This window comes from Lycium barbarum, chromosome 8, assembly GCF_019175385.1.
Source record: "Lycium barbarum isolate Lr01 chromosome 8, ASM1917538v2, whole genome shotgun sequence".
Lineage (NCBI taxonomy): Eukaryota > Viridiplantae > Streptophyta > Magnoliopsida > Solanales > Solanaceae > Lycium > Lycium barbarum.
Window position 1 is genome coordinate 67,475,243 of NC_083344.1, and position 72,089 is coordinate 67,547,331.

The window sequence follows — 72,089 nt, forward strand, 5'->3', positions numbered from 1 at the left end:
TATTTCATACCGCTGCCTCAGTCATGCTGTTACTTTATTTTGCTAATAGACTTGTCGTATTTTACTTATACTTATCCATCCAATCAATACTTCAGTATCACACTCTATTGGGGTTACCCTTTCTCTTCTATGTCATGTTTTAGTACTACCAAGCATTTCTCTTTACCGCATCAATGTCTCTTTTATAATTTCCATTACTATCAATTCAATAGTATTTAACTCATCTCTTGTAGTTGTTAACGATACTCCTAACTTAATCTCGTCCTGCCATTACCTTTTTTTTTGCACATCATCTTTTCTTATTAGGACATATTAGAAGCTTATATCTTATCTCCTTTAGATTCTAGGAGCATTTCGGCGGAGTTTCTTCTATATTTCTTGCCATCCCAAAACCTGCACGGAGCAAATACCAACAATGCCTCCCAGGGCCAATATATATATGTACGGCATATCTCAGCCACACAGGGCTCTCACTTTCAAGTAAAAGCACAAAGATGTCGAAAATTACCTCATATATCGTGCTTCGAGATGTACTTGATCCTTTAGCGATCTGCCCTATTATCCCTTCCTTGTTACTTTCCCTTTCATCCTTCATCTTTACATTTCAATTATACTTCAATATTCTTACCTTACTCGACACACATCTTTCATACCGTCGCTTACCTCTGTTCTGATTCATTCAATTTGCTTAGTCCTCAACTTATAACTAAACTTGTCATCAAGAGACACATTTAATCAAATTCTCTGTCAGATGAACACTGACTTGCCTCTATGACAATCAACTCATTATGATATAAATACATATTTCGATAACGTAGCCTCAACGAAGGGGCTTACCTCCGTATCTTTCAATGTCATCAATAACTTTATTCTGTCATTACCGTTCTTCTGCTGCAATCAAGGGTTAGTACAGGGAATCTCATTTCCTATGGCTTAGCTCTATCGCACGATCTTAAGTATGAAAGAAGAGTAACCATCCTAAATGCCCTGTAGCCTCCTGTTTATAGATGTGGCGCGCAACACACCATAAATAAGACTCTACTAGAAACGGCTCGTAGACACTTCCTTGGACTAAACTGCTCTGATACCACTTTTGTCACGACCCGACTAGGGGCTATGACGGGTACCTGGGGCTGAACACCGAGCACCACTCATTCTACTACTTATCAGACTCGTTAAGCGTTCATTCATCAAATTCATACTCAAATCATAGGAAAATCATTTTTTTCATTTGGAAACATAATTACCCTTATATACACAAGCCCTTCGGCTACCAAAAAATACACACATATATATATACACTTGGGAAAATCGTGAGACCATACTATCCACACATACGAATCTATGAGCCTCTACTACAGTACTAGACATATGGACAGGACACGACTCTGTCGTGCCCAAAACATATATATATATATATATATATATATATATATATATATATATATATATATATATATATACACACACACAAGTAAATCAGTGGCACCTTCGAAATAATGGAGTGCTCTAAAAAATCTGCGTATAAGCTTTTATAGATCAGGGTCGCCTCCTTGTCTACCTGTGGGCATGAACACAGCGTCCAAAGAAAACGGACGTCAGTACGAATACTGTACTGAGTATGTAAGGCATGAATGAAATGAACATAATAGAGAAGTCATAAGACATAAGATGTAGATTTAACCTGTGTAACTTCTAAGGGTGGATGCCTATATCATATATTATCATACTACATGTATCACCATAGCGCATACCTCATCGTGTCATATATATATATATATATATATATATATCATCATCATAGCGCATACATCATCGTGTCATATACATATCATCATCGTTAACCCGCGTCCGGGTAACCATCATATGCCGCCCACTAGTGGTGTCTGCCCATGCCCTCTAGACATGGTGTATTCGCAGCTCGCTTTAGCGGTGTCTGCCCGACCATATATGCACGGTGTGATATCATCTCATGCCGCCCACTAGTGGTGATCATGCCCGACCCTCTAGGCTCGGTGTAAACATAGCAGCCCGCCTTAGCGGTGACATGCCCGACCATTTAGGCACGGTGGAGACATATCGTCATATAGTCAATTATGAACTCAACATTATTACACATCTCATAGGCATATCATAACCTTATCATAACTTAGCATCATTATATATATATCATAGTATCGTATTTGCTCATACACATTAAACATTATCCGTATGCGGGCACGTAGTGGCTCGACAATATCACATACATGTCTTCCGTACCCGGCCATATCAAGGCTCGGTATATCCCATCATCATAATTGCCATCCCATACATCTCATAAGCTTATCATAACTTTCCATAAAACATGCATTTGAATTTAACGAGAGCCTATGAAAATAATATCATATTCGTAGCATGAACTTCATAAAAATATCGTATGATAGGATTTATAATCTCTAAACTTAGGCTCACCATTACCATTATCGTATCTATAACATATCTCTTTCTTATATCCCATATGGAACCCCCTATGAACATAGACTCGTAACTTTTCGGAACATTGGTTATAGGTCATGCATTAGAGCTTATAGACGATCTATAACGATGTCGGGGTGACATAAGGTCGAGAACCCCCGATTTCATTGTGTAGTAATCATATTCATCATATCTCACCTTGAAGGAACTAACATTTTAAGGTGAGTGTATACCATGAACAACATCAAGGGATTGTAAGTAGGATCTTTAACTTCATAGACATCATATCTTGCTTTAGAATCTCTAGGCTTAAACTTACCATCATTATTTTCGTATTCATGACATATTTCTCATCTTTATCTCATAAGAAGCTCTTTATCAATATTGTCTCAAAGTTCCCGATGTGTAGGAAAATCATGGAAAGATAGGAAGATTCGTGTCGTAGGAGTCGTGCCTTAGAAAGAAAGGACTAGCCTTACATACATCTTTCGTTTAACAATTTCCATTGCTTGATTGTTCTCCTTTGATGCTCACGTCTCTACCTTCAAGAGAATTCACATTCATATTAGCTAATCGATTATATGAACGTGCTTACTAAAGCTAGAGAAAATTGGACAGTGTTTCCTTTGTCTATTCAACTTTTCTCATAGTACATATCAACTCCCAAACGTCAATAACAATATCCGCAATATCATACTCAATAATCTTCATCAACCATACATTATTCAATTCTCCTACTTCCATTTCAAGGGCACCCATAACCAGGGTCATAATACAACATTACCTTCATCCTCATATAATGTTTCTCCTATGTTCTTGATATCATTTATAACATATCTACACTTGTACTATACAAATAATCATTGTTCATATTATGCTACTATTAAAAAATGTCACCATTCTCATATTTGTAACCCATTTTCTATTTCCTTCTATAATCCAAGTCTTTCAACCCCTCAATACTCTAAATAACATGAATTGATCATAAAACTTACCTTTGATGGTGTAGGAATGGGTTTTGGATAGCAATACTCCACTTGAAGAAAACCCTAGCTTCAATCCAAGAGATTTCTTGACTTCAAGCAACCCTCAATAGCTTTCTTACACTTGATTCCCTTGGATTTATGATATTGATCTTTGATTTCCCTAGAATTCTTGTGGATGAAGGGTGTAGAATGTTCTTGAGACTTGGAGAGAAGTGGAGAAGTGGAGAAGTGAGAAAAATGAAAAGAATAACGTGGGGTCTTGTATTTATAATTGGAGAAATCTGACCCGTTGTGCATTCTACGGACACTTATACCGTCCGTATAAACTTATACGGTCCGTATAAGCGACCGTGAAATCGTCCCAACAACATATCGATTCTGTGTTTACTATACGGGCCGTATAATTTTATACGGTCCGTATAAGTGACCGTAAAATCACCTCTTCAACAACTTGCCGCTGTGACCATTATACGACACATTATATGGGCCGTATAGCTTTATACGGTCCGTATAAGTGACCACATAATCTCACCAATGAGAGACTTCACTGTGACCATTCTGCGGACTATTATACGGACCATATAACATTATACGGACCGTATAAACGACTGTATAACTCATATTTTTACTAATCTTTTTCTTGTCACTTCATTTGATCTCCAATTCTTAGGGAACCTTCTTAGCATTTGTTTATCACCTCATTAACAATATAAGGGACGTTATAACTTTTCTGCAAAACAACATTAATTCGTTACCCATAAATCCTTCTCAATACATAACGTATACCTTGCTTTCCTTAACAACTCTCGTCTCCTACCTCAAATGTCTTTGAAATCTCATTTAGAATCATCAAATGTTATTTCTTACCTATCAAAACATCGCATACGTCGTACCCTTCGTCAGTCTATTCACTGTGCATGAACGAAAAATTTCCCGAGGTGTAACATTCTTCCCCCCTTGGAAACATTCGTCCTCAAATATTAAGCTATCCGCGATTCTACGAATATTTCGCCATATATTTTCCTTCAACTGACCCGAAATATCACGGCCACACTATTCTTGCGTACCTCTTACTCGTCTTTTTAAGTACCCCCTTGGTTTCATTGGCGACGTATAAATACTTGCAAGTTACGTAATCGTTCTTGTGTGATTCGTGTTCATACACATCTGTACATATACATGTATCCATATCCGTATCCGTATTCATAATCGTACTCATTTACATATCGTATCCATAGTCATATTCATATACATATCATTTACTTAACATATCCGACCACGAAGTTTCGGTGTTTTGCGTACTCGACCATGGCTAGGCTCGGTGATTGTATATACCTAAACTCTTTTGTCTATCTGTAGTAACTTATCTCGTCATGCTCTTTTCCTTCCTTTATTTTTTTTCCTTGATTATCATACCTAAGGTTCTACTATAGAAAACCTTAGGTTTCTTTCTTAATTGTCGCTCTTAACTCGCAATAGCATTAATTATGACTTTATCGTTAGTGCCTTTGCCTCTATTCTAGTATAACATCGCCATTCTTTACAATACCCCTTGAGTTATTCGCCCTCAATGTCACGTGGTTCAAGGTCTCCATGAATGATTTCACGTACAATCTCAGATTCTTGCTCAATTCGTGTTCGTTTATTTACTAGTCATTGGACTCATTTCTGCGTAAATCTCACTCTTTGCTTTAGAGTCTATATCTTTCACTCCTTAGGGTCCATCATTTCAATCTCTACACTTGTATTCTCTTTACTTGCTTCCCCCCTTTAAGGGTTCTACTTGTACCATTCTCAAATCCGTTGCCTCACCTTCAAATCTTGAATTCATATATATCCCTTACTATACTACTCCTTATTCATGTCGTTTCCCATAATTTATAGCTACGATAATTCATGTGTGAAGTCTTAACATACTCATCTTGCATTTTTGTAATCAAGTATCATGACTGACATAACAATCCGAACAAGAATGTATTTTACTTAGCTCATCTAGTAGTTATGAGTCAATGTCTAAATTCGCTCCACTTAACAACTTCTGTCCCATAGGGATGCTGACAATAGTAGTATGTCTAGTTATCCATACCATCCATGCAATATCACATGCCCTCTTCTTCGGTGCTCAAAGTTCACTTGTAACGTCATCTTTGTTTTCCAGGGCCTAAGTGTCATGCGCGACTAATACGCTTTATGCCTCATACTCATTTACCCTTGCGTTGCACTCAACGTTGATTTCAAAACCAATCATAATCGTATTGTATTTGTCGTTGATGATAGCTTTGCTCTATCGCTTTATTGTCGTACGGTAAACTCATAACTCATGATCATCTTTTTCCTTTCATCTCATTACTTCATATACTTTATCCGTTCTAACTTGGTATAGGATATTATAGGAGATGCATCTTCCTTTAACCATAACATGATTGCTTCTTAAGCGCACGTACTTTGCAGCGCATTTTCCTTCTCATTCTATTCCCATTCTTATTCCTTCACATTCCTTCCTCCTCAATTTATCTTATTTCCTCTCGTTTTATAATCAATCCTTTATTTTTTGCACGAGGAACCCTATTCTTAACTTAGTACCGCTTTGGTTTTTAGAATATACTACCTTTGTACAATCCATTCTTCGCTTCCAAAACTTATTCTTTTCATTCTGATCATCCCCTCTCATCCTTATAGCGTTGATCCGTTTTTCTAACAATCGTCCTATTTCGTTATTCATCTTTCTGTAGTCTTGGTCTTTTACATTCAGCTAAAGATATCACTCACACTCTTGATTACACAAATCACCAATTGTTATTACTTTGCCATATCACTTTTCTCTGATTTCTTTTTTTTTTTTCAAGTTGACTTTCCCCTTTTTGCTTGCTATCATTTCTGTCGTTGCAAAACTTCTATGTTGGATTTTTCTAACAAGGAATTTTTAGGATTTCTCATCTACTGCCCCATGGCTCGCTTGCTAGTTTCACACTTGCATTCACCCTTTATTTATATAGAACATGTTATATCCTTAGTCGTTTCTTCGCTATACTTTATATTACAGTTCTTGTTACATTCTCATTATATCTTGATCATAATCAACGCTATAGTGTGCCACTTCTTTACCTCGTTCGCAAGTCTGCTCGCAAAGTAGAATAAACCCTGCGATGTCAGCATACTCAACCTGTTACTCTTTCTGATCAGACCTATTACACTTACCATATAAGTTGTTTTACCAATGGATTCGCATTTGTTATACCCCTTCGTATTTCATACCGCTGCCTCAGTCATGCTGTTAGTTTATTTTGCTAATAGACTTGTCGTATTTTACTTATACTTATCCATCCAATCAATACTTCAGTATCACACTCTATTGGGGTTACCCTTTCTCTTCTATGTCACGTTTTAGTACTACCAAGCATTTCTCTTTACCGCATCAATGTCGCTCTTATAATTGCCATTAGTATCAATTCAATAGTATTTAACTCATCTCTTGTAGTTGTTAACGATACTCCTAACTTAATCTCGTCCTGCCATTACTTTTTTTTTTGCACATCATCTTTTCTTGTTAGGACATATTACAAGCTTATATCTTATCTCCTTTAGATTCTAGGAAAATTTCGGCGGAGTTTCCTCTATATTTTTTGCCATCCCAAAACCTACACGCTGCAAATACCAACAATGGCTCCCAGGGCTAATATATGTATGTATGACATATCTCAGCCATACAGGGCTCCCACTTTCAAGTAAAAGCACAAAGATGTCGAAACATACCTCATATATCGCGCTTCGAGATGTACCTGATCCTTTATTGATCTGCCCTGTTATTCCTTCCTAGTTACTGCCACGACCCGACTAGGGGCCGTGATGGGTACCCGGAGCTAACCACCGAGCACCACTCATTCTATTGCTCATCACACTCATAATACACTTCTTTAATATTCGTATGCTCATAATCATAGGAAAAACTATTTTTCATTTGAGAACATAAATACTTTTATAGACATAAGCCTTTTGGCTATCAAAACAATATCATATATATATATATATATATATATATATATACAATAGTAACCTCGTGAGACCATATTACCCACAACTGCGTATCTACGAGCCTCTACTAGAGTGCTAGACATCGGGACGGGACAGGACCCCGTCGTGCCCAAAATATACATATATACACAGAAGAATAATCACGGCACCTCCGGAACAATGGAGTGCTCTCAAATCAGCTACTAGCTCTTACGTGTCTGGATCAAGATCACCTCCCTGTCTACCTGTGGGCATGAACACAACGTCTAAAGAAAACGGACATCAGTACGAACATTGTACTGAGTATGAGAGGCATAAACAGTAATGATATGTCAATGAGATAAAGGAAGTATCAATAAGGAACATCTATATCTGACTGTCATTTATAAAAGAAATAATACATGCTGGCTTACTTCATAATCATCATCATATCATATATGCATAAATGTATAAGTGTATAAGCTGCCCGTCCATATAGGTGCGGTGTGATAATAATTAACTTGCGTCCAGGCCTCCCGCGTCCGGGGTATAAGCTGCCCACTATAGTGGTGTGTGTCTGCCCATCCATATAGGCACGGTATAATGTCATGAACATATAATCATCATAATGCATGTATAATAACTCAAAGACAGCTATACTTTATCGAGGTGACCTAAGGTCGTGAACCCCCGATTCCATTATGGAACATTTATAAGTATTCTGCCTCACCTTGAAGTAAATAGTACATAAGGTGAGTGTATACAATAATCGACATCATTAACTTTATGGTACTCTGCCTCACCTTGAAGGAAATAATATATAAGGTGAGTATATACAATAAATGACATCATTAACTTTATGGTATTCTGCCTCACCTTGAAGGAAATAATATATAAGGTGAGTGTATACAATAAATGACATCATTAACTTATAGGAACATCATATCATGAACTCTAGAATCTCTATACTTACTCATCATCATCATTATTGAACTCATAACATATCTCTTGTCTCATATGGCTATTCATGATCATAGACTCTTGGCTTTCCTGGATATAGAGAATTCATGGAGAGGAAGGAGAAATCATGCCATCGGATTCATGCCATAGAAAGAAAGGACTAGCCTCACATACCTTTTCCGTTTAACTAATCTATTGCTTGCTTGTTCTCCTTTGATGCCCACGTTTCTACCTTCAAGAGAAGTTGCATGAACATTAGCTAATCGATTACTTAAACGTGCTTACTAAGGCTAAAGAAAATTGGGCAGCATTTCCTTTGTTTATACAACTTTCCTCATATCATATTTCAACTCCCAAACGTCAATAATATCATTCATAATATCATCATCAACGACTTTAGTCAAATTCATCATTTTCCAATTCCTACAATTTCCTCTCAAAGTCATCCATAGTCATAATCATACTACAACATTACATTCATTCTCATCTAATGTTTCTCTCACACTCCTAACATCATTCATAACGTGATTACAGCCTCAACATATCAAGATTCATGATTCATATTAATCTACTATTTACAATTGCCACTAATCTCATGTTTTGTAATCCATTTTCCATTCTCTTCCATAATCCAAGTGTTTAAAATTTTCCTTACCTTAAACAACATGGAATAATCATGAAACTCACCTTTGAATGTGTAGGAACGGGTTTTGGTTGGCAATACTCTACTTGGAGAAAACCCTAACTTCACTCCCTAGAGAATTCTAGACTTGGAGGAACCCTAGTGAGCTTCTTGCACTTGATTCACTTGAATTCTTGATATTGATCTTTGCTTTCCTTTGAATTCTTGTAGATGAAGTATGTGGAACCTTCTAGAGGTCTTGAGAGAGATGAAGAAGTGTGTGGGAAATGAAATTAATGAAGTAGGATCACATTTATATAATTGAACTTACTCAGCCCGTCGGGACTTCCACGGACACTTGTACGGTCCGTGGAACATTACACGGTCCGTACAAGTGGTTGTGGTTCACCACCTAGGAAAACATTGTTGCTGTTGAGTTATACGGACCATTATACGGCCCGTACAACATTCCACGGGCCGTATAACTTGGTCGTGTAACTCACAGTTTTCCCGAAGTTGTTCTCGTCGTTTCTTTTGATCTCCAATCCTTATACAACCATCTTAACACTTGTTTAATACTTCATTAATGATCTAAACAACCCTATAACTCGCCCTCAAGGCCTTGCCAAATAATTCTTAGCGTAATAATTTATGAAACCTTTCCTAAACCTCACTTATACTCCACTTATCCTTATCAATCCTTATTCCATCAATTCATATAACTTCAAGATCTTAACGTACGCATTCTAAGACCACCAAATATTCATCTTATAGTCTTAAGAACTTTCTGTTACCCTCAAGCTCGCATTGGTTCATTCACTATGCGACGACATGAAATTTCCAAGGTGTAACAGATACTTTCCCTTTCATCCTTCAGCTTTACATTTCAATTATACTTCAATATTCTTACCTTACTCGACACATATCTTTCATACAGTCGCTTACCTTTGTTCTGATTCATTCAATTTGCTTAGTCCTCAACTTATAACTGAACTTATCATCAAGAGACACGTTTAATCAATTTCTCTGTCAGATGAACACTGACTTGCCTCTATGACAATCAACTCATTATGATATAAATACATATTTCGATAACGTAGCCTCAACGAAGGGGCTTACCTCCGTAGCTTTCAATGTCATCAATCACTTGATTCTGTCATTACCGTTCTTCTGCTGCAATCAAGGGTTAGTACATGGAATCTCATTTCCTATGGCTTAGCTCTATCGCACGATCTTAGGGATGAAAGAAGAGTAACCATCCTAAATTCCCTGTAGCCTCCTATTTATAGATGTGGCGCGCAACACACCATAACAAGACTCTACTAGACACGGCTCGTAGACACTTCGTAGGACTGAACTGCTCTGATACCACTTTTGTTATGACCCGATAAGGGGCCATGATGGGTACTCGGGGCTAACCACCGAGCACCACTCATTCTACTACTTATCATACTCGTTAAGCGTTCATTCATAAAATTCATACTCAAATCATAGGAAAATCATTTTTTTCATTTGGAAACATAATTACCCTTATATACATAAGCCCTTCGGCTATCAAAATACTACACACACACACATATATATATATATATATATATACACGTAGAAAAATCGTGAGACCATACTATCCACACATACGTATCTACGAGCCTCTACTAAAGTACTAGACATATGGACAGGACAGGACCCAGTCGTGCCCAAAACATATATATACACTAGTAAATCAGTGGCACCTCCGGAATAATGGAGTGCTCTCAAAAATCTGCGTATCAGCTTTTATAGATCGGGGTCGCCTCCCTGTCTACCTGTAGGCATGAACACATCGTCCAAAGAAAATGGACGTCAGTACGAATATTGTACTGAGTATGTAAGGCATGAATGAAATGATCATAATAGAGAAGTCATAAGACATAAGATGTAGATTTAACCTGCGTAACTTCTAAGGGTGGATGCCTTTCATGCCTATATCATATATTATCATACTACTTGTATCATCTTAGCGCATACCTCATCGTATCATATATATATATATATATATAAATATATATATATCATAGAGCATCCATCATCGTGCCATATATATCATCATCATAGCGCATACATCATCGTGTAATATATATATCATCATCGTTAACCCGTTTCTAGGTAACCATCACATGCCGCCCACTAGTGGTGCCTGCCCATGCCCTCTAGACATGGTGTATATGCTGCCCGCTTTAGCGGTGTTTGCCCAGCCATATAGGCACGGTGTGATATCATCTTATGCCGCCCACTAGTGGTGATCATGCCCGACCCTCTAGGCTCGGTGTAAACATAGCAGCCCGCCTTAGCGGTGACATGCCCGACCATTTAGGCACAGTGGAATCGTATCATCATATAATCAATTATAAACTCAACATTATTACATATCTTATAGGCATATCATAACCTTATCATAACTTAGCATCATTATATATATATATCATAGTATCGTATTTGCTCATACACATTAAACATTATCCGTATGCGGGCACGTAGTGGCTCGACAATATCACATACATGTCTTCCGTACCCGGCCATATCAAGGCTCGGTATATCTCATCATCATCATTGCCATCCCATACATCTCATAAGCTTACCATAACTTTCCATAAAGCATGCATTTGGATTTAAAGACAGCCTATGAAAATCATATCATATTCGTAGCATGAACTTCATAAAAATATCGTATGATAGGATTTATAATCTCTAAACTTAGGCTCATCATTACCATTATCGTATCTATAACATATCTCTTTCTTTTATCCCATATGGAACCCCCTATGAACATAGACTCGTAACTTTTCGGAACATTGGTCATAGGTCATGCATTAGAGCTTATAGACGATCTATAACGATGTCGGGGTGACATAAGGTCGAGAACCCCCGATTTCATTGTGTAGTAATCATATTCATCATATCTCACCTTGAAAGAACTAACATTTTAAGGTGAGTGTATAGCATGAACAACATCAAGGGATTGTAAGTAGGATCTTTAACTTTATAGACATCATATCTTGCTTTAGAATCTCTAGGCTTAAACTTACCATCATTATTTTCGTATTCATGACATATTTCTCATCTTTATCTCATAAGAAGCTCTTTATCAATATTGTCTCAAAGTTCCCGATGTGTAGGAAAATCATGGAAAGATAGGAAGATTCGTGTCATAGGAGTCATGCCTTAGAAAGAAAGGACTAGCCTTACATACCTCTTTTGTTTAACAATTTCCATTGCTTGATTGTTCTCCTTTGATGCTCACGTCTCTACCTTCAAGAGAATTCACATTCATATTAGCTAATCGATTATATGAACGTGCTTACTAAAGCTAGAGAAAATTGGACAGTGTTTCCTTTGTCTATTCAACTTTTCTCATAGTACATATCAACTCCCAAACGTCAATAACAATATCCGCAATATCATACTCAATAATCTTCATCAAACATACATTATTCAATTCTCCTACTTCCATTTCAAGGGCACCCATAACCAGGGTCATAATACAACATTACCTTCATCCTCATATAATGTTTCTCCTATGTTCTTGATATCATTTATAACATATCTACACTTGTACTATACAAATAATCATGGTTCATATTAAGCTACTATTAAAAAATGTCACCATTCTCATATTTGTAACCCATTTTCTATTTCCTTCTATAATCCAAGTCTTTCAACCCCTCAATAATCTAAATAACATGAATTGATCATAAAATTTACCTTTGATGGTGTAGGAATGGGTTTTGGATAGCAATACTCCACTTGAAGAAAACCCTAGCTTCAATCCAAGAGATTTCTTGACTTCAAGCAACCGTCAATAGCTTTCTTACACTTGATTCCCTTGGATTTATGATATTGATCTTTGATTTCCCTAGAATTCTTGTGGATGAAGGTTGTAGAATGTTCTAGAGACTTGGAGAGAAGTGGAGAAGTGAGAAAAATGAAAATAATAATGTGGGGTCTTGTATTTATAATTGGAGAAATCTGACCCATCGTGCATTCTTCGGACACTTATACGGTCCGTATAAGCGACCGTGAAATCGTCCCAACAACATATCGATTCTGTGGCCATTATACGGTACATTATAAGGGCCGTATAAGTTTATACGGTCCGTATAAGTGGCCGTAAAATCACCTCTTCAACAACTTGCCTCTGTGACCATTATATGGCACATTATACGGGCCGTATAACTTTATACGGTCCGTATAAGTGACCGCATAATCTCACCAATGAGGGACTTCACTGTGACCATTCTGCGGACTATTATATGGACTGTATAACATTATACGGACTGTATAATCGACCGTATAACATTATACTGACCGTATAATCGACCGTATAATTCATCTTTTCACTAATCTTTTTCTTGTCACTTCATTTGATCTCCAATTCTTAGGGAACCTTCTTAGCATTTGTTTATCTTCTCATTAACAATCTAAGGGACATTATAACTCTTCTCCAAAACATCATTAATTCGTTACCCATAAATCCTTCTCAATACATAACGTATACCTTGCTTTCCTTAATAACCTTCGTCTCCTACCTCAAATGTCTTTGAAATCTCATTTAGAATCATCAAATGTTATTTCTTACTTATCAAAATATCGCATACGTCGTACCCTTCGTCAGTCTATTCACTGTGCATGAACGGAAAATTTTCTGAGGTATATATATATATGTGTGTGTGTGTGTGTGTGTGTGTTGTGTGATTAAGGGGATGGTTCGCCCACCAGGGGGTAGTGTGGGTGGCATCATGACCCGCGAAATGGGTCGTGATACACACATACACCCCTCATCTTACAATTAATAATTTCGATTTAATTAATTAAAACAATAGTCGGACCATGGTTACAATAACACATATTCTCCCTAAAAAATGGGCAATCCTATAATTTTAGCAACATTAAATTAAATAAAATCTTAGTAAAAATATTCTAGAAAAAATCTTGTATGGTATTCTTTTTTTCGGAATTTCTCATTTCCAAAGTTCTAACCTCTTAATCAAATCTCTTTTATTATGAATAAACCCTAGAGAACTTCTCTCTTCTGATCAGTAATAGAAATACTTATTCAAGAGAGATAAACTTCCTCTAATACACAGGCGGAAACAATAAATTTATTTGGGAGGCAACAAAATTTACTAACATGTCAATAACTTGAGTTGTGATTTATTTCTTTAAGGAATAATTTCAATTTTTGTTCTCTTTGTTTTCTCTACACATACATGCAATTCTTTGTTGGAATGAAAAATCATGCCCATTTAATAGTAAATGCAATAATTTTGCACATGCAATTCAGAAATTTAAAAGGTCCAAATATACCCTGAACAACTAAAAAGGTCTAAATATGGCTCATGTGACTTCCACCATTAGTGCGATGGGCATATTTGAACCTTTTTAAATTATTCAATATATATTTGAGATAAAAGATAAGAATAAGGACATTTATAGGACGATAGATTAATAAAAGATAAATATGAAACAAATTACAAACATTAAATGCATTTTTGATACCTTTTCCCTACAAAAATAAAAACGTCAACCAAACTAATTTCCTAATAACACAATAAAAATTATAAAAGAGAAAGCATATATATATATAGAGAGAGAGAGAGAGAGAGAACAAATGAACAAATAGAGAACAAGTGATGCCAGTTGATTGGCAAAGAAGCTGCTTCACTTTAGCATCTGATCACTGTCATAGCCAAATACCCCTTTCCATTTTTCCTTGACTTTTCAAGGTCTTTTCATTGCATGTATTAAAACACCCAGAAAAGAGAAAGGGAGGCAAGTGTAGGAATGGTTGCTGGATCACACAAGATGAATGAATTGGTTCAAATTCCCCTTGACTTTGATAGTGAGGTATGGTTTTAGCGATGTTCTTTTTCAGTTATACAATTTGGTTTTCTCTCTCGTCTTTATTCACTTGGTATTTTTAGCTACTGTGTATTAGAGTCTATTTGGATGGCTTATGCCTATAAGCTGCAAACAACTTATAAGCTAAAAAAAAAAAAGTTGGGTAGTCTAATTTTTTTTTTAGCTTATAGTCTAACTTTTTTTTTTTAGCTTATAAGCTGTTTTAGATAAGCTAAGTCAAATGGGCCCAATTATTTTTTTGAGCTTATTTTAAGCACAAAATGACTTTAAGCTGGCCAGCCAAACACTCAAAAAAGCCGAAAACAACTTATAAGCAACTTATAAGTAACTTATAAGCCAATCCAAACGGGCTCTTAGTGATATTTCTAATAAAGTTAGGTTCTTTCCATCCGATTAGGATAGTTCTGATAGTGGGATATGGTTTTGACAATACCCTTTTATTTGTTGTTCTATTTCAATTATATTATTTGTTTTTCTCTCTCTTATTTATCCATTTTTTTCTAATGTGGTGTTTAGATCTATTGTGTAATGTTTATTGGTGAGATTTCTAATAAGTTTAGTATCCTTCCATTCGATTAGGAAAATTTTGATAGTGGGATATGATTTTTGGTTATACTTTCTGGCTTTTTAGTACTCGAATTTGCTTCTCTTTTCTTTATTCTTTTTTCAATTGATTGTAATGTTAGGATCTAATGTATGAATGTGTCTTTGAGCTGAATTAGGAGATTGAATTTGAATTTTGAAGTGTTTATCTTAATTCTTGAGAATCTAAATTCGCAAAATATACTTGAATTTGGGTTGTACGATGTCTCTTGGTTGAAGCATAGAGTGAGCTTTAGGTTAACAGTTTGTCTTTGTATGATTAGTGGGAGATTGATGTACGTTGGATGTGATATTCTGATGAATGAGACTGAGATCTTTTTCATAATTGAACTTGATTCTAATTTCGTTGCAATTATGATCTTTTAACTGCTTAAGTGCATCCTGACACGATGACTGGAACTGAAACTTGCGACGTACTCTGCACCTAAGGAAAAGTGCAGCAAGAGTAGTATGAGTACAAACACACGTACTCGTAGGTATCATAGGCCGACACCGATTAGTTCACGCATATACATAGACAAAAATTAACAGATAGAACATCTAAGCAGTCGACACAAACACACAACAATGAAAATTAGGAAAATCACACCATACTGATAGCCATAATGGATCTCACAACTCAAGTCATAAGACTAGATGGAGCCTCTAATCTACTAGTCTGTCAAATCATAAATTAAGTCATCAAAACAACAATAACTCAGTATATCAACAACCACGAATCAATAGATAATGTGCCATGTGTGATGTGGTATGAATGTAATATTATGTTATGCAATGCAATGCAATGCCCCCATACCTCCTCTTCGTACCATACACATATGCTAAGGACAATGTCACAATAGTTATGGCCCATGGGGGAATCATGAAGTTCATGTACCATGCTCGCTCCGGTATGTACCTCGGATAACGAGCACTCTCTTCTGCTCCGGTATGTTGCCTTGGATCACGGGCATCCTCTCTTTTTTATGCTCTCCGACAAAGACCTCGGAGGCTCCACTCTCTCTCTTATCATCATTTCAATGCAATCATGACAACTCAATAGCATATGAATATGGAATGTTATGCTATGCTTAATTCAACCTCGTCAACAACACATGTATAGAAGCCATAATAATTTCAATGAAGGAAAATCATAATACGAGTTATCTGTCAACAGTGTCCAAGAGCGGTAGACATGCCCACAATAAGTACAACCAACATTGTCCAAGAGCGGAATCACAATCAGTAAATACCAAGTTTGAATGTCACCACAAGTACAGAATACCAAGTCCAAATGCCTCCAGAAGTACAAATCACCAAGTCCGAATATCATCACAAGTACCAAGTTGAAATCCAACAATACGAATATGTAAATAAGAACGCAATGCAATGCAATGATACACACACGCTCCGGGAATACCTCCACACCTCGATAGTCATGACCCATGGGGGACTCGCGAATCCATGTACCTGCTATGGCGCACAGCCCGATCCAATATCTGTTGCGGAACGTGCAACCCGATCCATTATATGTTACGGAACGTACAACCTGATCCAATATATGTTGCTGAACGTGAAACTCGGTCCATTATATGTGTTGCGGTGGGCTACCCGATCCCAATATATAAGTATGAATACATGCATGATATCAACATCAGCAAGAGTATGTCAATGCCAAATCTGCCACATATGGACACATATCACAATAACAATCTTAGTATCAAGTCCTTCCTCTTTACAAGACAATACTTAACAAATGAGAGATACGATTTCGCAATCATTAATCATCAAGTCTAGTAGCACACACATGGCAACAAGCCAATAGATCACAACAAGGAAATAAGCCACAATCAAATAGTACCAACCTAAGAAATCCATCCTAACTTCATACCCGAAGGCGTAACATGCTTTCTACAACAATCGCTAACTCTACATATGCCTCGCTAACTGAAGTCTAACCATAAGGTAAATCGTAACCTACCTGGTAGCCGAGCAGGAGCCACAAACAATCACACCTTAGCTTTGCCCTTTCGTAGCGCCTCCAAATACTTAAAGTCTAATCCTATTCAAATTCTAGATTAGAAATAATGAAGAACAACACCCATATTGCTATACTTATCCTTCAAATCAAATTCAACTATGGAGAAAGGGGGAAACAGGCCCACAAAGGTAAAATGGTCATTTCGAAAGTGAAATATGCAATTAAACGTTCTTGGAGTTTAATCCTACTAATCAATTGCTAAAATAACTCAAGGATGGGTCAATTTCGAGATTCAAGTGAAAACCCCCAATTTGGGCATGAACCCAGATTTTTCAACCTTAAAATTAATCAACATAAATGGCAGATTCAAGCCTATTAGCTATGAAATCATCAGATTGTCTTGACCCATTTTGCTTAGGCCGTGCGGGCACTTACCTTCCTACCTCGGTAAGGGAACCCTCAACCCAATAATGAATAAATACACGAAGGAATGAATTTAAACAGCGAAATAGAAAAAATACGTAAATCTCACGATATATCTATATATAAGTAGTAGAAAGTACGGAAGACAATAAACACCTAGGGTCTAGTCTGAATAATACAAGAGCATATAAGGAGAATAATACAATCTGGAATACTAATACATAAATGTCTATGTCTTTGAAATAAAAGTAGGACATATGATAGGAAAGTCTTCAAGGTCAGCAGACGCCATGCTCACCTTGGAAACTCGAGAGAAAGCTGAAGCGTCGATCAACCACGGGTCACGGAAGTGGATCCGACTTGGTATTCTGCATTCATAAAAGAATGCAACAAGTGCAGGTCAGTACAAACAACAGTACTGGTAGGCATCATCGGCCGACTAAGCATAGTTAACACAATTCAAATAATAAAGTAGATAAGCAAATAAACCAACCAAGCATAAGACAATATAATCACAACCATGTATCCGTCATCGCCTATGTAAAGCATCTAAACCCAAATATGTCAAGTCTGAATATATCCGATCCAATCCGATCATCACAATCCAATCGCCAAACATTTCAATCAAGTCATAATGCAATGCAGTGCAATAATGGTATGAATGCAATGCAATCCCATGCAAATGAGGTGTACATATGTACTCCGAACGAAATATTAACGTCTCGGTAGCACAACCCAGCATGACTCGCAAAGTCTAAGTGCCACCCATCCCGAATCTTTGCCCAATAGATAGACGGGACCCCGGATCTTTGCCCATGGGGGGTTCTTACCAGCACCACCCTGGGGGACCCGCGGAGTCCATGCACTAACAACGATTCCGAAAATATCATCAGAATCGGCCATGCAACAATGATGCAGGAATAGATCATCGGTCATCGACCATCTCGCAATCACTCAAGTAAAAGAGTTTATCAAATATCAGTTTCATACAATCAACGATTCCGGAATTGATCTTTGAACATCGGCTTTTTCACAATCACTCAAGTAAAATAGTTTATCAAAATATCAGTTTACTCACTCAATGATACCGGATCATCACCGGGTATCGGCCATGCATCATGAATGTGAGAGAATGCATGCAATACGTATATCAATCATCAACGATAGAATTCAACATCACAAGTACCAACAATGGGGTACGCCAACAATGTATCATATCACAATACCAACAGTGGTATGCCAATAATATATCAATATCGCATGTACCAACAGTGGGTACGCCAACAACATATCCAAGTACAAATACCAACAACGGGTATATCAATTTTATCCCAATCAAGACAATAACACAGAATTCAATATCTACCAACTACTCATGGCATCGAGCCAACACAATAGGAAAATTAAGTACACATAACGGGGTGGCTAGTCCCAACACACATCAGGGCCCAACCTAAGGCGGTATGCAACCCGACTTCTTACCTGAAGGTTCATATGCTGTCTCCGACATTATAATCTAAAAATGTGCTTCACTATACGAAGTCTCACCAAAGGTAAATGTTACACCCTGTATCTTAGAACTAAGGTTAGACTCGTATCATTAGAGTTTTAGTGGAAAAACTGAAGGTTTGAACGTTTTACGAAAATGGTTAATAGGCCTACTTCGGGCAGCCATAATTCCTTGATTAGTTGGGAATTTGGGAAAGTACCCTCAATGAAAGTTGTAGTACGTAGAAATACCTTTCTATCGATATAAGGACCAGGAAAATTAGAGATCGGAGCAAGGAGATATGATCATCTCAAGATGGCTAATAGTAAGACGCTTAAAATTCTATATAATCGACTAAGTTTTTGATACGTCTACCTTCCAGTCCAATTTCATGAAAATATGTTGAGAATTTGAGGAAACTTAAAGCATGAAAGTTGTATCCCTTTGAAATAGATTTCCAACGGTATATTATGGATCTTGAACAGAGCTATGTATAAGAAGTTATACCCATTTTACCGAACACTGTGCAGAACCGACACATATCGCTTGTGAGGGAGCATACGGGCGCGTACGATGGATCCGCGTCGTGGGCCGATCTGACAAAAATACTCTCTCTGAATACTGACCTGCAGGGGGTCGCGCGTTGCATTTGCGTCGCGGGTCCATCGCGTATAAGGTCGGGTTTCGGGTCAGAAGTCGGGTTTTCACGTTTTAAGTTATATTTAAGCTTGGGGTTTTTTTCCCTAACACCCCTAGTCACGAAAATCACCCTAAAGTCAGAGGGAACAAGTCCCAAGCCTCAAGAACCCTCCAAGGTAAGTTTTATCATGATTCTAGGTTGAATTCAAGTCCCTAATCCCTTTCTAACTTGAGTAAACCCTTCTAATCCATAGAGTTATGATTGGAACATTATTGTTGGACATGGAAAACCTAGAACTAGAATTCAAGAGGATTGGACTTCAAAAAGGTAATGCTTTTACTCTCTAATCATTTATTGTTGTGAATTAATGAGTTCTTGGGAGAATAGTAAATGGGTTTGATAAAGAGAATTATAATTGTACCGTAAGGGTACTAATCCCCTATGAGACTTTCCGGCCCCATAACCACTGGGTCTAGAAGGACCACCAGAAGATGCCCACAATTGACTGAATGAAGATGCTGGGGGTTGACTAATAGGGCCTAGAACATTATCCCCCGCCCCTATAAATAGAACCACTAAAACCACCATACTGACGTGGCCTCTTCTCACTAGATCCTCCCATAAAATGAGCCTTTGCAGACTTAACACTCACGACATGATCAACGACTGCCTGGACAGAAGAGCCCCTGGCCACAAGCTGGAGACAAGCAATATGGAGTTGAAGCACAAGTCCACCAATAAATCTACGAATCCTCTCCGCCTCTGTGGGAATCAACTGGGTTGCATACCTAGCAGAAATTAGAAATCTGGGCTCATACTCTGATATGGACATCCCTCTTTGCTACAAATGGGAGAACTCATCTCTGAGGTCGTCCCTCAAAGAACGCGACACGTACTTCTCCAAGAATGCTTGATGGAACTGGGTCCAGGTGAGTGGAGGTTCATCAATAGGTCTGCCCTCAATATAATACCTCCACCAAGTCTTTGCGTCGCCGCTAAACTGAAAGGACACATAATCCATGCCGTGAGACTCTATAATGCCCATCTTGTAAAGTGCCTCATGCATCTCCACTGTGAACTCGTATGCATCCTTGCTGCGCTTCCCGAAGAAACTAGGCGGCTCCATCTTTAAAAACTTGCCGACGAGGTCCTGATCCCGAACTATCAGAGTCTTAGATGCTACTGGTCTGGGAGCACCATCAGAGGCTGGGATACCATCTATACGTGGGGCCATGGTAGCAGCAGGTTGCATCGCCATAGTTTGGCCCTAATCGGGAGTCCGTACCCCGGCTTGAGTCTGGGAACCACTACCAGGTGTAGTGGTACTACCTACGGCATGCTGCCCATCAAGATGAAGAAGTATTCTGGCCATGATATCCTGGAAGGCTGCGTCTGACATACCCTCGGGGTGGGTCTGGGCTAGCCCCATACGTCCCCTGGCTACCTGTGCTTTCTCGGGCTGGTGCTCCGGCTGCTATCTTGGCAAAGGCTCCGGAGAAAGCTAATCATGCTCGTCTCTGTCCAGGTATATGGGCCCTACCCCTGACTGATGTAGTTCCACGATCTATAGCCTGGCCGTGGCTTCTCGCCTGTCTTCATCCCCGAGTACCTGCCCCAGTAGCAGGCTCAAGCACCTCATCCCTCACAATAGTGGCGCATGTCCTTACCATCTGTGAGAGAATAGAAATGAATTAGATACCAATTTGAAAGTTCCAGATACTAATTTGGACAAAGTAGCATGAAAGAATGAAAGAATGTGAAGTTTCCTAAATGTCCTATAGCCTCTCGCAGATAAGTACAGAGCTCATCATACCGATCCGCAAGATTCTACTACACATGCTCTTGCACTTATAAACTGGGTAACCTAGGGCTCTGATACCAATTTGTCACGTCCCAAATCGAGAAACGTGCAGGCACCTACCCTTTTCCCACCTGGTAGGCAAACCCGTCCCTTTATCACCATTCAAACAACAATAGAATAACCCAACCAACATAAATATCTAGCAAGTTTGAAATAGATAAGTGCAGAAATATTACATCAATCCCAAAATCCAGTCTATGCCGTACAAGAGCCACTACATAACTAAAAGTCTGAATACATAGTGTCAAAATAAAATACTTTCTCAGAAGTAGCGAATAAGACAAGTAAAATTAGAGGAGTCATCCGGGCTGTGGATCTGGCCATATGCTTACCCTAGATGCTCGTTAGTAATGCCTTGGGAGTTAGTATTGAGGGGAAGAAGTCAATCCAGCCACCTCGGTCTCGAGGGGAAGAAGTCAATCCAGCCACGTACTCGACACTCATAAAAGAATGCAGCAAGGTAGAATCAGTACAACAACATGTAGCGAGTAGGAACCATAGGCCGACAACATTTAACTAACATTTATATAAGTAAGAGACTGAAAGGTAGACACGCTCACAATATACATCCAACACTATCGAAGAGCAGAATTAGAATCACTAAATACCAAGTCCGAATGTCACCACAAGTACATAATACAAAGTTCAAATACCTCCACAAGTATAGATCACAAAGTCAAAATATCATCTCAAAGTACAAGTACCATGTCCAAATCCAACAGTACGAATTTGTAAATAAGAATTTAATACAATGCTATGTCACTATATAGATGTCTTGACATTGTTTTTAGATTTTGCTTTTGAATCTTTGCCTACTCTGTTGTCTTCATTATCCATCACATGACCTGTAAAGATTTTTTTTTGTGTTAATAAATAACAAGCTTTTATCGATACAGGACTAAGAGGATGCTTATATACATAAAGTGTTGTTATAAAGCATTTAAGATTATCCTATAGATCTTGTAGAGTGTGAAGGAACTCCATAAGGCCATATATATTATGTATGTATTTCATTTTTGTCAAAACTACGTTTGGAGATTTATTCCGAGTTTTTACTGCCCATGATGAAAAGGACTAGTTTTTCGGACTCTATTAGATTGTTGTCCTTCAGACAAGTATTGTAGCCTAGATGACCTTATCTTATTTTATACTTTTCATTTTTATTAAATGAAATGCCTCTTTTTTGTCCTTATTCCTTATCTAAAGAACTACAAAATGTTATTGGATTAAGAGAAATTCTATATATGCATGGGGTTGAGGCGTAATTGTTGTTTAAGTAGGCAAATGATTATAAACTTTTTTCTTTATTTTGTTTTGTTTTTTAATTTATTGAGCTTCTCAAAACATGATTGATCTTGGGTATCTTATGAAATTTGGAGTGTCACACGAGACACATGATCTGTGGGTAAATGTGTCATAAATTTTTTGATTTTCTTTTATTTTGAATTTTATTGAACTTAAGAAAGTATATTTGATCTTAGGTATCTGGTGAGATTCTGATGCCACACTATCTATAAGAAGTATGTGGGGACCTCTAGGTCCAAGAGACAAGCATATATCCTTGCCTTATGTGGATCCTAGATTGCCAGGTACAAGTTGTTTCAATATCTCCATTAGATGACCATAATGAAATCCTTTCATTCCTTTTTCTTCTGAGAAGACTATTTTATATGTTTTACTAGTTCTTGTGAGGATTGTGGATTCCTCAAAGGACTTGAATTCCTATGGGCTTGGAAGTGTTGATTGGAAAGAGAGATTAGAAGGCTGGAAACTAAAACGAGAGCAGAATACAACGCACATGAACAACATATACACAGAAGGGAAGGGAGACATTGAAAGGACAAGATCAAATGGAGAGGAATTCCAAATGTGAGCAACTCATATATTAACTGAAAAATTGAGGGAACTATTAGAACTGTGTTTTATATATTTAGCTCAACCTGAGAAACATTTGAGCAATTATTTTTGTACAAATGTTTGGAGTATCCTTATTTATCCAACTTTATTATGCTTACCTTCTAAAAAATAATGATTATGCAACTTTACTCCTCTATCAGATCATTGCATGCATTTATTAGTTAGGAAAGAGAAAGTTAAATTATTTTCCATTTAATTATCCCAAAGTAGCTCTTTATTGATTAGTGAATTTCTCTTGGGCAAAATTTATTTTCCTGTTGTTTCATCATTGTAAAAGGTGTGATGGCAAGAGTTAAGATACTCAAATATGTGACTATTTTTTTTATTCCTTGGATAGGCCTGATGATGCTCGCCATCCTCTTAGTCGTGTGGTGCCTATTCCTTCATCTCACCTTACCCCATATTGCGTTATAATCATACTCTGGTTAATTATCATGGGATTTTTCATGCAATACCGTCTAACTCATCCAGTGAATGATGCCTATACTTTGTGGTTAGTGTCAGTTATCTGTGAAGTTTGGTTTGCTGCATCCTAGCGTCTGGATCAGTTTCTAAAATGGTCGCCCATCAATCGTGAGACATATCTTTACAGGCTGGCTTTACGGTAAGTTCTTAAAATACTCTCGTGGTGAAATTGTATCAGCATGGGATTTCCAATCCTTGTCTAGTCTTCATTTACATCTAATGTGTCTTTATTATTTTATCAGATATGATAGAGAAGGAGAACCTTCACAGTTAGTACTTAGTACCTATTGATGTTTTCGTCAGTACAATGGATCCAATGAAAGAACCTCCTCTGATTACTGCGAAGACCGTATTGTCCATCCTTGCTGTGGATTACCCTATTGACAATGTCTCATGTTATGTTTCAGATGATGGCTCTGTAATGCTAACTTTTGAAGCCCTATCTGAGACTGCAGAGTTTGTAAGGAAATGGGTTTCCTTCTGCAAGAAGTTCAACATTGAGCCTCGGGCCCCTGAGTTCTATTTTGCTCAAAGGATAGATTATTTGAAGGACAAGATTCAGCCTTCTTTTGTGAAAAAACGCAGGGCAATGAAGGTAGGCAATGAAATTTACGTGTTTGTTGATTTAGTAACTTGGAGTGCATACGTCCAGAGTTGCTTTGCACTATTATTAGTTCTAATGTTCTAGATTACACTATGGTTTTCATGGTTGTAGAAAGCTGTAAAATTACTTTAAGCAGAAGCTTTTATTGTTTATTTGAATATTGAATACATCAATAAGAAGCAAAACTACAAGTTAGAGAAAGTGTCAAGCTCCCTTTGAACTAGGATTTATCTGGTTGAAACTACAAACCATTTTATTTTACTATAATAATTCTAAAAATCTTCTTTGCAGAGAGAATATGAAGAGTTCAAAATTTGAATTAACGCACTCGTTGAAAAAGCGCAAAGAATGCTGGGAGAAGGTTGGACAATGTAGGATGGAAACCCTTGGCCTGGAAATAACTCTAGGGATCATCCAGGAATGATCCAGGTACTGATGACGTTCTTGATTCATGGAATTTTATGCTCCTTCCTACTTTTCCTATTTTCAATTATTTGTTTTTTGTTTTTTGTGGATGTAGGTCTTTCTGGGGAACAGTGGAGGCCTTGATATAGATGGAAATGAACTTCCTCGTATGGTTTATGTTTCTCGTGAGAAGCGCCCAGGTTTCTAGCACCACAAGAAAGACGGAGCTATGAATGCTATGGTAATCAATTGATGATCACAATAAGATTTATTTGCAACTATTTTGAGCTCAGTATTTAGTTTATAGCTTAAATAGTTTACTTTTATGATTTACATAATTGTTATAGGTATAACACGTCATATCGCTTATTGATTATGTTGAAAGTATTATAACATCTTAATCAATTTAATTTACAGTTTGAAGGTTTTTTCATGTATGCACCCTTTTTAATTTTTCTACAGATCAGAGTTTCTGCCGTACTTACCAATGGAGCATATCTTTTGAATGTGGATTGTGATCACTACTTCAACAATAGCAAAGCACTTAAAGAAGCTATGTGCTTCTTCATGGATCCTGTTCTTTCAAAGAAGACATGCTTTGTTCAGTTTCCACAACGTTTTGATGGCATTGACTTGCACGATCGATATACTAATCGGAATATTGTGTTCTTTGATGTAGGTGTCGCTTAAATGTTCATCATTTTTATTACTTTTTATGGTTTCAACTGATCAATTTATTACGTTGTTGTTTTCTAGATCAACTTGAAAGGGTTGGATGATCTTCAGGGTCCAATATATGTGGAAATTGGATGCTGCTTTAACAGGCAAGCATTGTATGGATATGATCCTGTATTAACTGAGGTTGATTTGGAGCCGAACATCATTGTCAATAGCTGTTGTGGCTCACGTAAGAAGGGAAACAAGAAATACATTGATGAGAAGAGGGCACCAAAAAGAACTAAATCTACTATGCCAATGTTCAATATGGAAGATATTGAAGTAGGTGCAGAAGGTATGTCCTTACACTTAGAGAATTGTTCTTTACTCTCTGGTAAATTTATATGACATGGTTCTGAAGCTTCTAACTACTTAACTATACCCAATTAAAGATAAATGGGGAAATAGTTTTAAGATTTAAATGTCCTTTCTTGTATCCTAGGGTTCTTTTCACCACATAAGGAAGCATTTCTGAGTCAACAAATTTGGCATTTCTATGTTGTACGCCTGTCCCTCTAATGTCACTACTCTGTTAAACTAGACACATACTATTCAAATCTCTAATTCTTGACAACTCTGTTGTTTATGGACAAGTTGTCCATCCTCCAACTCCAGTCTTCAGTTTGTTTTACCTATCTTTTGCTCATGCGCTGCTAATTTACAAATAATTTCATCATGATGCTTTTTGTTGACTGTATTGCTTTTCATCTCAGGATGTGATGAAGAGAAGTCACTGTTAATGTCACAGAAGAGGTTAGAGAAACGCTTTGGTTCGTCTCCAGTATTTATTGCTGCTATCTTTATGGAACATGGAGGCATTCCTCCTTCTACTAATCCTTCAACTCTTTTGAAAGAAGCAATCCATGTTATTAGTTGTGGGTATGAGGACAAAACTGAATGGCGAAAAGAGGTACCACAATTTATTTCTTTATGTTAATATGTTTTGCTCAGATTTGTTGAATTATTTTTGCTAGGTACTTGTTGGTTTAACTTTGATATTTGCTATTAGATTGGGTGGATTTACGAATCTGTCACCAAAGATATTTTGACTGGCTTTAAGATGCATACATGCGGATGGATTTCAATATATTGTATGCCTTCTTGGCCAATATTTAAAGGGTCTGCACCCATCAATCTTTCTGATCGTTTAAACCAAGCACTTCAGTTGGCCTTGAGATCTGTTGAAATTATGTTGAGTAGGCATTGCCCTATATGGTATGGCTACAATGGGAAACTAAAGCTTCTGGAGAGATTAGCATATATTAACACCATTTTTTATCCCATCACATCAATTTCGTTGCTTGCTTATTGCATTCTTCCTGCTATCTGTCTTCTAACAGGGAAATTTATTGTTCCTGAGGTAAGCGAACAGTTTCATTTTTGCTCGAGGATACACTTATTTGTTTCTAATAGCTATACCAAAACTAGATGAATGGAGTAATTACTAATCCTATTAAAAAGAGTTGAATGTACTAGGTTTGCAAATAGATAGCTATTGAGCTAATGATTTCCTTGGAAAGGGTTTGATGGTGAAGATTAAAAACGTTGGAAACAGTCAGGGAAAGTAAGTACCTTGTCAAAAAGAAGTGAAGGAAAGTAAGTAGAATACAATTATTTCTTTTTCACGTTGTCTTCTAAGATTTTCTTGAATTGTAAATAATTCAAAAGCAATTATTTTTCTTAAATTCTGTCTTAATGAGCCTGTTAATGAGCAACTCATCAAGCATGTCATCAAGACGAGGGATGGGATGGCGATACTTTACCGTTATCTTGTAGATGGCAAGACAATCAACACACATGCGCCATGATCCATCTTTCTTTGGCACCAAAATCACGGGCACGGCACATGGGCTCATACTTTCTCGTACAACTCCCGTTTCAAGGAGTTCATCTACATGCCTTTGAAGCTCCTTAGTGTCATTCGGGTTGGCTCTATAAGCCGGTTTGTTTGGCAATTGACACCCCGGGACAAAATCAATTTGGTGTTCAATTCCCCTCAAGGGTGGTAACCCTTTTGGGAGTTCCGTTGGGAACACATCATCAAATTCCTGCAAAAGAGAAGAAATAGAACTTGGAAAAGAAGGGGTTAGTTCATTAGTGTGCCATGCATAGTCCCTATGCATGAGGAGAATCACCGGTTGACGCTCCCCCAATTCCTCCCTAATTTCCCCACAATTCGCTAAAAGCGACACCTTGGTTTTTCCTCTAAGCTCTCCTTTCTTTCCACTCACCTCTTGAGAGCTACTCTCCTCTACTCCCTCTTCCCCCACATTCTTCTTTTGTAATGCACTATGACCCTTCTCCTTCAACTCCCTCATTTTGTTATAGATCTCACCCACTTGGGAGGGGGTCATAGGATTCAAGACATGTTTGACACCATTGTGGACAAGGGTGTATTGGTTAGTTCTCCCATTATGGTTGACGGACCTATCATATTGCCATGGTCGGCCAAGTAGAAGGTGACATGCTTGCATGGGAACAACATCACATAACACCTCATCGTGATACTTCCCAACCGCGAATTTGATGATAGCTTGCCTAGTCACCTTCAATTCACCACATTCATTGAGCCATTGAAGTTTGTAAGGGTTTTCATGGCGGGTGGTGGGAAGTTTCAAGAACTCAACAAGGGTGGTACTAGCAACATTGGCACAACTCGCACTATCAATGATCATGATGCTAGTGTTTTGGTTAATGATGCACTTGGAATGGAAGAGATTTTCCCGTTGACTTGGGTCATCCATTGCTCTGCTTATCATGGTCCTTCGCACCACATAGAGAGGTACAATAGGCTCATCATCACCTTCAACACCATCCCCTTCACTATCATGATGTTCATTCTCATGATTGCCCTCATCATCTCCTTCCTCACATTCTTCCTCATCCTCACTATAAGTGTCTCTCAAAATAAAAGCTCTACGATTAGGGCATTCACTTGCTCTATGACCGAAGCCATGACATTTAAAGCATTGAATAGGAGTTTTCGTACCTCCTTCTTTTGGAGAAAACTTCGGAGGTTGTTTGTCAACTTGCTTCTCAACTTGAGAAATCTTCACAAATGGTTTCTTGGCTTCTTGCATGGGGCCCTTATTCTTTTGCCAATTGGAGAAGGAGGCTCCTCGTTCTTTGTTATTGTTCCATGAACTCACATAGCCCCTTGACTTATTGATTTTGTCTTCCTTGAGACCCTCCTCTATTTCAATAGCCTCTTGAAGGGTCTCTTCAATGATCCCATAGTTGTGGAGTCTCATTTGTGAGACAATGTCACCATTTAACCCGACTCGGAACCGAGTCATAATATTTAACTCATACTCATCAAAGTCGATTCGCATCTTGACAATTTGGAACTCATCATAGTATTCTTCCACACTCTTTTTGTTTTGCCTTAAGGTATACACCTTCTTGAGTTGTTCTTGTTTGTAGCGTTCGGTGACATACTTACGTCGCATGGCGTCCTTCAACTCATCCCAAGTAGGTGTGGGCGGGAGTCCAATAATTCTTCTTGCTTTCACTTGAGTTTCCCACCATGTGGAGGCATACCCTTCGAATTGAGCAATGGCGTAAGAAGCCTTTTTCACCTCGGACATGTCATTCGTCAAGAAGATTCTATCACAATGCATCACCCAATCAAGGAATGTATCGGGATCACTACTTCCTTTGAAGGATGGGAGAGTAACCTTGATGGAATTGAGACTCGTGTCTCGCCCTCCTCCATAACCGTGATTCCCATTGAAATCTCCATCATCATCATAACCTTGATAGTCACGACCTTGGTACCCTTCACGAGCTTGGTACCCTCTTTGTCTACCCATGTGAGGGTTAGGACCATGCCTTCCACCCCTCCCTCGATGACCTCCTTGTGCTTGCCCTCGTTGCCTCCAACCTTGGTCTCCATATCGTTCGTGCTCGAGTATAGCTTCTTCTATCTCATCGTCATTTGGTTGTTGGATGTTTGGATAGTGTTGGGGTGGCATAGGTGCATTTAGGTGCGGATCATTTGGGAGTGGATCATTTGGATGTGGATCATTTGGAGTTTGATCTTGTGGGGGTGGATTGTTCCGTTGGCCTAGGGGAATGTTGTTTGGTGGAGTAAGGGTTGTGTTTTGAGGGGTGTTTTGGGGAGTGGGGTTATATAGATGATGGAAGGTACCGGGTGACAATGTAAGTGAAGTGCTTCGAGTAGCTCCACTTGTGCCTCCTTGGTATTGCACTTGGGGCGAATACGAGACCTCCCTACTACCTCCTTCAATTGCTTCCACCCTACTTCCCAAGTTTTCCATTCGACCACCCATACTATCCACCTTATCGTTCAAGGCTTGTAAGGCCCTCATTACATCAACTAGTGTGAGTTCCCCGGTAGGAACTCGAGTTTCATCCTCCGTAGCCATGGTACCTATTAACACACTCAATCAAAGAGGCAAACACATTAGATTAGTAAAATCAACTCACAATCGCTCAAGTATGCTTACCTTTGATTGCCTCACAAATTGCTTCCGCCAAAGATTGTGTGCTTGTTAATGTCGACTAGTCACAAAGGTTCAAATTCTACTCTTGGTCGGAATAGATTCTTGTTAGACTAAGAAAGACGGACGACTCAATTCAACCTAGCGGACTTGAACCAAGAAATTAACAACGAAGCAAAAACGAAGAACAGCATGAAGGAATTGGCACGAAAGAAATGCGGACACAAGAACTAATTAGCAACTAATAAGGCCGATTACTAGTTGTTAATTAGTTGTAAGAATCAAAGAAAAGAAGTTAGGAAAGAATCAAACCATTTTGACACTTGGATTTTTTTTTTCGAAAACTCTTCAGTGATTCACGCTTTCCTTCCGCTTCGCGGATGAAAAGCGGATGCTCTCAGACAATCAGGCTTTTCTTCCGCTATGCGGACCAAAAGCGGATGAACAGTACTTTTTTTTTTTGAAAAATCAGAAATTTAGACTAAGTATTTCTGATTTTTTTTGTTGTTGGGCCCACAAACATTTTTTCACAACTTTATTTGACAACTTTTGGATTAAATGGCCCTTTGAAGGGTCTTCTTCCTTATGAAGATTTGAAGGTCTTCAAGAACACAAGAACAATTCAAAAATTCAAGTACCCTCAAACCAACTCCAAATTAGCTCAAATTTCGAATCTAAGTTCTCTTTAATGTAGAGAACAAATCCCAATAGGTTTCAACCTTCAATTTCACATTCTTCAACAAGACCCACTTTCAAGTTCTTGAAGTTTTCAAAGCTTCAAATTCCAAAAATGGTAGATCCTTCAATCCTTAGCCAAACACCTCTAAATTTCGGATATAGAGTCCTTATCAACTAGAGAACAAACCCCAATCAACTTGAACGCTTAATTTTTCTCCTTCTTCAAACCCACCAACCTTGTTCTTGAAGCTTTGAAGCTCAACAATGGTGGAACACAAACCCTAACTCCAAATAGCTCGAAATGGAAGATTTGGACTCTAGAAACACTAAGAAACTCTAATCTAACACTAGATTTAACAAAATCAACAAGAAAATTCAAGTTTTTTTTTTGAATTTCGATTTTTTTTTTTTGTTGAATCAAAACCCAAGACTAGATTTGGTGGAACAAATCTAAACTAGGCTCTGATACCAATTGATACAATATTAAGAACGAAAATAGAATTACAATGCAAGAAAAGAAAAGGATAGATAATTTGACACAACTTAAGACCTAATTTAGCAACCAAAGTTATAGAAAACTAAGACCTCTAAATTAAGAACAAAAGAGACACCAAATTCTTAGGATGACCAAGAGGGATTTGGAATCCCTAATAACCAATCCTCTCAACAATCACTCAATCAAAGGTTTCACAAGCTCTCAACTCTCAAGAGTTTTACAATATCAATTATCAATAATCAAAATAGTCTAAGTCTTCCATAAAGAAGAAGAGAACTATTTATACTTATGCTAGAAAATAAAAGATAGAAAAATGACATAAACACCCTTAATGAGACAAGGGCCTTGTTTGGCTATTTTTCTTTCTTCAAAATCTTGAAATCTCCTTTGCAAGAATAGCCAACTCTTCATCTTTTAGCCTTTGTGGTAACTTCCCATTTCCTCTTCTTCTCCCCATGCAATATTCATCAACAAATGGACTTGGAATCCAAGGTGTTCATCAAAAGTATACTCAAGAGCCTCCCGCTTCATGAATAGGCTTTTCAAGTGTTGAAGTTCCCGGGCTTGGCTCCTTATAAATGGCCTTGAGGCAAGTGGGCTTGCATCAAGTAGGCAAATGATTATAAACTTTTTTCTTTATTTTGTTTTGTTTTTTAATTTATTGAGCTTCTCAAAACATGATTGATCTTGGGTATCTTATGAAATTTGGAGTGTCACACGAGACACATGATCTGTGAGTAAATGTGTCATAAATTTTCTGATTTTCTTTTATTTTGAATTTTATTGAACTTAAGAAAGTATATTTGATCTTAGGTATCTGGTGAGATTCTGATGCCACACTATCTATAAGAAGTATGTGGGGACCTCTAGGTCCAATAGACAAGCAGATATCCTTGCCTTATGTGGATCCTAGATTTCCAGGTACAAGTTGTTTCAATATCTCCATTAGATGACCATAATGAAATCCTTTCATTCCTTTTTCTTCTGAGAAGACTATTTTATATGTTTTACTAGTTCTTGTGAGGATTGTGGATTCCTCAAAGGACTTGAATTCCTATGGGCTTGGAAGCGTTGATTGGAAAGAGAGATTAGAAGGCTGGAAACTAAAACGAGAGCAGAATACAATGCATATGAACAACATATACACAGAAGGGAAGGGAGACATTGAAAGGATAAGATCAAATGGAGAGGAATTCCAAATGTGAGCAACTTATCTATTAACTGAAAAATTGAGGGAACTATTAGAACTGTGTTTTATATATTTAGCTCAACCTGAGAAATATTTGAGCAATTATTTTTGTACAAATGTTTGGAGTATCCTTGTTTATCCAACTTTATTCTGCTTACCTTCTAAAAAATAATGATTATGCAACTTTACTCCTCTCTATCAGATCATTGCATGCATTTATTAGTTAGGAAAGAGAAAGTTAAATTATTTTCCATTTAATTATCCCAAAGTAGCTCTTTATTGATTAGTGAATTTCTCTTGGGCAAAATTTATTTTCCTGTTGTTTCATCATTGTAAAAGGTGTGATGGCAAGAGTTAAGATACTCAAATATGTGACTATTTTTTTTATTCCTTGGATAGGCCTAATGATGCTCGCCATCCTCTTAGTCGTCTGGTGCCTATTCCTTCATCTCACCTTACCCCATATTGCGTTATAATCATACTCTGGTTAATTATCATGGGCTTTTCATGCAATACCGTCTAACTCATCCAGTGAATGATGCCTATACTTTGTGGTTAGTGTCAGTTATCTGTGAAGTTTGGTTTGCTGCATCCTAGCGTCTGGATCAGTTTCTAAAATGGTCGCCCATCAATCGTGAGACATATCTTTACAGGCTGGCTTTATGGTAAGTTGTTAAAATACTCTCGTGGTGAAATTGTATCAGCATGGGATTTCCAATCCTTGTCTAGTCTTCATTTACATCTAATTTGTCTTTATTATTTTATCAGATATGATAGAGAAGGAGAACCTTCACAGTTAGTAGTTAGTACCTATTGATGTTTTCGTCAGTACAGTGGATCCAATGAAATAACCTCCTCTGATTACTGCGAATACCGTATTGTCCATCCTTGCTGTGGATTACCCTATTGACAATGTCTCATGTTATGTTTCAGATGATGGTTCTGCAATGCTAACTTTTGAAGCCCTATCTGAGACTGTAGAGTTTGTAAGGAAATGGGTTCCCTTCTGCAAGAAGTTCAACATTGAGCCTCGGGCCCTTGAGTTATATTTTGCTCAAAGGATAGATTATTTGAAGGACACGATTCAGCCTTCTTTTGTGAAAAAACGCAGGGCAATGAAGGTAGGCAATGAAATTTACGTGTTTGTTGATTTAGTAACTTGGAGTTCATACGTCCAGAGTTGCTTTGCACTATTATTAGTTCTAATGTTCTAGATTACACTATGTTTTTCATGGTTGTAGAAAGCTGTAAAATTACTTTAAGAAGAAGCTTTTATTGATTATTTGAATATTGAATACATCAATAAGAAGCAAAACTACAAGTTAGAGAAAGTGTCAAGCTCCATCTGAACTAGGATTTATCTGGTTGAAACTGCAAACCATTTTATTTTACTATAATAATTCTAAAAGTCTTCTTTGCAGAGAGAATATGAAGAGTTCAAAATTTGAATTAACACACTCGTTGCAAAAGCGCAAAGAATGCTGGGAGAAGGTTGGACAATGTAGGATGGAAACCCTTGGCCTGGAAATAACTCTAGGGATCATCCAGGAATGATCCAGGTACTGATGACGTTCCTGATTCATGGAATTTTATGCTCCTTCCTACTTTTACTATTTTCAATCATTTGTTTTTTGTGGATGTAGGTCTTTCTGGGGCACAGTGGAGGCCTTGATATAGATGGAAATGAACTTCCTCGTATGGTTTATGTTTCTCGTGAGAAGCACCCAGGTTTCTAGCACCACATGAAAGCCGGAGCTATGAATGCTATGGTAATCAATTGATGATCACAATAAGATTTATTTGCAACTATTTTGAGCTCAGTATTTAGTTTATAGCTTAAATAGTTGACTTTTATGATTTACATAATTGTTATAGGTATAATACGTCATATCGCTTATTGATTATGTTGAAAGTCTTATAACATCTTAATCAATTTAATTTATAGTTTGAAGGTTTTTTCATGTATGCACCCATTTTAATTTTTCTACAGATCAGAGTTTCTATCGTACTTACCAATGGAGCATATCTTTTGAATGTGGATTGTGATCACTACTTCAACAATAGCAAAGCAATTAAAGAAGCTATGTGCTTCTTCATGGATCCTGTTCTTTCAAAGAAGACATGCTTTGTTCAGCTTCCTCAACGTTTTGATGGCATTGACTTGCACGATCGATATGCTAATCGGAATATTGTGTTCTTTGATGTAGGAGTCTCTTAAATTTTCATCATTTTTATTACTTTTTATGGTTGCAACTGCTCAATTTATTACGTTGTTGTTTTCTAGATCAAATTGAAAGGGTTGGATGGTCTTCAGGGTCCAATGTATGTGGAAATTGGATGCTGCTTTAACAGGCAAGCATTGTATGGATATGATCCTGTATTAACTGAGGTTGATTTGGAGCCGAACATCATTGTCAAGAGCTGTTGTGGCTCATGTAAGAAGGGAAACAAGAAATACCTTGATGAGAAGAGGGCACCAAAAAGAACTAAATCTACTATGCCAATGTTCAATATGGAAGATATTGAAGTAGGTGCAGAAGGTATGTCCTTACACTTAGAGAATTGTTCTTTACTCTCTGGTAAATTTATATGACATGGTTCTGAAGCTTCTAACTACTTAACTATACCCAATTAAAGATAAATGGGGAAATATTTTTAAGATTTAAATGTCCTTTCTTGTATCCTAGGGTTCTTTTCACCACATATGGAACCATTTCTGATTTAACAAATTTGGCATTTCTATGTTGTCTGCCCGTCCCTCTAATGTCACTACTCTGTTAAACTAGACACATACTATTCAAATCTCTAATTCTTGACAACTCTGTTGTTTATGGACAAGTTGTCCATCCTCCAACTCCAGTCATCAGTTTGTTTTACCTATCTTTTGCTCATGCGCTGCTAATTTACAAATAATTTCATCATGATGCTTTTTGTTGACTGTATTGCTTTTCATCTCAGGATGTGATGAAGAGAGGTCACTGTTAATGTCACAGAAGAGGTTAGAGAAACGCTTTGGTTCGTCTCCAGTATTTATTGCTGCTACCTTTATGGAACATGGAGGCATTCCTCCTTCTACTAATCCTTCAACTCTTTTGAAAGAAGCAATCCATGTTATTATTTGTGGGTATGAGGACAAAACTGAATGGGGAAAAGATGTACCACAATTTATTTCTTTATTTTAATATGTTTTGCTCAGATTTGTTGAATTATTTTTGTTAGGTACTTATTGGTTTAACTTTGATATTTGCTATTAGATTGGGTGGATTTACGAATCTGTCACCGAAGATATTTTGACTGGCTTTAAGATGCATACGCGCGGATGGATTTCAATATATTGTATGCCTCCTTGGCCAACATTTAAAGGGTCTGCACCCATCAATCTTTCTGATCGTTTAAACCAAGCACTTCGGTTGGCCTTGGGATCTGTTGAAATTATGTTGAGTAGGCATTGCCCTATATGGTATGGCTACAAGGGGAAACTAAAGCTTCTGGAGAGATTAGCATATATTAACACCATTGTTTATCCCATCACATCAATTTCGTTGCTTGCTTATTGCATTCTTCCTGCTATCTGTCTTCTAACAGGGAAATTTATTGTTCCTGAGGTAAGTGAACAGTTTCATTTTTGCTCGAGGATACACTTATTTGTTTCTAATAGCTATACCAAAACTAGATGAATGGAGTAATTACTAATCCTACTAATCCTATTAAAAAGAGTTGAATGTACTAGGTTTGCAAATAGATAGCTATTGAGCTAATGATTCCCTTGGAAAGGGTTTGATGGTGAAGAATAAAAACGTTGGAAACAGTCAGGGAAAGTAAGTACCTTCTCAAAAAGAAGTGAGGGAAAGTAAGTAGAATACAATTATTTCTTTTTCACGTTGTCTTCTAAGCTTATCTTGAATTGTAAATAATTCAAAAGCAATTATTTTTCTTAAATTCTGTCTTAATGAGCCTGTTCACTTTGCCAGTCTCAAGCTCATAGGAGGGTTCCAGTGGGTTGATATCCAGCTTAAAAATAGTCTACTTTTCCTTTAATTAAGTAATGAAATTTAAATAAGACATCAAGAGGATGCAAAATTTACAGTGCAAGATAAATACAAAAAGAAGATGTTAGCCCTATTAAAAAAGGTCTAGTCTAAAGTTAAGGAACTAACAAAGTCCAAAAAGGCTGCAGGGGAGCTAACACGGGAAAGGTTGATCCAACTAAAGATTTGCTAAAAATCTATCATTAAGGATGTAATTTGGAGTTGATGTGCCATCAAAATCAGTGAGGCATGCTTCAGAGAGGGCTATCTAGCTAAAGCAAATCACCTTTAGGGGTAACCTAGTCTTCCAAATTAACTTCCATGGACAATTGACTACCATTTCATTTTGAGCATACAGGGAAGAGTATCCTACCTTCATAGAGTATTTATCATCTTCTTTATCACCCCAAGTAAGCTTGTCTGGTGTCTGGTCATTGATTGAAAATTTCCCTAGCCTTTCCAATAGATTAAGGCACTCTTGCAGCTGCAGTCTTGTATATTTCTCCCGAGTTGAGAAAATCCAAGTGTTATCAGTTTTGTTTTGTGAAATGGTTAAATGTTGACTTGTGGAATAGAGATTAGGATAATCAGCTTGTAATGTAGATTCCCTCAGCCATCTATTTTCCCGAAACTTTATATTTGCTCCATCGCCTACCTTAAACTTGCATTTGTGGAAACATTTCCCCCTTAGCATACTGATACACGTCTAAGGACCTCCATCATATGTTTTCGTTGATACTTTGGTACTCATGTGATTCTTACTGCCATGTTTCGCACTCACCACCTCCTTCCAAAGAGCTTGATCCTCTTGTGATTACCTCTATAGCCATTTCATTAACATGCTCTTTGGGTTGTAAGGTCTCTTATCCCCAAGTCACCTTGTGACTTTGGTTGTGTTATTGCCTTTTATTTAACCAAGTGAAATTTATGAGTTTTGCTGATTTTCCAGAAAGTTCCTCCTACATCAATCTGTTTCAACAACTTTCCTCAAATCGAGAACAGTGACATAAGATAGGTGGGTAGGCTATCTAAAACACCATTGATGAGTGTGAGTCTGCCTCCGATGAAAAGGTGTTACATTTGTCAATTATCCAACTTCTTTCAACTTTTCTTCTAACTCTACTCCATATATCAGGATATTTGAATTTGGCACCAAGTGGAAGCCTTAGATGTGTGGTTGGCAATCTGCCAGTATTGTAACATAGGATCTCAGGTCCTCCAGGTTAGGTACATCATTGACTGGAAAAATAACACTTTACAATATAATAATGTGTATGTTACACCTCAGAAATTTCCCCGCGAACGTACAATGAAAAGTTGCAGGTTTGCACTTTGACCCAATTGGTCGTAAAGTGGAATACGACCCGTAAACTGCTATCGTCCTCCAACCTTTCAAAAATTTCAACTTTCTGTCAAATGTTTCAAATGGTTAAAAACGACTTGGAATACGGACCGTAAATCGAAATACGGCCCGTAAACTGAGTCGTAAGTTGCCATGATCTCCAGCATGCCTTTCTGGTTTTGATATGCTTAAATACGGTCACGAAGGACGGACCGTAAACCAGAATACGGCCCGTAAAGTGGGTTTACGACCACTGTACACCTCAGTCACTGTTCATTCCGGAATAGATTTTAAGTCATTAAAAAAGAGGCCCATGCTCATTCAAATCATTCCATATTCAAGATATTTCTCTCTAGAAACTCCTAGAATACTCTCTACTTTTCAATTACAAGAACACATGGGAGAATGGTGATCAATTACATGAGACCCACGAAATTAAGTGTGAGAATCACATTAAAGTTCATCCTTCTCAAGAAAACCCAAAAGGAGTGAAGTAGGGTTTTGGTGCTAGAGGAGTAAATCCATTCAAAGCTTGTTCAACCATCATCTAAGGTAAGTTTCGTGACCATTTCATGTTGTTTAAGGTATTGAAAGGTTAAGATACCGGAATTGTAGAAAAGCATAGCAAATGGGTCATAAATGAGTGAATAGTGCCATGAGTGAATGGTAGTTGAATTGAATCATGAATGATACTGTGTTGTGAGTATAAATACGTTATAAATGACATGTAGACCATGAGATAAGTGTGATACATGATAAAATATGATAGCGAACCCAAAACCATAAATGTGGGAAAAATGAAGAGAAATGGTGGATCATGGTCATTGTATATGAATGATGATTGTTGATTGCTATATTGTAATTGTTGTTGTGGGTGTTGGAAGTTGATATGAAATATGGGAAAAGTAGTATGAACAGAGGAAGTGCTGCCCAATTGTCTCTAGAAATAGTAGTGCGTTCTTATAGTTGATTAACTACCGTTAGTACGAATCCTCTTTTGAAGGTAGAGGCGTGACATTGAAGGAGAATTAACGAACGCTAGTTTGGTTAAACGAGAAAGGTATGTGAGGCTAGTCCGTTCTTTCTAATGGCATGAATCCTATAGTGTAACTACTTTCTTATCCACGAGCCTATGTCTATAGTTAGCTACACAAGGTAATGAGTTAAAGTATAGAAAGTCTAATGATGTTATTTATTGCTTACACTCACCTCATATGCTAATTCCTTCGAGGTGAGGCAGGATGTCAATGATTGTTCCATAATGCAATCGGGGGATCACGACCTTACGTCACCCCGATAGAGTGTGGTTGATCTTGAGCCTTATGTATGTATGATGATAAGCTAAGCATATTGTGATAAGCATATGATGATACTACTATTACACCACGCTTAATTGGCCGGGCAGTCACCGCCAAGGTGGGCAGCTATATGATACACCATGGCCAAATGGAATGGGCAGACACCACTAATGGGCGGCATGAGATGTTACCCCGGACGCGGGAGGCCTGGACGCAGGCTCATGTTATGATTATCACACCGATCCGATATGGACGGGCAGTTTATACATGATGCATATATGGTAAGATGATGAGCATGAGTATGACAGCATGACTTGTTTTCTTTATACTTGACAGTTAGATTCAGATGTCCTATATTGATATCTTCTTTACAGCATTGTTTTATTTCATTGTTTATGCCTCTCATACTCAGTACAATATTCGTACTGACGTCCGTTTTCTTTGGACGTTGTGTTCATGCCCACAAGTAGACAGGGAGGAGAGCTCGATCCAGATCCGTAGTAGCTGTCAGTTGATTGGAAGCCCTCCATTGTCCCGGAGGTGCTTATGATTATTCTTTTGTGTATATATAGCCATGTATATGTATTTTTTTGGGCACGACGGGGTCTTGTCCCGTCCCGCTGTTCAGCACTCCAGTAGAGGCTCGTAGATACGCAGTGCGGGTTAGATGGTCTCACGAGATCACTACTGTATACATATCTATATTATTTTGATAGCCTAAGGGCACATGTACATGAAAGTATTTTATGTTTTCATACGAAATATGATTTTCCTCCGCTATGAGTATAAAGATGATAAAAAGAGCATTAAATGAGTAAATGAGCGACAGAGCGAGCGGTGCTCGGTGGTTAGCCCCAGGTACCCGTCGCAGCCCCTAGCTGGGTCGTGACAAAAGTGGTATCAGAGCAGTTCAGTCCTAGGAAGTGTCTACGAGCCGTGTCTAGTAGAGTCTTGTTTATGGTGTGTTGCGCGCCACATCAATAAACAAGAGGCTATAGGGCATTTAGAAAAACAATTGACCCTCTTTCTTCTATAGGATCGTACGATAGAGCCATGTATAAGATTTTATCCTCCCTAATAGTGCGTTATGATTTCATAATGCCGCCAAAGGGAAAGGTTAGAGCCGCCCAGAAGGGCAAGACTACGGCGAAGAGGCGGGTAGAAAGAGAGCCTCCGGTGAATATAGATGAAGGCGAATTGCATAACGAGGCCCCATCTAATACTTCCTCTACCCCGCCCAATGTGAGAGAACAAGGAGGAGCCCCAGCTCCAATTTCTCCACCGGCTGCTTCGGGTCAACAAATGACTGAGGCCATCCAGCTATTGACACAATTGGTTTCCACATAGGCACAACGACAAAATGTGGGTTCATGTGACCGGGCAGCAAGTACCAAGGCCCGTGATTTTATGAGTTTAAATCCTCCGAAATTCTTCGGGTCTAAGCCGGATGAGGATCCGCAAAGTTTCGTAGATGAGATGTTAAGGACATTGAAGATTGTCCATGCCTCCAAGACCGAATCCGTGGAGTTGGCATCGTATAGACTCCGGGATGTGGCGGTGTTATGGTACAACAATTGGGTATTGTCAAGAGGAGAGAACGCGCCTCCTCCGGTTTGGCAAGAGTTTGTGGATGCTTTTATTCGTCACTATTTTCCACCCGAGGTCCGCCGAGCTAAAGCAGATAGATTTCTGAATTTGAAGCAAGGAAACAAGAGTGCCCGGGAGTATAGCCTGCAATTTAATTCTTTGGCTAGATAGGCCCCGGCTATTGTGGCCGACATGGGGGATCGGGTATATAGATTTGTAAGTGTCCTAGGGCCACATTTATTCAGAGATTGTTTGACAGCTTCCTTGCAAGACGGGATGGATATTTCCCGAATACAGGCCCATGCACAGAATTTGGAGGGGCGACAACAACAACAAAGAGGTGACCGTGATGTCGATAGAAGATAAGTCAAGAGGGCCAGATCCATAGGAGCTAGCAGTGAACATAGAGGGGGATCAAGGCAGACATATTATGGGTACTCAGGCCAGTCAGTGACAAGTGCACCTCTTCGATTCACTGGTAGGAGATTTGATCGCTCTTTCCGTTCAGGACAGGGCCAGAGTTCGAGGGCTTCAGATTCCCAGCTCAGGGAAAATTATAGTCAGAGGAGACCCCCAGTGCCGCGATGCAACCAATGCGGCAGATTACATTCCGGACAGTGTCGTCAGGGTTCGGATGCCTCTTATACTTGTGGTCAGGTAGGGCATATGATGAGGGATTGCCCGTCGATGAGTGGCAGAGTTGGAGTTCAGCCTACAGGTTCAGCAGCTGGCTCTTCATCAATACGCCCGGCAGGGCAGACTCCTCAGATAACAGTAGGCCGAGGCAGAGGCCGAGGGGCAGCATCTACTTCAGGTGCCACTCAGCCCCATGTATATGCTTTAGCCGGACGGCAGGATCTCGAGTCCTCTCTGGATGTAGTTATAGGTATATTGTCTATATTCTCCCGTGATGTGTATGCATTGATAGATCCGGGTTCTACATTCTCTTATATTACTCCATATGTTACTGGTTCTATTGGGGTGAAACCCGAGTCAATTAGACCCTTTGAGGTACTCACTCCGATTGGTGATCCCGTGATAGCAAGACAAGTGTACAAAAATTGTGTCGTGATGGTATGTAATCGTCAGACCAAAGCTGACTTGATTGAGCTAAAAATGGTAGATTTTGATGTAATCATGGGTATGGATTGGTTGGCATCGTGTTATACAAATGTTGATTGCCGCACAAAAGTGGTCCGATTCCAATTTCCGGGAGAGCCCGTGCTTGAATGGAAGGGTAATATAGCATCTCCAAAGGGCAGGTTTATTTCTTACCTCAAGGCAAGAAAGATGATAGCCAAGGGTTATGTTTATCACTTAGTCCGGTTTCATGATACCGAGGCAAAGCCGCCAACTTTCCAGTTAGTTTTGGTAGTGAATGAAGTCCCAGATGTGTTTCCGGATGAACTTCCAGGCCTTCCACCAGAAAGAGAGATTGACTTCTCCATTGATGTGTTGTTGGACACCAAGCCTATTTCTATTCCTCCTTATCGAATGGCCCCGGTAGAATTAAAGGAGCTAAAGGCGCAGTTGAAGGACTTGCTTGAGAAGGGATTTATTAGACCCAGTTCATCACCGTGGGGAGCACCGGTCTAGTTTGTGAGAAAGAGAGACGGTTCCCTGCGAATGTACATCGATTATAGGCAACTGAACAAATTGACGATAAAGAACAAATATCCTCTTCCAAGGATTGATGACTTGTTCGACCAGTTGCAAGGTGCCAAGTGGATTTCCAAAATAGATTTGAGGTCGGGTTATCATCAAGTGAGAGTTAGAGAAGCAAATGTTCCCAAAACATCTTTCAGAACGAGATATGGCCGCTATGAATTCCGAGTAATGTCATTCGGGTTGACTAATGCTCCGGCTGTATTTATGAACTTGATGAACGATGTATTCAGGCCACTCTTGGATTCCTTCGTGGTAGTGTTTATCGATGATATTCTGGTGTACTCTCGCACAGAATCAGAACATGCAGATCATTTGCGAATTGTTCTTGGCATTCTTCGAGCCCGGAAATTCTATGCGAAGTTTTCAAAGTTCTAGTTCTGGCTAAATTCTGTGACATTTCTGGCCCATGTTATTTCAGATGATGGCATTCGAGTCGATACTCAGAAAATTGAAGCGGTGAAGACTTGGCCAAGGCCTATGACGCCTACAGAGGTTCGTAGTTTTCTGGGTTTGGCAGGTTATTATCGAAGATTCGTAGAGGGATTTTCATCTATTTCGGCCCCATTGACGAAGCTAACCCAGAAGTCAGCTAAATTTCAATGGGACGATGCTTGTAAGCGCAGCTTCCAAGAGTTGAAGGACAGATTGACCTCAGCTCCAGTTTTAATGTTTCCGGAAGGGTCAGATGGTTATGTTGTGTATTATGACGCTTCCGGTGTTGGATTGGGATGCGTATTGATGCAGCGTGGTAAGGTCATTACATATTCTTCGAGGCAATTGCGGAGACATGAAAATAATTACCCAACTCATGACCTCGAACTAGCTGTGGTCATTCATGCCTTAAAAATGTGGAGACATTATTTGTACGGTGTGCACGTTGATATCTATACAGATCACAAAAGTCTTCAGTACATCTTCAAGCAAAAGGAGTTGAACCTGTGACAGAGGCGGTGGTTAGAATTATTAAAAGATTATGATATTAACATTTTATACTACCCCAGGAAGGTGAATGTAGTAGCCGATGCGCTTAGCCGCCGATCAATGGGCAGTTTATGTGAAGTCCCTCCGGAAAGGTAAGAGATGGTTCAAGAACTTCACCGATTAGCTAATCTGGGAGTACGTGTAGTTGATTCAGGTGATGCAGGGATTAGTATCAATGATTCCACAACCTCGTCCTTGGATACGGAAGTGAAGGAATGGCAGTATGAAGATCCTCAGTTGTGTCGTTATAGAGACGCATCTCATGGGAAAGAAAAGTCTCCGTTTGAAGTTTCCATGGATGGGATTCTCAGGTACCGAGGCAGGTTATGTATGCCGAATGTGGCGGAATTGCGTCGACGAATTTTAGAAGAAGCACATTGCTCTCGATATTTTATTCACCCAGGTGCAACCAAAATGTATCATGATCTCAAGATGATATACTGGTGGGATGGCATGAAGAGAGACATAGCAGAATTCGTAACACAATGTCCAAATTGCCAACACGTAAAAGTTGAACATCAGAAGCCAGGAGGCTTATTACAAGCAATAGAGATACCCACCTTGAAATGGGAAGTGATCAACATGAATTTCATCATGGGATTTCCTCGTTCCCGTGGCAGACATGACTCTATATAGGTGATCGTGGATAGGCTGATGAAAGCAGCCCATTTTCTTCCAGTTAGGACCACATACTCTGCGGAAGACTATGCAAGGTTGTATCTCAAAGAAATTGTGCGACTCCATGGAATCCCATTATCTATTATCACAAATAGAGGAGCACAGTTTACAACTAAGTTCTGGAAATCTTTTCAGGAAGGTTTGGGCACGTAAGTGAAGTTTAGCACGGCATTTCATCCGCAAACTGATGGGCAGGCCGAGCGTACCATTCAAACTTTAGAAGATATGCTACGGGCGTGTGTGTTGGATTTCGGTGGTAGCTGGGATGACCACTTACCCCTTATTGAGTTCGCATACAACAATAGCTACCATTCAAGTATACAAATGGCTCCATATGAAGCTTTATATGGAAGGAAATGCAGATCTGCAATCGGATGGTTCAAAATAGGAGAAGCACAATTATTGGGCCCTGAATTGATCCAACAAGCAATAGAAAAAGTTAAGGTGATCCAAGATTGGTTGTCGACAGCTCAAAGTCGCCAAAAGTCCTATGCGGACAACTGCCGACGAGACTTGGAATTTCAAATTAATGATTGGGTATTTTTTAAAGTGTCACCCATGAAAGGGGTGATGAGATTTGGTAAGGAAGGGAAGCTAAGTCCCAGATACATTGGACCCTACAAAATCATTCGCAAGGTGGGTCAGGTAGCCTATGAATTGGATCTACCTTCGGAGCTTGAATTAGTCCACCCATTTTTCCACGTTTCGATGCTCCGCAAGTGCATTGGAGATCCCACCAATATTGTCCCGATAGCCGATGTGCAAATAACAGAAAAGCTAACCTATGAAGAAGTGCCTATTGCCATCCTAGAGTGATGATTTCTTCTGAGTAATCTTCATTTTCTGGATTCATTTGCATACCAAACGAAATTGAATTTTTAGTAGTAGGGCAAGGCGACTAAGATCTAGCCAATCTACTTATATTTGTGGGTCAAGGTGGTTAAGATCTTATCATTCAACATTTATTTTATTTCTCTTAAGATAGAAAGAGGACAAGATTCCATTATTCAAGCGAAGGTCTCTTTTAGACCTACTCTGGTGGAAATTTTGCCCTCTAGTGATATTTACACATTCAATGGCTTTAATCTGATCCATAGATATCAATACAATAACTTTATCTGCATGTGGATTACTATCGTACATCACCTGATATCTTGATTATTTCTTTCCTACAATTTATGTACCTTCTCTAATAGTCCTTCATAATTATGTTTTAATGTATCTATTTTAATTATTCCTTTAGATAAGCAACTATGCTGGTATGTGGTTTATTCTTCTTTTCCTTTCCATATTCGCAACTGGTATACTGGAGCTTAGGTGGAGTGGTGTGAGCATTGAAGACTGGTGGAGAAATGAATAGTTCTGGGTTATGGTGGTACATCTGCTCACCTGTTTGCTGTCTTTCAAGGTCTACTAAAAGTCCTTGCTGGGATTGACCCCAACTTCACAGTCACGTCAAAGGCATCTAACGAGGATAGAGACTTTGCAGAGGTTTATATGTTCAAATGAACATCTCTCATTATTCCTCCAACTACAATCCTTATTGTACACATGGTAGGAATAGTGGCTGGTGTTTCATATGCCATTAATAGCGGATACCAGTCATGGGGTCCTCTGTTTGGAAGGTTGTTCTTCGCCTTTTGGGCCATTGTCCACTTTTATCCTTTCCTTAAAGGTCTACTGGGACGGAAAAATCGTACACCTACCATTGTTATTGTCTGGTCCGTTCTTCTTGTGTCTATATTCTCATTGCTATGGGTGCGCATTGATCCCTTCTCATCTGACGGGACAAAAACTGTTGCAAGAGGTCAATGTGGCGTCAACTGCTAGTAATATTTGATGGTTATTTTATTAAGTTAATCAGTAGTTGTTGCTTACCTGGGTGTATGTAGATTAAAAGAACTTAAAAGGCACTAAAATGCATGCAAGGCCTTATGGTAATGTTCAACAATTTTCCTATTGTCAAAAGGAAGTGCGATGGATGGAAGACATGCGAGTTTTTGTACTTTTTACATTCTTTCGATGCCTCAAATGTTCAGGCAAGTCCTGTAGCTTAGGTAGAGAAGTTGTAGTATTGATCTTGTTGTCATTGTGCAGCATTCCTTTATGTTGGGGATGGTCAATTTCATCAAAGGATGATGAATAATAATTTATGAGTACATGAATTTAAATGTCACTTTTATCTCCTTATTTCTGGATGTATGTCTGTTGCTGGAATCCAATGTTACTTTATCTCCTTGCTGTCAACTATGGGAATACTTAAGGCGGTTTGGTAAGTTTTTATCAAACCCGAACGAAACCAACTATATCAATTTGGTTAGTTTTTTCGGTTTCTTTTGCACATGAGTACTATTTCAATCTTATTTTTTGGAGTTATAGATAAAGTTTTAATAAATCAATAGCAATGATTTACAAACATATGCACTATTGAAACACAGTAGTTACTCTTTTAGTCTAACAAGAATCTTTTAATGATGTACGCGTTCAAGCTTAACCAAATTTTAAATAATTAAACATAAAATCAACATAAAATTGAAAAACGGATACACTTTGTTTAGTTCTAAAAATTGCTGACAATACATCATATCAAATTTGAAGAAAATATAAAAGTTTAATATATCTTGAGATATAAATATGAAAGAACAAATAACACATTTCATAACACTTGATAGCAAATTAAGAATTATTGAAGTATAAATGGATGCACTATCGAGTTTTGTTCAACATCCCATGAGGGACCACAGATGTTTCTTGACATATGTTTTTAAAGAAAATCCTTTATATAGTTTAAAATCATATATTCAAGTGTCGGTTTTGTTCGAAACACTAAACCAAAACAAAATCAAGCCTCGTCTATTTGGTTTGTCTTTTCGATTGGCACGATTTTTCGGTTTGTTTTGTAGACCCCTACTGCCAACAGTTACCCCCTTCAAACCTAAAAGGCAAATGGGGAAAGTGGTGGCATAAGTCATGTGTGAAGTTTTTATGATTGACAAAGTGAACCAACAATATAAAGAAACCAGGTCTAGAACATGGCCCAGACAAAGAATTTAAACAATGCTAGACAGATGGTTGGCCTTCAGAAGATATTCCGAACACAGTGATATGCAAGAAACACGGGATGTATAGAAGAAGTCTATAGATATGTTCCATGGAAAAGAAGCAGATGCAGACAAGTACCAGTTAAATGAGATGAAGACGACTCAGTCCCAAAGCAGTTCAGTAAAAGAATAGAACAAGCGTGAAAACATTTTCTATTGCGAAGGGGTCATTAGGTGCAGTTGATGAAAGGTTGAGAAGAGATCATGAAGCAGAAAAGGTGAAGATGACTCCGACAATGTATTTTGCTGAAAGAGAGTTGCAGACAAAGCATATGAACTAGAAAAAGCATATGAACCAGGTCTGCAAACATGTTTCAACATAGAACAAGAACATAATCAGAATCACAGAGTGAGACAAGGCTGAAGACATGATTTATTCAAGCAAGGAATAAATCTGAATTAAGAAGAAGAAGACAGACACAGAGCAACAAATGATCAATGAAACAGGTCTGTCAACATGGCCCATCATCTATCACAAAAACAGGATCGAGACATAGTTACAGGAATGAGCGAGAAGGGGATAATTCCATCTCAAACAGTGCAAAGATTTAGAGGCAGACGAACCATGTGGATGAAACAGTTTCGCGAACATGTTCCAGTGCAAGTCCTACATCAACTAGGATTTGCAGATTTTTGTTAAAGACTTGGTGATAAAGTATGCAGATTTCCTTGCCATATTTGTTGGGATTAGTAAGACTTCTGCAAGGACAAGAAGCGGACTCAACAAGACAAGAATCCATATACAACATAAACCCTAACAAGAGGGTTTTGTATTTGCTGACCTGTTGTGCACTCAGTGTTATAAATATCCAAGAAGAAGGTCTGCACAACCACAAAGAGAGATTTCACAATATTGAGCGATCAAGACATATATCCAGAATATTCAGAATCTAGGCGTGTGTCCCTAGTATGAGAAGGCGATTGAAGAAGTTGTAAAATACAATTTATAATTGCAGTTCTTGTCTAGAAAACGTGTATTAGGTTGGGCTATCGAGTTGTACTTTATCCTCTTTATTAAAAGCAGTCAAGTTAGTACAAAACGATGTAAATTCAACTTCAAGTTGGAGGTCAACTTGAAAGTTGCTTGCTAATTAAAGGTTGATTAGGAAGATAGGAATTAGAGGTTAGTTCCTAGGTTAGGGGGATTGTAACTTGAATTTACAGAGGCTCACCATTGTAGCAGAGTTTGGGGAATCCCACAGAGGTGTAGGTCGTGGTTTTTATCGCCCTTGTGAGTCGGGTGGTTTCCACGTAAAAATCACTTTGTTTTTTACTTACCTACAATTTATATTCTGCAAGATGCTAGCTCAGAATAGGTAAAGTAACGTGTTCCATCCTTAGGTGAAAATTGGATATCAAATAGGATAGGAAGTAGGTCGTGCAACCTAACAAGCGATATCAGAGCCGGTTCTCTTTGAAGAGGCTAACACCTTAAGAGAAGATCATGATGAATACTGCACTACCTACAGGACACGGTGAGGGACAATCAACTCGAAGGCCTCCATTATTCAAGGACAATACTACAATAGTTGAAGGCTCGCATGGAGGACCACCTACATGCAATAGATTAAGAGTTATGGGATAGGGTAATTGAGGGACCTAAATAGCCCACAAAGAAGGGAGAAGATGGAACAGAGATAAAAAAAGAGAAGGCTAAATATGATAAAAGGAATTACAAGATGTTCGAAAAGGATGCAAAAGCCAAGAACGTGCCAATCTGCGGGCTTAGAACAGACGAGTACAATAGAATCTCCAGATGTGCAACAGCCAAGAAAATTTGGGATGCCTTGAACCCATGAAGGAGCAAGTCAAGTAAGAAAGTTTAGGAAGGACATGCTTTCCACCTATTATGAAAATTTCAGGATGAAGTCAGGAGAGACAATTGCTGAGATGTTCTCTCGATACACCTCCCTCGTGAATGAGTTAACCTCACTTGGAAAGGTCATATTCACTGAGGATTTAGTAGACAAAATCTTGCGAACCCTACTAAAATCCTTCAAGATAAAAGTTACAGCAATCAGGGAAGCAAAATACATAGAGAAGATATCTCTAGATGAACTAGTGGGAAATCTAAAGCTTATCAGATGGACTGGAGAATTCTAGAATATAAGAAGTAAGTCCAGAGAGATCTTCACCACTAAAAGCCACAGAAAAGGAGGATAAAAATGACATGGCTCTGATTTCAAGAAACTTCAAGAAGTTCCTAAAAGGGGAAAATCAATGGAGAAAAGGCAACATTTCTGAAGGAATGAGAAATTTTGTTAGCATCAGTACAAACAACACGTACTGAGTAGGCATCATAGGCCGACAATAGTTATTTAACACATATAAAGAAAGAAACTGAAGAATAGATATGATCACAATCAGGTATGCATAACACACAGTCCAAAAATAACAACTAAAGCATATAAGGATCAATAACCGAATCATAGACTATGGTGAAGCACCTAAACACAAGTCTTGTCAAGTTCCCTACGATTCCTCAGAACAACCATAAACACTAGTACAACCAATAATGTTACTCCGTAACCTCAAGTCTCAACCTAGGAAAAAGTCTCTACTTCTCAAATCCATCAATTCCCAAATATATATTAATCAGGCATACGACGATCTCAAATCAGTAACCAACCAGGAAGTCAATGTTCACGAGCACCATACAATACGATAAATAACCACTACCAGAAATTAGATGTATGAGTGAATGAAATATGAATGCAATGCAATACCATGATACACACATGCTCCGGGTGGATTATATCTACGCCTCGACAGTCATGACCCAAGGGGCACCCGCGGAGTCCATGTACCTGCTGCAGCGCACAGCTCAATTCAACTCAGTGTTGCAGAACGTGCAACCCGATCCCAGTCAGTGTTATGGTACGTGCAACCCAATCCAAGCAAGTGTTGCAGAACGTGCAACCCGGTCCATAACACTAGTATAGCCAATATATATATATATATATATATATATGTGTGTGTGTGTGTGTGTGTGTGTGTGTGTGTGTGTGTGTGTGTTACTCCAAATATATGAGTATGAATGCATGCATGATATCAGTGCAAACAAGAGTATATCAATGCCAACCGTGCCACATATCCAATATCAAGATCAAGATCAATGTCTTCCTCTTCATCAGTCAATAACCAATAATTGAGAGATACAGATTCACAACCATGAATGAGTCACTAAGTAATCATACCAGAGTATCATGAAAGATGAGATTGAGTACACTGCATAATACCAATGAATGATGACAACATATAATATCAATCGTGCCACACATGGACACATCTCTCGATATCAATAACAAGTCAAGTTCTTTTCTCTATCAAAGATAAACCGATAAGTGAGGGATAGCTATATCTCAATCATGATAAGACGACTAAGCATCTAATCTAATATCACACACGTGGCAGCAAACCAATAAATCTCAACAAGGAAACACGCCAAAATCAAACAACAGTACCAACCTAGGAATGCATCCCAACTTCATACCCGAAGGCATACATGATTTCTCCAACAATCACTAACACTACATATGATTCACTAACAGAAGTATAACCAAAAGGTAAGCCTTAACCTACCTGGTTGCCGAGCAGGAGGCACAAACAATCAAATTTGTGCCTTGCCTTTCCTCTTTGGAGAGCCTCAAAATAATTAACGTCTATCAAATATGAATTCGACGCTAGAATACGAATCTAAGGATACCCATATTGTCATAATTTACCCAAAACCCAAAAATGGACCCAAAATAGCCAAACCCAAGCCATAAGGGCAAAACTGTAATTTTGTTGAAAAATGAAGTTCGATAATGTCAAAATAGTACCTACGAGTTTAAACGATTCCAATGATATACATATTGCTATACTTTATTTCGAAACCCCAAAACGAACCCAAAAGGGTAACCCCGAGCTCGCAAGGGAAAAACTAGAAATTTAAGTCAAAGTTAGTATACCCATAGCTTAATTAGTCTAGCTCCAGAAAACCTATTCAAAAAGCCATCATCTTGATCTTCAAAACCATGATTTTCCACTTTTCAACTTTTGGGTTCAAAACCCCAATTTTTCCCAATCAAACTCGGATGAAATCAGTAACAAATGAAATTAAACATGAGGAAACATCAAAATAAAGGTTAGATACTTGCCCCCTCATTGAGACGAGAACCATGCCGTGAAAATCACCTTAAACGGAGCTCTAGAGCTCAAGATATGCTCAAAATACGAAATGAACGCAGTCAGATTTTTTTTATTCGCAGCTATGTTCGCTACAGCGGACCAGAAGTCCACTACAGCGCACACACCAGGTACAACAAAAGTTGTCCTCACTCAAATGACCATAACTTCCTCATACAAAGGCAAAATACGATGATTCTTTTTGCTAGAGCTTTGTAATTACAATAAAGATCTAATTGTTCAATCAAATCACAAAACAAAGGTTGTTTGATCAATATGGTACCCTTTATGGCCAAAGAACTACAGCGAAAACATCGAATATGAGTGCGACACAACCCAAATCTATTCGAAACTCTTCTGAATCTCACGAAAACTTGCGGACAAGTCCGATATCATCATACGAACTTGTTGGAACTTTCAAAACATCAATACGAGGTCATCTTGACCTGATGTTGATCGGGGTCAACTCTAACTCTTTAACTTAACTTGTTTCTCCACCAATGACTCAAATCAGACCCAAACCTTTTGGGAACCAAACGTATAACTTCACTAAGTCATAAATCACGTTCTGGACCTAATGGAACTGTCGGATTTTGATTATGGGAACGTTTACCCAAAAGTCAACTATTGGTCAAAGGTTTTTCAGTTTAAGACTTTATTTCACAAAAGTCATCATAAATCTCGCTCGAATACCTCGGGAACCGTACCACCCATCCCCGCGGGTCAAAATCGTACTAATATGGCTCTGGGAAAGGTCAACGAGGGTAAATTGGTCAAAAGTGAAATAACGATCAAACGAGTTATTACATCAAATACCAATCAAATAATCATTCGTCCTCGAACAAAGAAAGATGGTATGAAGCTGACGGTAACCAAGTTTAAAAACACAGAAGTCTCCATAGCACAAAGTATGTTAAAATCACCGCCCACTCACCTTATCAGTCAAAACTTCCTCTAACTTCGCTAAAAGTCCCAATTTCCAAATTTTCATACTCGAATTTCTCTCACAACTGATCCCCGAAAAAAGAACTGCTTTTGCTGGAATTCTCTGATTTGATAAAACCACCTCTTAACGCAATTGATAGGTCCCACAAACATTTCACAAGACAACACAAACTTGTAGATATAGACATAACCATAGCCCATTCTGAACCGGTAAAATATTTGGATTTCGCTAACCTTTCTTTCACCCTTCTAAAGCCATTCTTCGTACCATGATTTCTTAGAAACACATAAACACAAGCTCGAAACCATGACTTACTCTTGCCAGAAAATAATTCTTGCTTTATCGGAGCTGTAATACCCCGTAAACTTGAACTAGGTGTGAATGTATAAAAATCTAGTGTTAAGATGATATTTTATCTATATGAATCCATTCGGGATAAATTCGGGTGGAAGGTAGTTGTTTTGAAGTCAAACCAACTAGTGAAGTTCTTAAGGGCTCTTAATCTAGCTTAAGTTTCGGTAGGTCTATCTTCTGGGCGATTTTTGTGAAAATGTGGTGACAATCTGAAAACACCTCCTTGATGAAATTATACATCTTTGAAATATCTTTCCAACGGTAGGTTACCCAGCCCAAGCAAAGTTACTGAAACCTGTCTTTGGTGGAATTTGGTCCACGTTACGGTGAGGCGTTACAGACCGTAACACGTGTTACGGACCGTAACACAATACCGTAACATAAACTTTTTTCACCAAACATTCTGGAAATTTTGGTCACATTACGGTGAGGTGTTACAGTCCGTAACACGCGTTACGGGACCGTAACACGCTACCGTAACATCAATTTTTTCACAAATAGTTCAGTTATTTTATTCACTCCTCCACTTTTTGAAAAACCCTAAGAACAAAAACCATTCCTCCAAGTCTTGAACTGTAAGGTGAGAACATCTTTATCATTATTAATCCATCCTAGCATCAAACCCATGATTCTTAACATAATTCTTGTAACAAAAACTTAGGGTTAGCAAAGTAATCCTTCTCAAAGTGACTCAAGCTAGGGTTTTGGGTGTCTTCGCTAAGAAGGTGAATTGTTAAGATACGTAAAGCATAACTAAGGTATGTCTCTCTTTTGAAAACTTATTTTGAATGAAAATCACTTTTTGAAACTATTGTTGGAAGTATAAATTTCATTCAAGGTTCTTTAATGAATGAAAAGAAAAGTAATCTTTTCATGTTTCTTGAACTCTAGTTCATGTCTAAATAGTGGTTAATGTGTGTGAGGGGACAAACCCACATTAAACCTAGATTGTAACAAACCCTATATATGTATATGATATTATGAATGTTTTCCTCTATAAGAGATGCTTAATAATGATGGTTAAGGGTTGTTAATGATATTCTCATTGATGAATTAGGACATGGAAATCTTTCGTAAAGAAGTTAAATGTTTTCAAAACATTGATTGGAATGACTTATTCTTTCAATATTGCATAATGAACCTTAATCACAATTGATGATGTGACTACATTACAAATGAATTATGAATTGGTTTCTATGCTATGAAAACTGGTTGTTGTGTTTTTCCTAGCTACTCGGGAGGAAGGGTAGCCACTATGGATCCTAGTGTGATAATGCCTAGCTATTTGGGAGGAAGAGTGGCCACTTTCGGGTTTGGTACATGGGGTGTGATTATGCCTAGCTATTCGGGAGGAAGGATAGCCACCGTTGAGTTTCATATTCCGGTGTGACGCGCTGCTATGATTAGGGAACCTCAAAGGTCATCCCTTCATTAGGATTGATTTTCGGGCCTGTATTGGCAAGTGTGATATTCCTATTTTTTAATGGAACTGTTGTTAATAATCATGATCAACTTAAATGGCATATTTGGAGGTTGAAACTTGACAAGGACTTTATAACCTGTTTTGATAATTGTCTTTCATTGAGATAAACAAGCTGAATAACTGTTTCCATGTTGTGTCACACTATCCTCAGAACTGATTTCTTTATATGTTAATACACTTTATTTTCATATCACTTGTTGTCCCTGAGGAATTCATTGAGTACGAAGTACTCAGGCATACCATTGTTGTTTTTTATGGTATGTTAGGTGACAAAGAAGAGCAGGTTCATTACATTCAGAACGTTTAGGAGAACTTGCTGATGCTGCTGATTTGGTGAGCCCACATGCTTGTTCGTGGGACACCCCATTTATTGATTCCATTTATTTATATTAGTTTCCGAGCTGCGTCCCGATGAGTTAGACATTTATTCCTTATTCTTAGAAGCTCCTTAGTATACATTCGAATGTGGGTAGAAGAAGAGTTGTTGTTTAACTCTTTCGGGCACACTATCATGGTTTGGTTTGAATTATTTAAATTATAAAGACTTCCGCTGATTTTATTCTTACATCATGACTTGTTTAAAGTTATTTTACAAACTGTTGGAGGTGATTATTGAACCTGGCGGGTTCAAGTGTCATTGTGCATCTTTTAAGTTCTTCCGATATTATTCATGACGTAGGATGCCGGTCACGTATAGGGTGGGTTTTGGGGTGTGATAAGCTTGGTATCAGAGCCTAGGTTTAAATACGTCCTAGGATTATTGTCGGTGTCTGTGGAGCTGTGTCTAGTGGAGTTTTTCTTGTGCAACCTGATCACCTGCATGACTGAGAAACTCCCAGGACATTCATAAGTGTTTCCTAGTCTTCTTGATTCTAGATTGTGCTGTAGAGCTTAAAGTCCTTTTAGGATCTTTCTACTTCATTCGTTAAATTGTGCCTTGTAGAAATGGCTCTGACGCAATCCAAAAATGGTAACTGAGGATGTCCCGCGGGAGTTAACCAAAATCTTGGGGGCGCGAATGTTGGTAATGGAAACAATGTTGGGAATCAAGCACCACCTCCAACACCGCATGCTCCTGTTATTCCTGTTGTGGGTGTGCCAGAGATTGGTACTATGCAAATTACTATTCAAATGTTGGCTGCATTGGTTGTAGCTCAGCAGCAGCGTAGAGGTGTGGGACCTCACGGTGGAGGCAGACTTAAGCAATTTCAAAACTTAAAGTCACCAGAGTTCTTCAGGTCACGAGAGGTGGATGGCCCTCAGCTTTTTTTAGATGAGACCTTCAAGGAATTGAGGGCAATGGATTCCTAGGATTATGGAGTTGTGAGGCTTGCTTCTTATCAGTTTAAGGATGATGCTCACGCATGGTTTGAGATGTGGGAGTCTGAGAGGGGTGACACTGCTTTAGCTCCGACGTGGGCTGAATTTGAAGAGGCATTCATGGAAAGGTTTTTGTCTGATGAGAAGAGATTTGCTATGGCTACAAAATTTGAAAAGATGGAACAGGGTAACAAGTCGGTTCGTGAGTATAGTTTGGAGTTCACCCGTTTGTCAAAGTATGCTTTATACATGATTCCAACTGAAAAGCATTAGTTGACTCCTTTTGTGAAAGGCTTGGTACCACGTATCAAGTCTGCATGTGTTGCTATTGCTATGTCTCCTACTTGCAGTTTCTCATCTCTGGTTGGGTTTGCTGAACGACAAGAGAGTTGGAAAAACAAGGAGAGGGTGGATCGAAACTAGAACAAGAAGACCCGATCTGCGGGTAGTTTCAGTGGTAACAACTATAATAAAGGGCAGAAGAGAGAGTATTCTGCACCTGCCCAGTCTGGTTCTTATTCCCATGCTAGTGTGCCTTCTGGTAGGCAAGGCCAGAAAAATAATATTAATAGTAAGTTTTCGCAGGGAAGTAGTCATCCGCCAGTGTGGGAAGAACGTGTCAGTCATTATTGTGGGATTAGAGGCCACATTAAGAGGGAATGCCGAAAGTGGCTACGTGAGATGGCTGCTATGAATAACCAAAAGAATGATTCGCCTGCTTCTGCATCTGCTAAAAATTCGCCTGCTGGTAATGCTAATAATAATAATAATCATAATGCTCGTAATAACGGCAAAGGAAAAGAAGTTGGTAATACTTCTGGTGGAGGGACAGCTCGACTTTATGGGCTGACTCGTAGGGAGGCAGCTGAGGCTTCTGACGCTGTGGTTACAAGTATCCTCACCATGTGTTCTCATGCTTCTTACTCGTTGATTGATCCGGGTTCAAATTTATCCTATATGACCCCTTATTTTTCTTTTTATATGGGTATGAAACCCGAACCTTTGTTGGAACCTTTTGTTGTTGATACACCTTCTGGTGTTCCTGTTATTGCTTCTAGAGTGTATAGAAATTGTGTTGTTGTGATTAAGGGACGTGAGACCGTGGCTGATTTGTATGAACTTGAGATGGTGGATTTTGATGTAATTATGGGGATGGACTAGTTATCCGCGTGTTATGCTAATGTGGATTGTCGCCATAATTTAGTTCGTTTCGCCTTTCCCGATGAGCCTGTTATCGTGTGGGAGGGTGAAATCACTAAGCTAAGGGGTAGATTTATTTCTTATCTTAAGGCTCATAAGATGATTACTAAGGGGTGTATTTACCATTTCATTGCTGTTAATGATACAAAAGTCGTAGTATCTGTATTTGCATCTGTTCCCGTAGTTAATGATTATCCCAAAGTGTTTCCCGAAGATCTCCCTGGTATCCATCCTGATAGGGTTACTGATTTTGGGATTGATGTTATTCCCGACACCTAACCTATTTCTATTCCACCTTATCGTATGGCTCTAGCGGAGCTAAGGGAGTTAAAGGATCAGTTGAAGGACTTGTTGGATAAAGGTTTCATCCGACCAAGTTGCTCAACTTGGGGTGCTCCAGTCTTGTTTGTTAGAAAGAAAGATGGTTCCTTTAGGATGTGTGCTGATTACCGTCAACTTAACAAAGTGACCATTAAGAATAAATATCCTTTGCCTAGGATAGATGATCTATTTGACCAACTTCAGGGTGCTAAGTTATTTTCAAAGATTGACTTGAGGTCTGGTTATCACCAATTGAAGATAAAGGAAAAGGATATCCCGAAAATCACTTTCGTACTCGTTATAGGCACTTTGAGTTTCTAGTCATGTCCTTTGGGTTGACTAATGCGCCTGCTGCATTCATGGATTTGATGAATCATGTGTTTAAGCCTTATGTAGACCGCTTCATTATTGTGTTTATTGATGATATTTTGGTGTATTATAAAAGTCGTGAGGATCATGCAAATCACTTGAGGATAACTTTGACAACACTTGAGGAGACCGAGCTTTATGCAAAATTCTCTAAGTGTGAATTCTGGCTTGAGTCTGTGGCTTTCTTGGGTCATGTGGTGACTGGTGATGGCATTAAAGTAGACCCTAAAAAAATTTCAGCTGTTAAGGATTGGCCTAGACCAACTAGTGCGACAGAAATTCGTAGTTTCTGGGGTTTGGCAAATTATTACTGAAAGTTTGTGGGAGGCTTTTGGTCAATAGCCTCTCTATTGACTAAATTGACACAGAAGACTGCTAAGTTTCAGTGGTCCGAAGCTTGTCAAAAGTGTTTCCAAGAACTTAAGACAAAGTTTACTTCGACTCCTATTTTGACTTTACCTTCTGGATCTGGTGGATATGTGGTGTACTGTGATAATTCCAGAATTGGTTTGGGTTGTGTATTGATGTAGAACGGTAAGGTGATTGCTTATGCTTCGCGACAATTGAAGAATCATAAGAAGAATTACCCGACTCATGACTTGGAGTTGGCTACCGTGGTATTTGCCTTGAAAATTTGGCATCATTAATTGTATGGTGAGCATTGTGATATTTATACTGACCATAAAAGCTTGCAATACATCTTCAAACAGCGAGAGTTGAATCTCAGACAAAGGAGGTGGTTGGAGTTGTTGAAAGATTATAACTTGAACATTTTGTATCATCCTGGTAAGGCTAATGTGGTTGCTAATGCTTTGAGTAGGAAGTCTATGGGCACGTTAGCTTATTTGCGTGCACATGAAATGCCCATGGGGAGGGAAATTCGAAGACTTGCTAGTCTTGGGGTCAGACTTGATGAAACTGAAGATGGGGAGTTAGTGGGAATCACACCATCACAGTTTGACATGGCAGACAGGATAAAATCCAAGCAATATGATGATGAACTTTTAGCAAAGCTGAGAGATGGAGTGGAAAGGGGTGAGTACACTTCATTTACTATTGTTACTGGTGATAGTGTTCTGCGGTTGCAAGGATGATTGTGTGTTCCTGATGTTGATGGTCTTCAACACGAATTAATGATGGAAGCTCATAGTTCCAAGTATTCGATTCATCCGGGATCAACAAAAATGTATAAGGACTTGAAGCAGCACTATTGGTGGAGAAGCATGAAGGTCGATATTTGTAACTTTGTAGCTAAGTGTCTGAATTATCAACAGGTGAAGGATGAATATCAAAGACCTGGTGGTCTGGCTCAGAATATGAGATTCCGCAGTGGAAGTGGGAGGTGATCAATATGGTTTTGGTTATGGGTTTACCCCACACAAAGGCTAAATTTGATTCGATTTGGGTGATCGTGGATTTGCCCCCCCCCCCCCCCCCCGCCCCAGTGAAGACGTCATATACCGCGGCGGAGTAATCCAAGTTATATCTAAAAGAGATAGTTAGATTGCATGGTGTTCCAACATCGATTATATCTGACAGAGGTACGCAATTTACTGCTCACTTTTAGAAATCCTTTCAGGAAGGTTTGGGTACTAGAGTGAATTTGAGTACCGCTTTTCATCCTCAATCTGATGGGCAAGCAGAGAGGAATATTCAGACTTTGGAGGATATGTTGCATGCTTGTGCAATTGATTTTGGAGGAAGTTGGGATGAACACCTACCTCTGGTGGAATTGGCTTACAACAATAGTTATCAGGCGAGTATTCAGATGGCTCCTTATGAGGATCTTTATGGGATGCGTTGCAGATCTCCAATTGGGTGGTTTGAACCCACCGAAGTAGAATTATTGGGTCCTGATTCAGTTCATGAGGCGATTGAAAAGGTAAATCTCATTGTGCAACGACTGAAGAACGCTCAAAGTAGACAAAAGTCTTATATAGACATGAGGCGTAGAGAATTGAAATTTGCCATTGGTGACAAGGTTTTGTTGAAAGTGTCACCTATGAAGGGGGTAATGCATTTTGGCAGAAAGGGCAAGCTGAGTCCCCGCTATATTAGTCCTTTTGAGATTACTAGAAGAGTTGGGAAGGTAGCTTATGAGTTGAGATTACCGGCTAAGATGTCCATGGTTCATCTGGTGTTTCACATTTCAATGTTGAGGTTGTATAAACCTGATCCTTCTCATGTGTTGAACTATGAAGAGGTTGAGATTGATGAATCCTTAGCTTATAAAGAAGACCCAGTTCAGATTTTGGATCGCCAAGTTAGAAGGTTGAGAACAAAGGACATTGCGTCGGTTAAAGTGTTGTGGAGAAACCATAATACTGAGGAAGCTACTTGGGAAGCAGAAGAGGACATAAAGAAGAGATATCCTTACTTGTTTCCTATTTTAGGTATGAGTTAAGTTTTGAGCTATTCGTTTGCAAGGGGATTGCATGGTTAAAATTCTTGGTGGTTGGTGGCCTTTCTAGAATACAATTCTCATTCGAGGACGAATGATCTTAAGGGGGGACAAACCGAATCATAGCCTATGGTGGAGCACCTAAACAAAAGTCTTTCCAAGTTTCCAATGATTCCTCAGAATAACTATAAACACTAGTACAACCAACAATATTACTCCGTAACATCAAGTATCAACCTAAGAGAAAGTCTTTACTCCTCGAATCCATCAGTCCCAAATATATATTAATCAAGCACACGACGATCTCAAATCAGTAACCAACTAGGAAGTCAATGTTCACGAGCACCATACAATATGATAAATAACCACTATCAGAAATCAGATGTATGAGTGAATGAAATATGAATGCAATGTAATGCAATAATACATATGGACACACAGTCAAGCATGGCACTCGAGTAATTCTGATGGTTTATCACTTGGGACACCATTGATACAAAATATTGTAAAGGATAACCAGGAGATGCAATAGGCATTAGCACAATTGGCCACGAATATCTCTTTACTGACGAAGAGGCTTGATAAGAGGGAGTCGAAGAAGGTAAATGTTTGTGAAGATATCTCAAGCATGCTGCCTGGAATGTACCAAGTCCAGGATTGTCCATATCAAGAGGGTCCCCCTCTGCTAGTTGAGAATGTTCAATATGCAGACTACATCGTGAAAGGGGAAATTTCTGGACCAATTCAAAGATACTGGAGACCTCAACAAGGGCAGGGTGCATACAATAACAACCAAGGGAACTACAACGATGACCAAGAGAACTACAATAACAACTATGGTGAGCGAACCAAGGGAAATACAACAGCAACAACGGTAACTTCAGAAACAGAAGTTCCAACTGTTACATTCCACAAAAGGGCAGTCTAATGATCAAGGTAGTTCGAGGTTGGAGTCAATGCTCGAAAAAGTGTTGGCAAGTCAGACGAATACTGAAAAGACCTTATCTAAGCTATAAGAGACAGTGGTTTCTAACTCAGTGGCTATTCAAAACCTTGAACAACAGATGTGTGATCTTTCTAGAGAGCAGTATCTTGCTATAAAGGGAAGACTTTCTAGTGATACAATTCCAAATCGTAAGAATGGAGGTAGTGGTATGGAGCGTACTTTTTCTATTAGCATGAGGAGCGATAAACTACTTCAAAGTACTGACAAGAAAGTGGTTGATCTAGATTCGGTTAATGAGGAAGAAGAGGTGTAGTCTGATGCGCCTAATGTGGATGATGAGGTCCGCGTTGAAGAAAAAGTTGTTGATATTCCATATGTTGCTGCTGATACTAGGAAACAGACGATAAAAGAGGCTCTTCGCCCTTTGACTTAGATGTACAAAGCAAACCCTCCCTTTTCTCAGAGGTTGGCCAAGAAGAATGATTATGCTAAGTAGCAAAAGTTCTATGATCAGTTGAAGCAGTTAACGATGAATTTTCCATTCTTAGATGTTGTGCAAGAGATGTTCGATTTTGCTAAGTTCATAAAAGACTTTCTTATGAAAAAGAGGTCTGTTCAACATGAGACAGTGAATTTAACTCGTCACGTGAGTTTCATTATTGTTTCCACCACAGTTCATAAGAAGGGAGATCCCGGGGCATTTACCATTCCGTGTAATTTTGGGCTTTATGCTTTCGCTCGTGCTCTGTGTGATAATGGGGCGAGTATCAACTTAATGCCCCTTGCTATTTTCAAGCAATCTAGATTGAGAATGCCTATACCGACTTCTATGCGATTACAAATGGCGGACAAATCCATCAAGAAGCCAGTTGGGGTTGTAGATGATATGTTGGTACAAGTGGGTAAGTTCATGTTACCTGCTGATTTCGTTATTCTGGATTGTGCGGTTAATAAAGATATTCCCATCATCTTGGGAAGACCCTTCCTTGCTATGGCAGAGCACTTATGGACTCTGAAAAGAATGAATCAAGTTTCAAGTCAATGATGAAGAGGTGACTTTCCAAGCAAGTAAGGGGATGAAGTTGCCGAGTGCTTATGAGAATATCTCGGTTATTGATTCGTTTGATGGGATTGATGATGCTATTGAACATAAATTGGAAGAAAAAAGTTTTGGAGAAACTCTTGCTGCTATTCTGGTGAACTTTGATGCTGATGATATGGAGGGCTACGTGGAAACTGTAAATGTGCTTGAGGGTCTGGGTTCTTACACTTACCACCCAAGAAAGCTTGATCATAACCTTGCAAATAAAACCACTCCACCAGTTAAGCCTTATATTGTTGAGCCACCAAAGCTTGAGCTTAAGAAGCTCCTAACATACTTGAGGTATGAGTTCCTTGGTCCAAATAAGACATTGTCAGTGATTGTTTCAATATTACTGACTGAGGAACAAATTGAGAAATTATTGGAGATTTTGCGCGAGTATAGGCGTGCTATTGGTTGGACCATAGCTGACATTCGGGGTACTTCTTCTAGTATTTATGAGCATAAAATTCAGCTAGAGAAGGATAGCAAGCCGAGTGTTGAACATCAACGGAGATTGAACCAAAACATGCAAGAGGTCGTGAAAAAGGAGATCATAAAGTTGTTGGATGTTGGGGGTAGTGTATCCGATTGCAGGCAGCAAGTGGGTAAGTCCTATTCAATGTATTCCAAAGAAGGGAGGTATCACTGTGGTGCCTAATGCAAAGAATGAGCTGATTCCCACTCGTACAGTTACTGGATGGCGTGTTTGCATGGACTATAAAAAGCTGAACTCAGCTACTTGTAAAGACCATTTTGTCATGCCTTTTATTGATCAGATGCTTGATAGGCTGGCTGGGAGGTCTTACTATTGCTTCTTAGATAGGTACTCTGGCTACAATCAGATCAATATTGCCTTAGAAGATCAAGTGAAAATGACTTTCACTTGTCTTTATGGGACGCTTGCGTTAAGTTGAATGCCCTTTGGGTTGTGTAATGCACCAACCACTTTTCAGAGGTGCATGATGTCTATCTTTTTTGACATGGTAGAGGACTTCTTGGAGGTGTTTATGGCTGATTTCTCTGTTGTGGGCGATTCGTTTAATGACTGTCTTCACCATCTGGGTCAAGTGATGAAAAGATGTGAAGAGACAAATCTTGTGCTAAATTGGGAGAAGTGCCACTTTATGGTGAAGGAAGGGATTGTCCCCGGTCACAAAATCTCTGAAAACATAATTGAGGTCGATCATGCGAAGATAGATGTGATTGTAAAACTTACTCCACCCATCTCAGTCAAAGGTGTCCGGAGTTTCTTGGGAGATGCTGGGTTCTACAGGAGCTTTATCAAAGATTTCTCCAAGATTGCTAACCCGATATGAAAGCTTCTTGAAAAAGAGTCTAAGTTTGTGTTTGATGACAAGTGTCGAGAGGCATTTAATGAGCGTCTCACTTCTGATCCTGTTATTGTTACTCCTGATTGGTCCCTTCCGTTTGAGTTGATGTGTGATGCACGTGGCTGCGCGATTGGTGTTGTGCTTGGCTAGAGGCACAATAAAATTATACACCCGATCTACTATGCTAGTAGGACTCTAATGCGGTGCAAATGAATTACACGATGACTGAGCAAGAGTTGCTTGCTATAGTGTATGCTTTAGAGAGGTTTAGGTCCTATTTGCTGTGGTCTAAGGTTGTGGTGTACACTGATCATGCTGCGTTGAGGTATCCTATGGCAAAGAAGGAAGCTAAGCCGCGATTGATTCGTTGGGTCCTTTTGTTGCAAGAGTTCGATTTTGAGGTGAAGGATCAAAAAGGGCCCGAAAATTAGGTTGCTGATCATCTCTCTAGGCTTGAGGAAACTGGGGTGCCAGTAAAGGAACTTGATATTGATGATGCTTTTCCGGATGAGCAAGTGTTACATCTCAAAAATTTTGAGTTATTGCGTTATGAGTGGACTACTGTAAGCCTCAAATGGAATAAAGTCCTTATGAGATTAAGGAGAGTATTTGATAAGTTCAAGCGCGCACCATAAGATTTTGAAGTCATATGAATCAGTGGAATTAAGTTCATCGAATGAAGTAGAATATGAGTCATGTTTGGGAAGATTTCGCAACAATTGAGTTATACTTTGTTTAGTAATGACTTAAAGAGGAGCTATAGGGCCCTTTAGATGGTTAATGAAGTGTTATGCGAGTGCCAAGAAGGTTCCATAAGGATTGGAAGTCAAATGAATCGAAGGGAGCAATTTATTGGAAAGGGTTAGTTTGACTGACCATTTGAGGGACCGTAGGGTGTTTGACGGCCCGTCAAATGGTGGAGCCACCACCGTGAAACAGTCACAGTGAGGCATGTTTGGCTGGGCTGATTGACTGTCCATTTGACAGACCGTAGGAAGTTTGACGGTCCGTCAAAGTAGGCGTCAAAATGCCCGACGGGATTTTAAGTGACGATTTATATATTTTGTTTTACCTCATTTGGATTCATTATTTCCCCAAATTAGCTCCTAGAGCTCTCCAAAACCCTCTCTCCAAGTCTATAAACTAATCCAAGCAAAATCCAAGAGAATCAAGAGATTCAAGTGCTAAAAGGCTTACTAGGGTTTGTGGAACTCAAGATTTCCTTTGGTGTTGATGTTGGAGACTTCACTTTGGTAGATTAAGTTGATCCAAGGCTTGTTCTTGTGTGATTAAGGTAAGTTTTTACATCTCTTGCATACGGTTAAGGTTGCTTGATTGTTGTACCATTTGGTTGAAGGAAGAAAAATGAAAATAGAGTTCAAGTATGAATTTGGGGATATTATGAGTTATAAGTTAACTTGAATTATGATTCTTGGAACGTTATGAATATAATCTTGTTGTGGGTGGTACTAATGATGTTGAGGAAGTATTGTATATAAGTGTATATGGGGTTGTGTTGAGATTATTATTATGAGTGATCTTGAAAATGAGTTTTAGGGATTGAATGAAGCCTAACTTGAATGAAGTCTCTTAATCATGGTATTGTTAATAATGTCATTGTTGATTGGGAGTTGTTTTGGAATTTGGTAGAAGTAGATTAAATAGAGGAAATGTTGCCCAATTTTCACTAGCTTACGAATTATACTAGCTTGGACTTGGGAGTGTCTTTGAGACCTAACTTTGCTATGAACCCTCTTAAATGTAGATCCTTCGGGCTTTGGAGGAGAACGTTAAGTAGTTAAGAAGACATAAAGGTGTGTAAGGCTAACCCTTCTTTCTCAAGGCATGATTCCATTGTTGTACACCTATTTATGAAATTCACCATGTCTTCCATGACGCCTCCATTTCTGGAAGTGCTAAAGCTCATAAGTCTTGATACTCTCATGATATCATTGATCTCATCCTACGATAGTTGACCCTCTAAGGAAAGATATAGTGATGATGATAATGTTGATGATACTTATGTACTCCTATGTGTGTATATATATGTATGGCTATTTGGTAACACCGAGCTCATGCGGCTGGGTATGATATCTACTACGCGCACACCACTACAGTTGGGTACGTATGACACCGAGCCTTGTTATAGCTGGATATTTATAGCACCGAGCCTTGTTATAGCCGGGTATGTATGACACCGAACCTATATGATCAGGTATGGTACTACTATATGTATATGTGTATTTATGGAAGGTTTTCATCAGAAAAAGGGTAAGTAAGTGTGATGAACGTCTGAAGAGGTATAAATGGCTTTTCCATATCGTGTTATCCTTCTTATTCTATCATGTTACTACTTATGACTTACATACTTAGTACATTGTTCGTACTGACGTCCTTTTATTGGTGGACGCTGTGTTCATGTCCGCAGGTGACAGGGAGACAAACTCGACCCTTAGGCTACTTTATCAGAGGCTGCTTAGAGGAGCTCCATTTGATTAGGACCTACAGTTGTTGGTACTATTCTTTTGTGTACATATATAGGCATGGCGGGGTCTTGTCCCATCTTTATGATGATACATACTCTCTCTAGAGGCTCGTAGATAGTTGTGTATAGCGAGATGTCTCCTAGCCTTGTCGGCTCATATTTTTGTATATCATTTTGTTAGCCTTGCCGGCTTTTATATATGTATATGGGTTTAGTTGATGATGTTGATATAAAAGTGCCTTAGCCCGATAAGATTTGTATTATTGATGCATAGGAATTACGAGTTAGCCATGTGGCTCACCTAGATATGATTGGGAAGGTGTGATGAGGGGTGCTCGCCGTGGCCCTCCGGTTCGGTCGTGACAAAAGTGGTATCAGTGCAGTTTCGTCCTAGGGCGTGTCTACGAGCCGTGTCCAGTAGAGTCTTATTTCTGGGTGTGTTCTTCGCCCCAATTATTAACAGTAGGCTGCCAATATTTAGGAATGAATGAACTTATTTTCCTCATAGATCGTGCGATAGAGCCATGATATAAGGATTTCTCTTTTTCTTAACCGTGTGTTATGTTTTTCAGTAATGCCTGTAAAGAGAAAAGCAACAGCAGCCTAAAAGGGCTAGACAGTAGCAGGAAGGCGGACTGAGAGAGAACCGCCAACAGACATAGAGGCGGGTGAGTCCCAGAATGAGGTTCCATCTCGGTCCTCTCACTCATTGCCTGCTTCAGAGGAGCATGAGGGAGCCTCAGCCCCAGCTACAGAACCCCCAGTCCCACCACCAGATGCTTCGGGCCAAGAGATAAAAGAGCTCATTCATTTGCTGACTCAGTTAGTCGCCGCTCAGGCCCAGCGGCAGGGTATGGGTCATGGTGATATGTCTGTGAACGCTAGAGCCCGTTATTTTATTAGCTTAAACCCTCCGAAATTCTTCGGGTCAAAAGCAGATGAGGACCCTCAAAACATTATTGATGGAATGTTGGGGACACTTCGGCTAATGCATGCTTCAGACGTTGAATCGGTAGAGTTAGCATCATATAGATTGCAGGATGTTGCGGTTCATTAGTACACGGTTTAGTTATATTCTAGGGGAGTCAATGCACCTCCCCCGGTATGGGAAGAATTTGTTGATGCCTTCCTTCGACATTACTTGCCCACAGAAGTTCAGCGAGCTAGAGCCGACAAGTTCTTGAATCTTAGGCAAGGAAGTATGAGTGCCTTAGAGTATAGTCTCCGCTTCAATTCTTTATCTAGGTATGCTCCGGCCATGGTAGCGGATATGGGTGATCGAGTGCACCGATTTGTGAGTGGCTTAGGGCCACATTTGATGGATACGTGCTTGACTTCGTCCCTTCAGGACAATATGGATATTTCTCGCATTCAAGCCTATGCCTAGAATTTGGAGAAAAGCTAACAACTACAAAGAGGCAAGTGTGAACTTGATAGAGGTTATAACAAGATGGCTTGATCTTCGGGTCCGACTAGTGAGTTTAGAGGAGGGCAAAGACAATAGTTTTCTAGGCATTCAGGCCATTCTATGACTAGCGCGACTCCACGGTTTATGGGCCAGAGATTTGATAGACCTATCCACTCCGGACCGGGTCAGAGTCCTACAGCTTCGGGTTCTCATTTCAGGGGTGACTCGGGCCAGGAAATACCACCCTTACCACCATGTTCTCAGTGCGAGAAGCTACATTGGGGACAGTGTCGATTAAGATCAGATGCTTGTTATGCCAGCCAGGCCATATCGCGCGTGACTGCCCCTCGAGAGGTAGTAGAGGTACGGTTCAGGCCACAGGGTCAGCAGCTGGGTCTTCATCATCTATACGCCCTCTGGGGTAGGGCTCAAAGACACCAGTCAGCTGTGGTAGAGGTAGAGGGGGAACGCCCGGTTCTAGTGGTCCTCAGCACCGTATTTATGCACTAGCTAGGCGACAGGATCTTGTGTCCTCCCCCGATGTTGTCACAGGTATATTATCGGTATTTTCTCATGATGAATATGCATTGATTGATCCAGGCTCCACATTTTCATATGTTACTCCTTATATTGCTGGTCTATGTGGGGTGAAACTGGAGTCAATCAAACCTTTCGAGGTATCTACACCCGTTGGTTATCCGGTAATAGCTAGCCGAGTATATAGAAATTGTGTAGTTGTGATTTGTGATCATCGTACTATGGCTGATTTACATGCGTTGAAAATGGTGGATTTTGATGTTATCATGGGTATGGATTGGTTGGCTTCTTGCTATGCCAACATTGGTTGTAGAACAAAAATGGTTCGCTTTCAGTTTCCGGGAGAACTAGCTTTGGAATAGAAGGGAAATACAGCGTCTCCGAGAGGTAGGTTTATTTCCTATCTCAAGGCAAGGAAGATGATTGCTAAAGATTGTATTTATCATTTAGTCCAGGTTCAAGATATAGAAGCCAAATCATAGACTCTTCAGTTTGTCCCCGTAGTGAATGAATTTTTTGATGTATTCCCGGATGAGCTTTCGAGCCTTCCCCCAGGGCGAGAGATTGATTTTTCTATTGATGTGCTACCAGATACTAAACCCATATCTATTCCTCCTTATAGGATGGCTCCCGCAGAGTTGAAAGAGTTGAAGGAACAATTGAAGGACTTACTTGAGAAAGGATTTATTAGGCCTAGTTTATTCCCGCGGGGAGCACCCGTGTTGTTTGTAAGAAAAAAAGATGGCTCCTTGCGAATGTGTATTGATTACAGACAACTGAATAAGGTGACGATCAGAAATAAATATCCGCTTCCAAGGACTGATGATTTATTTGATCAATTGCAAGGTGCCAAATAGTTTTCAAAGACGGACTAAAGATCAGAGTATCATCAGGTAAGATTCAGGGAGGAAGATATTCCTAAGACGGCCTTCAGAACTAGATATAGCCATTTTAAGTTTCGGGTAATGTCGTTTGGGCTAACTAATGCACCGGCAGTATTTATGGATTTGATGAAAAATGTGTTCAGGCCTTTCCTAGACTTGTTTGTGATTGTATTCATTGACGACATCTTGGTATATTCTCGGTCCGAGGAAAAACATGCAGATCATTTACGTACCATTCTTCGAGTTCTCCAGGCTCGGGAGCTATTTCAGAAATTTTCAAAGTGTGAGTTTTGGTTAAATTTTGTAACCTTTCTGGGGCATCTTATTTCAGCTGATGGCATTCGGGTAGATACCTAGAAGATTGAAGCTGTAATGACTTGGCCGAGGCCTACGACACCTACGGAGGTTCGTAGTTTTCTAGGTTTGGCAGGTTCTAACAAAGGGTTTTGTTACACCTCGAAAATTTCCCCGCGAACGTACAGTAGATAGGCTAACAAAGGGCCTAGCGTATACGATGTTTTAATAAGAAGGGAACGATGTTTGACGACCCTAAGTAAGATTCCAAAGTCAATGGCAATAAGATATAAGTTATGCTCCATAATGACTAACTACAGGTTCTGAAAATGTGGAAAGTTGAAGATTTGCATTTTGTCCAGTTGATTGTAAAATGCAATATGGACCGTAAAGTGGTATACGGCCCGTAAACTGCCATGTCGTATTTCAACTTCCAAAACTTCAATTTTCTGTCAAATGCTTGAATGATTAAAGACGACTTGAAATACGGACCGTAAACTGAAATACGGCCCGTAAACTGTGTTCTTAAATCACCATGTCTCAGCCTGACTTTCTGGTTCTGGTATGATTAAATACGTCCACGAAATACGGCCCGTAAACTGGATTACGAACCGTAAACTGAGTTTACGACCACTGTGCACTTTCGACCACTGTTCATTTCAAATAAGATTTTAAGTCATTAAAAAGGAGACTCAAACTCATTAATTCATTTCATGTCCACATCCCTTCTCTCTAAAACATATCTCTACATTTATTCCACAAGAATTCAAGGATTATTAGTGATCAACAACATAAACCAAGTGAATCAAGTGTAAGAAAACCCATTGAAGATCATTCAAGCCAAGAAATCCCAATGGAGATGAATTAGTGTTTTTGCTCAAGTGGAGTATTATTAACCAAGGCTTGTTCCTACAACATCTAAGGTAAGATTTATGGTATTTCTATGTTGTTTAAGGCAATTGAGAATTGAGATACTTGGATTGTAGGAGGGTATAGAAAAATGGGTCATGAATGTGGAATAGTGCCATTTTGAGAAATAGCTTGAATTGAGTTATGATTCTTGATGTGTTGTGATGTAAATAAGTTATAAATGATGTTGTGAACATGAGATGAGCAATGTATGTGAATGGAGGTCGTCATGTGTTATGGCCATGTATATGGATGATTGAAAGTAAGTCTAGAATATGGATCATGTGGATGAATAATGACTATCGTTATAGTATTGTGAATGTATTATTGATGTTTGGGAGTTGATACACGCTATAGAGGAATGTCGTATAAATAGAGGAGACATTGCCCGATTTTCTCTAGTTTTTGTCATGTGTGCTAGCTATCGATTCTAATGATAGTATGACTTTAATGAAGGTAGAGACGTGAGCTTCGGAGGAGAACGTGCAAGTGTAGAATAATTGAACGGAAAGGTATGTAAGGCTAACCCTTCTTTCGTAAGGCATGGTTCTTAGGACAAACATCTAAATCCTCTATAAGACTATGATATCTTTCAATGATTTGATCTTCCGAGCTTGTATGCTCACGATTCATGATACACTACGATTGTACTAAGTTCCTCGTATGACGAGTAAGCCTATAAAGATAGATGTGATGAACGACGATAATAGTGACAATGATATGGAAGACGACTATAGTAGTAATAGCGATGACGATAACGATAACGACGATGATAGTAATTATGATAGTAAAGATGCTTATGAGCTATTATGTATATGTATCTATGTATGACTATTATGGAACCCCGAGCTTATGAGGCCGGGTAGGATATGTAAATAAATATGTATATGATTATGTAATGTGCGCACACCTCTGCAGATGGTACGGATAACCCTGCCGCCTTGGTAGGTCCAGGTAGATGTAACTCTGACGCCTTGGAAGGGCCAGGTATATGTAACCTTGAGCCTTGGTTGGCCAAGTATGTATGAAACACCGATCCTGCATGGACGGGTATGCTATGTAAATGTTATGTATATGATATGATTGTGTATATGACATAGACACGAGTATGTATACGAATACGAGTACAAATATGGAACGGATACGATTATGGGTACGGATACGGATATATGTACACAAATACGCATTAGAAATGGAAAATCCCTATGAAAGGCAAGTAAGTGCTTATGACGATGATATTACAATCTGCCATCCCGTGCTATCTTTCATGTTACTTATTATGCTTCTACATTGATATTGATCATGCTTTACATACTCAGTACATTCTTCATACTGACGTCCCTTTTTTTTGTGGACGCTGCGTCATGCCCACAGGTGCATAGGGAGACAGGATTGACCCATAGCTACATTCTCAGGGACTACATAGCAGAGCTCCATTTCATTCGGAGCTATAGCTTTTGGCTACTTATTCTTTTGTGTATATAATTATGGGCATAGCGGGGTCCTGTCCCACTTATGTGATATGTTATACTCTCCTTAGAGGCTCGTAGACATGTGTATGTGGTAGGGTATGTCTGGTCTTTCCGGCCTATATTTTGTATATCTTTTGTTAGCCTTGTCGGCTCATGTACATTGACGTGGTATAGATGCCAATGATGATATAAAGGCATTGTTGTCTAATGGGACTAGTACGACTGATAAATAGAAATGTATGTTTAATTATGTGGCTCACCTAGATAAAAGTGTAAGTGCAAGCCAAGGGGTGCCTGGGTGGGCTAGCACCGGGCGCTCATCGCGGCCCCCTAGACAGGTCGTGACAAAAGTGGTATCAGAGCAGTTCCGTCCTAGGGTGTGTCTACGAGCCGTGTCTAGTAGAGTCTTGGTTATGGGTGTGTTGCGCGCCACACTTATAAACAAGAAGCTGCGGGCATTTTAGGAATGATTGACCTTCTTTCCTCATAAGAATCGTGCGATAGAGCTATGATATAAGAAATTCTTGTCCCTTAATCGTGTGTTGTGTAATTCAGAAATGCCTGTAAAGAGAATGGCTAGAGCAACCCAAAAGGGCAAGACGGTGGCAGAAAAGCGGGCTGCAAGAGCACTGCCACCGGTAGTAGAGGAAAGTGAGTCCCAGAATGCGGCTC

The 72,089-nt window shown here is 39.0% G+C and overlaps 2 pseudogenes; both read left to right on the forward strand.

Annotated features, from left to right (window-relative positions):
* Positions 1 to 22,876: 22,876 nt before the first annotated feature.
* Positions 22,877 to 27,562, forward strand: LOC132607858 (cellulose synthase A catalytic subunit 1 [UDP-forming]-like; annotated as a pseudogene).
* Positions 27,563 to 32,357: 4,795 nt separating this feature from the next.
* Positions 32,358 to 46,302, forward strand: LOC132607860 (cellulose synthase A catalytic subunit 1 [UDP-forming]-like; annotated as a pseudogene).
* Positions 46,303 to 72,089: the final 25,787 nt, after the last annotated feature.